A 60,472-nucleotide genomic window follows, 5' to 3' on the forward strand; every position below is an offset into this window, starting at 1 on the left:
TACTGTTAAAGGCTTTCAAAGAGCGACTGACAAATTCATAACAGAAAGTGGAAAATGTAATCAAATATGTCGGTGCTAGATATGGCAAGAAATGTAAACATTTTTTTTCGATTTCTCTGAAACGGAGCAAAAACGAGCATATGTCTATAGGACTTTTTTTCTTAGTTTTTTACTCCTCTACACGCTCCCGAAGTTTTGCCATTTAATTTGGAAACACCCTGTATATACAACACACATGTTCGGTATAACTAACTAAATAACGCCGTTTAGAATACTCTCGTTCCAAACGACTAAAAATTGATTACAATAATATTGATCGACCAAGCGTTGCTCCGATTGATGAAATGATCGAACGAGACGTGTCCTTGCCAAAGGCAACGATTCGATACAGTTTCTCGACAATCGAATAATAGTATCCCTTTCTAAAAAGAAATTAAACCTTGACGAATTCCTCATACAAAGAGAAATGCGAAGGAAAAACATTTACGAAAAGGGAACAAAGGTATTCTATGATGTCCATTATAATCGATCAGAGACTTCCCGATCTACAAGGATAAATAGCGTTTCTAATATTGATTAAGTTGTTATTGCCTTGTCAATAGCTTTTCGACAATGAGGCGGATGTTTTGTATATTATGCGCTTGACGAATACAAAAAGTCATTTATATCGAAGTTTATCTATTTTTTTTTACGAGCAAAGAGCATTTTAGAACCAAACATCAATCAAGGTTAATAGATTCGAATGAACCCAGTCAATAAACTTAAAAAAATGCAATTTCAAAATTTTTTACAACGTAAAATTATCACACAATGTAAAAAAAATATTCATTATCAATTTCAGACATAATTATGCATAATGCTTTATAGACATGTTACTTATTATATGCAGAAAATAAATGTTATATAATTTTACGATATAAACATAATATACAGTGTTTTTCTGTATATTGAAAACGTGATAATCGATTCATTTCTCAAGATAATATCTAAATGTCATAATCTCCATTTATTTGCTTTCCAAGGTATAAAGAAAAAGATCATATCTATCAAAGTCGAGAACGGATCGCATTTTTGTCAAATGTCGAATACTTATGGGATACAGTAATATTTTCCGAAATATTTTATCCTTATATACACTTTATCCTTATTATCTTTTTACATCTTTTTCATTATAAAATATGAATCGTTAATTTCCATATTTACCATATTTACCAATGTTATGAGTGCAATGACGCCTTTTAGTATTTATAAAATATATTATTCGCGCGAATTGGATGAAACGTTCGCCTGAAATTTTCCATCATACTCACTCAATTACCGTTTCTCAGTGTATTAATGCCATATATATATCATTTCAATTATCCACATTTGCATGGGAGCTAAATTGCACAACACTGTTAGCCATAATGACAGATCCAGATACACACGCATCGATCCTTTCCGCGAACGTTTCTCCACCACAGAAGCAATTTTTTTCTCTTGTAGCATATTATAAGCATAACCACAGTCCCGTCTTTCGTGTCTCTCATAAAAAAAAAAACAAAAAAAAACGCAAGCTACTTAATAAGCCTCGGAGATCAATCTCGGGAATAGCTACATCGGGAATGGCTTCTCTCTCGCTAATATGAACTTTCTGCAAGCGTTATATCAACGTGAGTGTGGCAACCAGCGCGAGATGTTACACGCAAATACGTATGTATTCACAATCGCGTCTTTCCTGAGCCTGTGGATCTTCATTACAGGCAATTAGAGTCGCGCCGCGGTGGTCAGCCGCGTTTATTTAAGCGGGATAGTCATTAAGACGTCCCGCAAGTCGAATTTTCAAAAGCGAGCACGGAAAAACACGTCGAACATAATTTGCCGTCAGTGATGATTAGTACCGGCGAAAGGATGGAAATGCCATCAAAATAATGCGAAAAAGCAAACAGCCACACGAAGGAAAAAAATTGAAAGAGACTGGTAGACTTTTCTCGTACGAAGAACGAGGAATCGTTTCCTTCGACCGCCATTAGGATACAACATGCGCAATGCAAATCCCACTTGCAAAAGTTTTTCCTAACCAATGTTTAGCGCTAAGCACTATCAAGTGGGATTTGCAATCGCGTTGCCGACTCTAAACACGCCGTTAAACATAGCATTGTTTTCGCATCGCCGGCGATTAGATACCTCTCAAGGATGAGAGGCTGCCTGTTATCTGGAAAATCTCAGATGTAATTGCAACGGTAATACCTGTCGGCGTCAATAGCGGAATGTTCTCTACCGTATTTAGCGATTGATTGGGTAAACGGAGATTGAAAATGAACTGCGAATTAACGGAGATTGCATGTTACATCAGATAAAAAATTGTTACTCTTTGAGCGTTTATGAAAAACATTGTTTTTCTCGGTATAAAAGACTTCGATCATTCTATGAGTAGAGATTTAAAATAAAGCTGATTTAAAATTGTCAATTTATCACTGTTTCATTGTTATCGTGTCCGAATCACAACTTTATTCCTCAATGCAAAAAAGTCCAAACTTTTGCAATCGCTTATGATATAAATGCGGTAGATTATAAAACACATTCAACCGATCGATCACCAGAATGTGGCAATACTCAAATATCATATATCATATGCAACTAAGTTCGAATTTCACAAAGCACAAGAAAAAAATTTTGTTTTTTAAAAAACAAAATTTAAGAGTCTTTGTTGCTTATACAAAAATTTTTCTGTTTCTCAAACACTCATCTCAAATTACATTATACAGGATGCTTCAGAAATAGTTGACCAAACTTTAAGAGCGTATTCCACTCTATAGTTGCTTTCCATTTACACCGATTCTCAGATAATTCTTACTTGTGACTTCATAACTCAGTTGAATGCGCGTTCCTTTTGCATTCTGACAAATGAGATTTAATTGAGTTTCTGCTTACAATCTGCACAAGATCGAGACCGTGTGCTTTAGTGAGTCTCATAAACTCACTTTAAAAGTGAGATTATGAACAATATGAACCTGTGTTATCATGTGATAACTTTTTACCAAAATAAGCAAATAATGATGTCATTAATCTGAGTATGAAACACTCAGCTCACTTCAGGCTCAGTTTCACTTGTGTGCAAATGGAAAGCGACTATTGTAAGGATGAAAAAAAAGTCACATAAATATGGGTTCGGAACCCGCTTCCTTTCCAAGTTATAAACATTTTTTATTTACTTATATGTATATTTTCATTACAGAAATTATCGGAAATGATCGTCTTTAAGGAAAGATTTGTTGATAGAGACAATGAGCTTCTCTACAGTTTCCATTAGCTCGCCCATACATGTAGTGGATATCTGCCAATTCGATATTAGAATAAGCTGCCATGTTGATGAATACTATCTTCACTCTTAAATGCTTAAATAAAGATTCCAATTCCATACAGACCTATCTAATAACTTTTTGTTTATTTTAGAAGGTGAAAAGAAATACAATTCATTGAACGTCGAAGCGAGGTATATCGTCCGACGTAAATACGTACAACGTAAATAAGAAATGTTTATAACTAGGAAAGGAAGTGTTTCCAAACCTATATTTATATGACTTTTTTCATCCAATGAGTGGAATATGCTCTTAAAGTTTGGCTAACTATTTCTGAAGCACCCTGTATATGAACTATTCGATTCGACATCGGCACATTCCTTCACTATACTTTCTCATACCGTAACTCATGGCTCTCTTTTTCTAACAATGACTAATCCGATAGTTTTTACCTGCTCTTTTTGGCTGAACTTTTGCACCAGTTCATCCTTCTTCCTTTTCTTTCCTCCTGGGAGTGCAAAAATTCGGCCAGAAAAACAACTCTCTTTACAACTACTCCATTTTCGACTACACTTATGCCCGTATTCATAGTCGAGTCTTATATTTAAGGCTTCCTTAAATTTATCTTCAGATACTCTACGAATTATTTCATTGGCTACTGAGCATCTAAAGATAAATTTAAGGAATTCTTAAGTACAAGGTCTGACTATGAATACGGGCATTAAGCATGTGCTCCGAAATCATAACCTCGCATGTCATTACAAGGGTCTAGGATCCATACTATTGACTTGTCGTGAATTAATTCCTATGCTAATGTCTAAGTTACAATACTATAAATTCAACGTTATAAATTAAGTATTTTATTGTTCTTTTTAATATAAAATTATATTTATTCGGCGTGAACGGAAAATTAAACTAATAAATATATGTTTACGTTGGCGGATGAAAAATCTCTTAAGTACAATTCATGATTTTATTTCCATATCCAATGCGTAAAATAAGAATTACTTTCTAACAGCCAAGATTTTAATTCGCGATATCGGTTTTAAAAATCGGTGTAGAAACGAGCGATGAAAAAAAAACGCTAAGGGGCAATTAATCGTTGCGGTAATGTCCGTCAACGTAGAGTGGCTGGGCAGGAGATTCAGCAAGGAGGAAGTTCTCTTTGCACCATTAAAAGCCTTTAAAGATGTTGGCAGGCAGGGTTGAGGCGAAATAGGCTAGAGAAAATAATCAAAGACTCGCTTATACCGAGACGGTTGCGCGCTCGAGATCGAGCGTATATTCGTACATGAATCGAGCACCCGTGTATTCGGACGTACGAGTGTGCTATAAAATAGCGGGGAGAGGGAGGACCTCTTGCTCTTCTCAACGGTAATTACCGATACCGACTAATTGCTAGATAAGCGGCTGCCCCTTCTACGTGACTGGACCTCCGATCGGCTACATCGCGGTGCGTCCCGGTGTTTTTATTGCATCGAAACTCGATTGCCGCGCGAGACCTCGCGCAATTTCTAATATATAGAAGATATATTTATTACGGCAATATCGTACGTAATACTGCCTTGAGTACGCGTTATCGGGTCAACGCTTCAGCATAAATAATCGCTATAAACCAAAAAAGCCGATGAGGAAATATCTTAATTGATATCTGAAAGAACGTCGCTTAGAGTTTCCAAAAGCGTAGATTTTATATGGCAGAATTTCTCGATGAGAGCTTTGAAGAAAAAAGAAAAACCAATTTGCGTTGCGTTTATTCGATTAATTTAATTTAAAAATATTATATTGGTTATATTAAAACAAAATAGTAATTATAGTCATCATTATTCATAAAATGTGTAATATTATCTCTCTCTTTCTCTTTATTTATATATATTCAACTCCACATATAAACACACACACATCATATATTCTTAATTTTCAAAGAATTTGTACTTTCTAATTTTCATTATCCTGAATCTAAGTATCATTTATCTTATTATCAAAACATTTCAAAGAACTTGTTCTAGAGCGCTCAATAAATAATACATTCTCTCTCTCTCTCTCTCTCTCTTTTCTTCACGTTTTTAACTCTAATCTACGCTCTCCTGATAATTGACTCTTTATAATTGTTTAGTACTCAATTTTTTTAACTCATCCAGCGCTGATAAGTGAGAGTTACTTTTAGTAGAGTTACCATGTCCCGAATTATCTGATTCGGCTTTTACCATTTTACGTTTCTTTCTGCTGAATCATTCTCAACAAGTTCACAATTCTTTTGTTATCCTTTCTTCTTGTAATACTATCCCATCTGACAATCTAAGGATCAATTTCTTGTCACTACTTTCTAATTTTATTATACTGTTGCCATTTAACTGTCTGTTATTATGTGACAATAGAAATGGTTATTAAATAATTTTTTATTCCAAGTCCTTTACGATTTCTAATTCAAGCCTTTGTCATCATAATTTAACTGCAAGTTTTTAGATGCATCTTTGTATTCTTCTAAATTCTTCTCGCTATTATTTGACGATATTGATTTTTTTCCCTTTTCTTCAAAATATTTTTTTAAGTATCCGAATATAATTTGTAAATAATAAAAAAATTAATGGATTTGACTAGAACTAGAATAAATCAGGATCCTCTTTCATTCGTTCTATAGTATTCTTAGTACTTAGAATGCTTGCCCACGTTTGTCAAACACTCATAACATTCCGTTTCGCTTATATATTTTACAATACCATTGTATTTGGACATATGTATGAACAAAAGAAAAATCTATTGTTTCTATTTTTTGTTCAAAAAAATCTATTGTTCCTCTTTTTTGTTCAGTAAAAACGATGATTCTTTGTACGCACCATTTCTTATTATTACTTTCGAATCATACTTCGAATTTCACTTAAATCAGGTGAATGTTTATGTTTATGTACTAATTATCATTTTTCCAATTAATTTGCAAAGAGAACCCGAATCGAAATTTTACTTCTACTTTGAATCTTGTGGGTCAATTCTAAGGAGAATCGTAAGACTCATAACGTGTTCTCGTAAAACTTGTAAGAACTTATGACTAGTATTCTAATTTTATGCGTATGTATCGTAAGACGTACGATTATTCGTAAATATCTACAATTTCTTATAAATTTTATGGCTAGTAAGAAGCTGTCTGTAAAAATATCACATAAAGGGGTATAAGCACTTAAACATTCTTACAAGTCTTACAGGAAATATATTACGAGCCTTACGATTTTGCTTACAACTTAGACATTAGTTTTAGGACGTATGTAGTCTCTAAAGATTTATAATTAGGACATATGTAGACTCTAGAGATTTATAATAGGTTTTAATCTAATGAATTGAACTCCTACGTTGAGCCTGTAAATGGCAGTTATCGGAGAAAATTTCCTATTTTTTCAAAAGAAGGTTCAAAAGAAGTTTTCTAAATAGAAGCTGTAGATTAAGTAATATTAAAAGAGATCTTATTTGATTGTTTAAGTATCAAAACAGGTTTATGAGGTTTAATTGAGGTTAAAAGAAATTGAAAGTAGAATTAAAATTTCGACTCGGGAAATCTAAGATTATTTTTACCATTGCATTCTCACTTTTACACCTACTTCCTATTATCACTCAAGAAAAAGAGAAATTTGAAAAAGAAATGTGCGAAACGAGAGTTAATATGGCACTGATTGGGAGCTTTTCTTCGAAGAAACTAGTTTCCTTTCTGCGGATATATTTCTTAACCGACTGGCACGCCCCGTATACGTGCCGATTGCGGTAAATTTATGATAATCGTCTTCTCTATTTACCGGGAACACTCTGTCTTCTTTGAACTTGCCTGCCTCTTGTGGCGAACCACATAAGTAACACTAAACGAGGCCTGTGTTGTCTGATTGCCGACCGGTGTATCTTAAGTAATTTATAAGAAGTGCAAACAGACATTATTTCACTGTTTGAACTTCGAAAAAGATTCGACAAAAACTGCCTCGACGCAAATGGTATTGGTACTCCTTTTCAAAACAAGAATAAAATTAATCCATAATTTGCAAATGACATTGAAATAAATACTTCCTTTAAAATCCAGAACTAATAACTCATAATCAAAATTGATTGATAGAAAAAACGATTTTGTTGAAAAAACGATTTTGTTGAAAAAAAATTTTATAATTTAACTAAATATAATAATACTAAACACAATATATCTTTTTTGAGACCGTAAAAATGTGAATACACAAGAAATCGGAAAAAAAGTTCCTAAATGGTCAAGCTGGATTTTTAGTACTTAAATAATTCAGTGTGAATTTATATACTACATATCTAATCCAAAAATACAATAAATCTAAAAATAATTTTGTTACACAATCAAAATAATTATGTAGAAAACTCAAGTATGACGAGCAATGCTGCAAAAAAATTTCGATATTCTAATAACCAGCTTGAACGTTTTACAAATTTTTTTAATAGTTTAATAAAATTATTTTCAGATCTATAATTGCTAAATTTTTATACTTCAGTAAAACCGTTCTTATCATGTGCTTACTTTAAAATAAGAATCCATAATTGATTAATTTTTAAATATTTGTATCGAAAATAATTGACTAATTCATTATCTGCCGGCAATAGATGTCGTTTAATTAATAAATGAGATAATTGAATATTTATCAAATGGTCACGAAGAGATGACGTCGATTACTATCTATTATTGTCCTTCTAGCGAACCTTTATTGAGACTCAAATTGATATCCTGGTACTGCCGCTTTCTTTCGTGTCATAAACATTAAATATCTCTTCGTGGTACCTCAGATTGTTCAATAATACATATTAGACGACAGAAATCGTTATCTCGGTGTAACCGATAAGCGGCGTCATCTATCATAAAGTTGTGTATGCGTGCTTCAGCATCACGCGAACGAGACAGTCGAGCTGCGGGGAGCCGAACGGGAGAGAAAGAATTCTCGGATACGACGATATTTCTTCTATGTTTCCCATTAATAGTATGAACAGCGATAGGCACGTAATTGGATTGGTGCTTATATCAACTCGAGGAAATAAATTAATTAGGACGCAGGGAAAACTATGACACTTGTTTTGCCTGACGTGGCGTGGTGCGTGATAAGGAACGCCATACCGGGAACAACAACATTACAAAATCTTAATTACGAAATACTTGCGTAACGCAGCGATGCGCGAACGGTGTAATTAACTGTATTATATGTACAGGGATAATTATCAATATTGCAAATGAAATGCGCGACCGCAATCTCTCGATTACAATCTTTAAATTGAGTTTCACTTGGTTTTGTTAGTTGAACGGTGTATTTACATATCACTCATTTGCTACTATATAACAATGACATAACTAAAAAAATTGTCATTTTTTAGTTACTTGCAAAAAGAAACAAAAAAAAAGAATACACTTTTATTCCTCTGCAAACAGTTATTACACCAAAATTGCATTTCATAATCAAGATTACAAAATTTTAATGATTCAAAACATTGAAATTTATTTTCTGACAAACTTTATTTTCTGAGTTGTGCCGCTGTAGTAGCAAATAAGCAATATGAAAATATTGAACAGCCAACAATGCTAGAAAAATCACCTATCAAACAAAAGGATTCAATTCCCGAACTTACTACCTCACAGATAATTCTAATGGGTCTTCTATAATAAGCTGTTACCTAAGCTTAAATTAAGAGCCGTAAGAAATTGGCCAATCAGAATCGATTATTCTTCTCACATTCGATTGTGACTAGTCAATTTCTTACAACTTAACTGTAAGATTTAAAGCTTAAATAACGGCTTATTGTAGAATACGTATAAGAATGTTAAATATGGAACAGTACAAAACTATTCCACTGAGAAAAACAAAGTCTACAAAATACGAACTTAACCTTAAATTAATTAATTAGAAATACACAAATACTGTATTGTACTTTGCAATACAGAAACAACAGCGATAAATAATTTTAAAAACAAGCTTGTATTTCTAAAGTGGGAGAAAGGTTTACAATATTCCTTCAATAAAAATTATGATAAAACCAGTTTGAAAATTTCGATTTGTACCAAAGCATTGTTGATGATATAATTGTTGTTGATTGAAATTGATGAGTTTTCAAACATAATTATAGCGCATAATCAGACACGATCCGATAACATTCGAAAAAATATGTGTTTTAATGTTCTTTGACATTGTTGAATTGACATGAGGTCTGTTTTTTATTTCTGCTCTGAATGCACTAGAAATTCCTTTTCGCTTTCGCAAAAAATACCAAACATATATCTATTTCACTTTAAGTTCCAAAAGTATATACTAGTTCAACCATAGAAAAAACAAATCTAATACTAAACTTTCAGAATAGTCTCCGAGACAAATAACCTTTTCTTATAAATATTATTACATTTTCTATGTTTACGCGTCGATCTCGCATGATTTGTGATAAGAAATGTGAATGATAGTTTATCTATCTTGAATGGTTTTCACGTAGATAAATTACTACACTATAAACTTGATGTGAATATAATTATGTCCATAGAGACTCTCTCATTGCCGAAATCTTTGAACACAAATTTAAATTGCGTGTTTAACATGATAAAATATAATTGATAAACCAAGATCAAGTGAGTTTTCTAAATCATTTGGCTCTGAATGATCTTAGCTTCCAAATATAAACATTTATCGACAAACAGCATTCTTTTTCATATTAAACAAAATAAATATTTTCATTCGAATAACATTTGACCTTCGCTAACGTCAAGCATATAAATTCTAGTTACATGTGAATTTAATGCAGTAATAATAATAGCAATCATTCGTGGAATAAATTTAATTAAATGTTTCCTTATTTAAAACATGACACAACTCAAAAAATTAAATTTCTCAGAAAAAGGGAAAAATAATTTTTCAACTTTGGACAGAAAATTATCGGCGAATCATACAATATCGGTGAAAAGCACGTATTCTTAACACATCACTTTTGTCATTTTCGTTTCACATCTTAAAAAATCCATCCTTTTAAGTTGTGACAACTTTAACGATTTTTTATTAAGTTAAGTTAATTCACTTTTGATGAATATTTACATGACTCATTCATGTACAATTCAGGTATAATGTGAGTAATGTAATATAATTCGAAAATCACATTTTTTAAATTGTGTCACTGAAATAAATAGAATAAGTCACATCTTTCCGTAATATTTTTAGATTGCATAAATTTACCATATAATACCCGTTAAATCTCAAAACATTAAAGGATGTTAAAGGTTATTGTAGAAAAAAAACTTAAATTGCGCTGAATTATTTCCTAACTGCACATATACAGCCTTGGTCAAAAGTATTATATTAGGGGCACTTATATTTTTTGTTCACCTGGAATTTTTTTACCTACATTATTATCTACTGATCACCAGCATTATAAATAAGGATCCTTGAAACATAATTTACAGTCAATGTCGTAAATTAATTTTTGCCCTGAAACTTAAATGATTGATAAAGTGTCTAATATTTTTGGCCAAGGCTTTATAATAGCCAATTTTTGTATCGAAAAGAAAATATGAAGCATACCTCCAGGAAATCTGTGTGGAAAAATTCTACCATGCCTTGAGAGCAACCAAGGGTATAAGGGGTAGCTGTCTCTAGGCGGTTGATGGGGATGAGGAGGCGGATGTGGCCCGCCGGGGGTCCCACCGTGTGGATAAGGCCCATGTGGCGGTCCATGGGGTGTCGCACCGTGATGCGCCTGAAGCGCCACCGCGATATTCGCCGCCTGGAAGTGCTGGGCCGCAGCCAAATTGGCAGCTAAAGCCAATTGCTGTGTGTGGTATTCATTTTGGCCAGTCTGCGGTCCCGCGGGACTATGGCTGGCGGGTAGTCCATATAAAGACTTGAGCTGCTCCGCGGCCATGACCGCAGCCGTCGCGGCGCTAGGTGGTGGCGCGAGGTAGTTCGGGCTGGGCCTGACTACCCCTGGGGGCGGTTGAGGATGCGAGCCTACCGGTGAATCCCCGTGTGGTATCCTGTGCGGCGGACTAGGGCTGTTGTTGGGCGTGGAGCCGCCGCTGTGGCTGTGAACAGTTGTTCGACCAAAGTCTAGATGTGTCGCTGACAGATTGTGATGATGCGGAATACCGTGATGATTGGTACCATGAAGGTGATGATGACCTCCGCCGCCGCCGCTACCAACGGTGGCGTGCGACGGTGTCCGTCGTGAGTTCGGATATGATTCTACAGAGGAACTCCTAGAAACGGGTCGATCGGAGCCTTCGGAATGAGCACCGGGTGATCTCGTGGCGACCCGGCGCGATCGCGGCGAGGACGAGCCCTCGACTATCTCCATCGGACTGCCATCGATTTCGACTCGCTCCAGGCGATCCAGACGATCCGCCTCGCGGCCTCCTTGCCCGCCGCCGACGATCGAGTCGATGCTAAAGCCGATTTTCGGCTTAGATGGCACCGGGACGATTGGCGTCGGCGCGAGCGGCATCATCGTACGATTATCGTACGCTTCCCAGGTGGACAACCCACTTTGACAGAACCAACGAATCTGTGAACGCTGAATCGTTGGGATTAAGTTCGCCGCATCATCGCGGCCGCCTCCAAGCCGCCTTCCTCGAATCAATCGAATGATCTGCAATAACGAAGAAAACTTCTGGATTTTTTAGAAACACTGTTAAATTATCACTGGAACACTCCGATCCCCACCAGAAGATTCACTTCTTCAAAGTCTGTATCTCTTCACACAGTTCCCAAAATATTTTCGATTTCTCAATTGTTTCTTTCTTAGAATATTAATTGTTTTTTCTCAATCTGCAAATGATCATCAACGATGTCCGTTATTCCGTTAAATCTATACCAGTTGTCACTCGGCGACGGACAATTAAGTCCCGGCCTCTTGTTCACGCATCACTAACATACGACAGATACATACTCGTCGTCCCGCCGGTGTCGCCAAATCACCCACCAACGTAACTCAACTGACGTAATCCCGTCGTAATCACGAACGTCGTCGCACTGGCTGGAGTCTCACGGCACTCACTCGTACGTCACGTTCGACACTCTCCATCGACCTGCTCGCGACACGGACTGGATTCTCGACGAGAAACGGGACGAGGAAGGACGTCTTGAGTACAACGTCAAAAGCGGGCACACGTCGCGCTGCGTCCTGTGAAATTCAGCTCTCGGTTACGAGAGCTAACACCGAGCGCCAGCTCTGACGGATGTTCCTGGCACGAGCGCTTGCTAGTGTTTGAGCAAATTACAGGCTAAACGAGGCGCTTGCCCCACCGTAGTGGGGGACCACGGTCCGGTAGAGCAACCCAACCAGTCGACACCCCACTAGGACTTCCACCGCCAGAGCGACTCCGCCGTCGACGGTACTAACATCAAGTGGAGCCCCAAGTGGGGATTCGAAAAGGGCGTTGCTCGATATTACGAAGGCGTACACTCGCGTCCGATTGGCGAATTTGCCACGACACGGAAAGCAGAGTTGGATGTGAACACGACCGTGGCTACCAGAGTTCCAGCAAGGTACGTAGAAGCTGCAGTGGGGCGACGCATTAGTCCGCGATGGGCGTTAAACCAACGTTTTTGTCGTGCGATGAAAATGAGTCGTTTAATTAATACGTCTGGCTCTCGCTCTCGCTTCCACCCACGTTTCCCCGTTTCTCTCCTACCGCCCCCGTCCCGCCCCCTTCCCCATTCTCCATCTCGTCCATTCCGCCCCGCAGGAGAAACGAGGAGAGGAACTGTTCGTTCGTTTGTGGATTGTACGGCTTCGCTTACTTCTTCGGCTTTCCTCTCTAGTCTATACTGGAGAGCAATAAAATCCCGCCGGAGACACGGGATTCGAATAAAAAGGTGTGAAAAGGTCAAAACAGTTCGTAACGATGCTCAGAAAATCACGTTGAAACAGAGTATCTTTTTCTTTGTATAATTACCGTCTTTATATTCTTTGTACAATGCAGTCTTTTCAATGAAAGATATTTTATGTGAAAATGTACAAGTAAAGATTTAAAAGAGAAATAATTTTGTACTGTTATAATGCAGCCATCATAATAATTATACTGTATACGAAGTGATCTTAAACGAAAACTAATGGGAAGATAGAACATTCGATTGCAAATTTAGTGATGGATTCTAATATTATGGCAGATTATACTTGGACATTTCTATTCGTAGGACAAGTGAAGATGAGTTTAACTATAAAACTATGATTTTCTCTTTTCGTTGTCGACACGAAAGGACTGTAGAAAAAGAATCGATAATAAAAGATATAAATGAATGAAGATGAAAAAATACCAGAAAAAGATAAATGTCCGTATTAACACTTCATTTTTATCAATAAATGCACTCATTTAACGACAACAATTTAATTTACATTACACATGCTATAAAATCTCAGAAATAAATGTGCACATTTATCATTGAAGGTGAGATGTAAATATACCAAAAACTGAGTATTTAACATAAGCCTTAGCTTAAATATTTATACATAAAGTATTCGTACTTTCTGCATATTTTCCACCACGATTAAAAAGCGGAAGAAAATGAGCACGTTTTAAAGCAATGAAAAAATCTGAATAATCCTAAAGGACATTAAGAAAACGAAAAAATAATAAACGAAAAAAAGGAAAATCAGCTTAAAATCACATAGGAGACATGTTTTTCTCTAGAATTCTAAATCAATTTTAACATTTGTCATTCAATTATTCAGTTTTTTTTATTGCTTTAAAACTAATTACTGATTGATTATTTTATACAGTAATACCTTATACCTAACATATACATCTACCTAACATATAAATATACCTAACATATATATCTTTTAAGTCTTTTAAAACATTTCAATACAATGCCAGACGCTAGTTATTCATGGCGCTACTAAATTTTCACGCTTTATCAAGAGAGTTCTTAAAACATTCGAAGACTATAGAGACGTCCTTTTTAAAACTTTCGAAGGTCTGTGCTAAATGTAGAGACCTCGACGGAGAAATTTATGAAAGTTGTCATTTTAATTTAGAAATATAATAAATATATATAATTATATAAGAAATATTATATCCTGCCGTCCATACATCCTTCTTTCTTTTGTAAAATTATTATTTAGTAGTGCTGGAATTTACTTGCACATTTCAGCCGATTTGCAGCTTGATTCCTACCTTTTCATTAACTCGCGCGGATTGGTGAAGTAAGAGGCAGGAACCAAGCTGAAAATCGGCCGAAATATGCAAGTAAAGCCCAGCACTGATTTAGTATAACAAAAATAATAACAATAATGAAAAAATAAAAAAAATAATTAAAAGAATAATATATGTATTATATATTATTTTAAATAACTTACATTCTTTTATGATCATTTCAATGCGTGCTTAGACAATTCTTCAACCACACGAGAAATTCAAACAAATTAGTCGATATATATATATATATATATATAATTTTTTATTTATATCTTTGACTCAATCTCTTTAATAAAATCATAATGTATAAGCTTATCTATTTATAATTTTGAATCCTTGAATATCAATTTTATACCAATACTTTTCACTTCATACTTTTCATACTGCATAGTACTCACTGCGTGAGTACTACTGTGGTACTAGAGACCCAGTGTAGTGGTACTGCGTAGGATCGTAGACGCCATTTTATTCAAAACCGAAGATTGTCCAGACTCTCCTTTAGAGTCTCTATTAAATGGAACATTAAACACCTTTTTTAAAAGAGAATCAGTGGACGAGTTCAAGTCGACAAAGCTATTAACATGATTGGTTGAATCCACAGGTAAGAACCAATCATATTCATTGATCACGCAAACATGGTCTAGTTGCTTAGTCGGCTTAAACTCGCCCAATAGTTTCAGTGCTACATTTATATAATTGATGAAATCATCAGCAAATATTTATTGTTTTTCAGTAACAAGAGGTTATGATGTTTATAGATTGAATATGCAGTAAATCATAATCTCTATAAAAGTGAATCAGTGTATTATTATTGAATAACAGTAAATATTCGCTGATAAAATCACATCAGTTATAAGTGTAGCGCTGAAGTCAGTAATAATAAAAATACACTGATTTACTTTTAGAGAGTCGGTTACGAATGACTATTATGTCAACAGATTAATGCGTACTTATTGAATTAGAGAAATCTTTATTTGTGAAGTTTAAATTTAAGTCTATCAATTTCTGCATACATAAACTGTTCTCTAAAATCAATCGGAAAAAATTAATAATCGTTCATGAAACGCAACACAAATTAAATGTAAACGAAAAATTAATCGCACTATTAAAAGTGGAACACATGCAAATTCGCGCGTTTCAAAAACCTTTCGAATCTCGATATTACTCATCGACTAGCTTTTCTATGCGATATTGCGATTACGGGAAGTCTAACAGTAATATCCGACATATAATTTGATCGACGTTAATTGCACAATTAAGACGTCAGCCGACGGCGCGAAATGACACTCCTGTCAGGATGTTGAAAGCGCTCGTGATCGCGGAGCCGTGAAAATCTACTGTCAACCGAGCGAATATTTCATAATTGACGTTCATCTTCGGGCGACGTTTACAATCATCGGTTGTAATCAAGCCACGTTGATCTCAAAACCGCATTGAAAATTAGAACGAATGACGACACGCTCGTTACAATTACATTGTATTCATATATAGGATATACTATTCTACAATACGGCGATTTCCTTTTATCATATAAATGTTTAATGAATCACATTTATGTAATTATATATCATGCTAAATGCGTTTGATAAGCTGTAAGATACCAGTTTTATTTTTTATTTAAATATTTGTAAGGTCTTCAAGCTTCACTAAATCTTCTCCAGAAAGAAATTTAAATTCGAAATTTAAGAGAGTATCTATTAAATCGACAAGAATAGCAAGAATACATTTTATAATTAGTTTATTTTAAACGTAACGATTTGCTAGAGCTAGAGATGTAGCCGTAAAACATTCGATATTGTTATTAAATTATGTGTATGGCATAGTATGTGCAAATTGCGTTTGCTGGCGAATTGATATCGACTCGATATGTTATAAAAAGAAATATTCCCGTCACATGACGAGGGAGCGAGCCTATCAGCGACGATAAATTCTGTGCTAAATCGTTACGTCTAATCAGAGTTAGAACGAATCAATCGACGTATCAAAGGACGACGGATCGGAGACGCTAGGTAAACGTCATATCGCGTGAGATTGGAGGCACTCAATCACGGGACCCTCATCTCGCCAGGAATAATCGATTAACTTTTAATGTTACATATGTTCGGATGATATCGAGCGGCATTTACAGCACGTAGAAATGTAAGCGTTTCGAGATTGACGATTTGCATCATTATACTTTCAATCAATATTAATTTCAATCGATCAATATTAGTTTAGTGGCGTATTGTTGTGTGCCTTAAGAGAAATGACATTCGTGTTAGTGTCTATTCATAATGCCACTTGAGAGAGAGAGAGAGAGAGAGAGAGCGAGAGAGAGAGAGAGAGAACAAATTCTTTATTAATTATTTTTACTAATAATTTATTAATTCATACTTAATCAATTAATTTCTTATAACAATCAATCTTCTAACAATCAACCAATTTTGAACTGATTTAAATCTGTAAAAATCATCTCTTTCATTCGGCTAGAATTTCAAGCCACAATTACTACAGAAAAGTACAATGGGTTTAAATATCGACTCTCACGAAGAATACGTTACGATCGTAATTCAAGTCTAGAGGGGAAGACACTCCTAATAAATATCCTGTCCATTATACAACGCGAACCACCGTCAGAATCGCTTCAATTAGAGGAGGCTGCGCATTGAATCGACTATCCGAAATTGCATCCAAAACCTTAAAAAAATCCTCGTATTTTTTTCTGTTTCCCCTCTCCTTCTGCTAGTTCACCGTATACAGCAACCAGCCCCCATGGCGGAGCCGATGAGGCTCGATTTCTCACCCTACCGAGGACGGCGCGTGTGGCCACGACAGTGGCAGCAGCACGTGTGTAGGTGCCTCGACACGTGAAACAGAAGTGGGGATATTCAACATGGCGACTGTGCACACATCGTGAACAACGGTGCACCAATGCGCGAGCAGCGAGCACGCCCGTTTCAACGACTTGTCGCTTTCTTATTTCTTCTCGAGCCCCCTCGACTTTATCTTCTCTTTCTTCTTCTTCTTCTTCCTTCTTTACCTTCTTCTTTTAGCCGTTCTCCTCATCATCCTCTCTCCGATCACGAGATTTTCTCGCCTCTTCTGATAACTTCTTTATATCAGAAATAAAGCTATTCGTATCTCTCAAAGAATATATCAAATTACTGATAATAGAATTTTAGCGAACAAATTACAAGGAAAAAAAGAAATATTTTTAGAAAGATTATAAAATTGTACGATTAAATTCGCATAACAAACTTTTGTGCTATTGTTATGTTCAATAAAATAATTCAAGCAAATATGCTCAGTAATTTATTAGAATATTAATATATTCAAATCTATAATTAAATCGACATTTTTTTCTTGTTATACATGCACAGTGAAGCTATATTTCTCACTGGAGCACGTTTATTAGAATTACCTTATTATCAATTTCCTAATAATATAGCACAATATCAAGAGTGCGATTATTGACAACCCATTGTCATGTTGTATAATATCTCAATACATTTCCTCCCTATTCGCAATAATCAAAAATGTCAGAATAGGGAAACTTTGGACCTGTGCACGATTGAACTAGCAGTTCATTGTATTTTCTTACAACCCTTGCTTGCAAACCCTCCCTTGTAAACAGAACTGTGACACGTGTAAGTCATTTTATCTCTTTCAACAGATCAATAAGATTCTATAAAACATTTTTATAAAACTGTATCAGTTTTTTAAGTAACTTTCGGTTGAATTTAGTTTTCTTTCTTTTGGCACGAAGAACCGTTGAGAATATCCGCTTACAAGTGTAAAAAAACATGATTGTATTTAAAAAAAAAAAGCTAATTTCTAGGACTGTATGAAAAAAATCGCGAAAGCTGCGCGGCAAATCCGTTGACATTTTCCGTTAACTAGTAAGAATCGTTAGACCACCATTGTCGCGGTGAAAAGGCAAAAGAGTGTGATCTAGAAAAAAAGAGAAAAAGTAACGGCTACTATACAATTGCCGATTGTCGGCATTGTGTATGCCATTGTTTGATAGCCCCAGAGCAACAATAGATTTCCTTTGTCCGCTCGTTTCCTATCCTATCCGAAGTATTTCACGATCGATTGAAATTGACCCCTTTATTGGCGCCATGTTTTCTCGCGTCGCAAACATATGGAGAAATTTGATTTTTCGCGTCCGTTAAACAGAACAGACGTGCGAAATGCGTCAAAATTCTGATACTGTGCGAGAAAGCGAGAAATTTCAGATTACATGTTCAAGGAATACGCGTTACGTGAGAGTGAAGAGTGTAACGATATTTGTCAATAGCTACAATCGTTACTAAAGCAGATACAAACAGAAGTGATAAATAAGTCTTACAAGAAGGCACATAGAAATGTCTCCCTCCGAGCGTTTAATGTTTCTTTATGAGCTTTTAATATATCGATGTCTAAACAAGAATAATATACGTATTCTTTCTTTTGTACATGTTTATACGTACTTTTAGAAGGTGAAACATCTCTTTGACAAAAATCAGTTTTTTTTTAAGTGAATAGCATCAAAATTTTTAGAAATAAAAAAATCTAATAAAAGTTAAAATCTTTCAAGAGCACTTTATAATAATGATAACATTTTTTATTTTTTATAAAAAAATGTTTCTAATTATTCCAAAAATTCACACAAAAATATTATAAGTATATCAAGATCCATCTTGACAAAATTTGGCCCTTTTCATCCATTTGTATATATTTTATTTAAAAAAATTTTTTTAATAAAAAATTTTTATTTAGTTTTTTTTATAATTTAGAGGATGAAACACTTCTTTGGTAAAAATCGATTTGTTTCTTTCGAAGTGAATGTCGTTGAAAGAAATTAACCGATTTTTGTCAAAGAAGTATTTCACCCTCTAAAAGTTCGTATGAGCATGTATAAAAAATCCTTTATTTTAATCTAGACATAAACATATACAAAATCGAAAAGAATCATTTCTGTGTGTTTTCTTGTTAGATAAAAGTCATAAGATGTAAAATGACGAGCTTCTGAAAATTCAAATAACCGTAAATTAAAATCATTAAAGATATGGAATGGAACTTTTCTCACTTTCTTCAAGCTCGTAAATATTGCGATTCGACGCCTTATCACGATTGTCGACAATTAAATGTAAATCTTCTAGAAACCTGGGCTTAGGAATCGTTCATGATAAAGTCTTGTTTCGCGTAGGGAACATTAATTTCCCAGACTTCCCTCGGCTTCTACGTGCGTGTTCCTTCTGTTACGCGAAAGAATTGAATGTAATCGAGCATATAAAAGGGGAGCGGGACTGATCCAGCCGCATGATTGACCGAAGGCTCATGTACGCGAAAGGCACAATAATGGCGCGGGACGAATGAAGCCTGTCTCTTTCTCTCTCGCTTCTTCTCGACATGCTTAAAGATTGCATTACAGGCAAAATGGCGTGCTTAATCAGGCCATTTATTCGTCGAGCAACGGCCGATACAGCCGTGAAAAGCGAGGGAGCTTTTGTGAATCTCGAAACGTCTACCGGGCTCCCCATCGTCTCAGCCCGGACCCGCGTATTTTACATATGTACTGTATACACTACATTGTATATCGCGCACGTCCAATGCAATTATAATAAGCTTGTAATGTTGATATAATGAAACGTCACGAACGGTTGACTCGCTCCAAAGAAACCTTAAGCATTGATCTCGCTTTTCTCTTGAGATGTGAGAAAGACGAGTGAGTTTGAATGCAAACACAAAATCCTCAGTATTCTTTAAGCTTACGTTTTATTTTGGATTACAACTCACGCTTTCAATATCGCGTTCGGAGAAAATGCACGAGTCTCATTAATTAAACATTATTTAAATAAAGTGCACTAAGAAAAAATTTATGAAATTTAATACATTTTTTTCAATAGTACTAACTTATATATATATATATATATAAAACACTTATTTATAGTAAATAATTATTTATTCAAAAATGATAGTTATAAATCAAATTAATGATTCTTGTACTAAATAAATAAATATATGTTTACAGTTAGTAAATATCCAGCTAGTACTATTCAAACAAATATTCATTAAAATTTAATACATTTTTTAGTATATACGTTATAATTTATAAATTTAATTGTATAATTTATATATTACGTAATATATATCTCAACTAGAAAGATTTCAAGGATTTCAAGGATAATAACCTCAAAATAGCTGTAATCAGCTCTAATATTGATAAAAAATGTAAGGTTGACCTCAGAACACTTCTCTTTTACATTTGCCGTAAGGTATAGAAAACTAGACTTCGATTTAGCTTGACTGCTGTCACCATGCCGCGGGATGTTAAAAATAGCGCTTTGCCCTTTCCGCGAACCTGAAGGGGCGCTCAGATAACGAACGGTGTTTTTGCAAGAAGTCACGACCCCTGCGCGGATTTACTCAAGACCAGCGGATATCGGACGATCCAGCTAACGCATGGCTATACAATACTTTCGTCCCGGGGGATAAAAGCTGTACCCGGGGTACCGAGGTTACGCTGACATTCAATTACCGTCCACTTATATAGGCAAGGCTCCGCTATACGTGCATCCACTTGATCTGCCCACTTTCAGGCTAATCGCCCTTAATAAGAAATCTCGGACGCGCGGCACTGAAGGGGTTTTCTACCCGAAGGTATAACGCGCGCGATCGGTACTTTTCGAGATCCACTCTCGTTGTCCTTTATGATCGTAGCACGACAGGTCGAACGCAATCGGCTATTTCTCAAACTAGTCTTGATCGCCAGCTTCTTCCTTACAATTTCAAGACGTACCGAAATTACTTTAATCCATACTGGAATTAATTTGAAGATAAATCGACGAAAATAAACATTTTTAGATAAATAAACATAAAAAGATGATATAAAAAGTAATTTATATATAAATCTATTTTTGCCAGTAAAAATCTTACGATTCTCTCGATATTTTGTCAATTTACAATTTAATATTTTTTCACATCGTTGTGTACGTGAGTTTCTTATAAATAAAGATGTTTCATAATGTCGGCAAAAAGTTATTTCATAGGAGAAGAATACTTTCATATCCCATAAAGAAACATTTGATTTAAATGAAGACGTCGAGATCGAATTAACAGAATCAATGTTATCGTATGAAGAATTCAAAGTGACAGCAGTGAATACGCTATATCGAGGCAAATGCACAGAGGAAATTTCAACTGAGAACCACTGACGATTCGCGGTCCCCCGTATCTTAAATAACCGGCCGGCACCTATGATTTTCTTGGAACGACCGACGGCTCGATTAAATTGATTCGCAAGCTCGTACGAGGGGAAAGACAGGCATGAAATGAGGCTGCGCATCGTTTTGCCTCGGTAAGTAAATAAGTTTAAGTGACCGCGCGACAAACTCTCTTCGCGAGAGATCCACTAAACTGCGCAACATGGGCGCAATTATTGACAGGATGAACGGCGATAGGCGCCGTGCGAGAACTGTATTTTATTGTGAGAAAGCATCTCTCTCAGCGAGAACTACAGGTGGTTCATGAAAGAAAAAGACGAATTAAGATTCCGATCGTTTATGGTGAAATGCAATTTTACAGCGATCTGCAAGAAGCTACCGGGAGGCCGCATTATGAGACATTATGATAATCAGTCATTTTGCGTTTACGACACATTATACATGACCTAAAAAATATATGTACAGTAAATGCAAAAAGTATTCGTACAGAGAAAATATTTTTTTAAATATCTTTATTTTTAAAAAGTAAATATTATTCAGCGAGAAATAAGTCATCGAATTGATATCAAATCGATATAGATACGATGATTTCGACACCAATTTGATGTCGATTCGACGTTTAATTGACGATTATTTCTTGTTGAGTAATTAACAATTTATTCATAAAGAATAAAATAGACTGTATGTTTCTTAAAATTATATATACCAAAAAGATGTGTATTAATTATAGAAAATATATCATCTAAAAAATAAGCGAAAATTAAAAATTGTATATTGTTTGGATGCTCAAAAAGTATTCGTACAATGGAGAAATTTAGCTTTTAAAGTCAGGAATATATGCGAAGCTCGTTTGTTTATATTAGATAGAATATATTCATTGTATAAAATTGCTAATTAATGTTTATTTCCTACAAATAAGACTTTTTTTATAACGAATTTCCTTGTACGAATACTTTTTGCTCTCACTGTATATATATATTTTTTTTTCATTATAAAAATATATAAATGTATGCGCGTGTTTGTAATGTATGCGCGCCTAAAGCCCGAGACATAATTGAAAACCATATATAAGCAACAGTAACAGAGAATAACAGATTTCAATATCAGAAACCGTGTATTCTGAAACATTGTATAAAATAATAAGTGCATTATGGCGATCTGAATGCATAATTACAGATTGTCACACTATAGCTGTTAATGAACAGTTAAATCTTTCTGGACTTTTAAACTTGAGATATATTTTGAAAAGAACAGATAATAGAAACAGAGAATTTCATTAGCTGATCCAAAAAGTCAAGAGGGGTCATTGACTCGCTGTAAGCGAGTCAATTTTTGTTTAGGTCAAATATGGAAGAATAGAAAATTATTATTATATTGAAAAAATATTATTTATGTATAATTCATAAAATGTTTTATTTAAAATTATATTAACGGAAAAGAAGAATAATATAATAGAAAATTTATGTTTTTTTTATATCTAGAAGTTTCTTAAATTAAAAAATATTTTTGTAGTATCAAATTTGTAACTAATTGTAAGAAATATTAAAATGCATTTCAGATATATTAAAAATATATAGTATAACATTTTGCTATAAATATTTTTAAAAAAGGAAACTTCGAGGGAGGAGCGTAATCCGCCAGTACAGAAAATTTTCAATCTATCAGAAACCATGATTCTGGTGATATATACAGCAGATATTTATGTAGATTAAAATCTGTTATTGCCTCTGCTTTTCAATTGTATCTCAGGCTTAAATATTCAGAAAGACTTAACTGTTAATGGCTACGGTGCAACAATCTATTATGCATGCGGCATGTATGTCTCCATGATGCTTATTATTTTATACAATGTACCTCGCGCACCGTGCGCGGACGTGCGGGATTGCAGTCGCCTGATCGGGGGACGCGCAAGGGCGTGCAGGACGAGCCGGGGGGCTGGAAAAACGCGATGGAATCGTGTTCGAAGCCATCATCGGCGATTACGCATACTTGCTGGGGCCATTATGCCTCATTAAAGAGGCCCGATCGGCCTTATTATGTGCGCCGTGGACCTCCTCTCGTGGGGCCCCTTGGCAGAGCAGGGCCCTACCGCCTCTCCTCGTATATCGCCGGCTCGAATATAATCTTCGACGGGCACGAAGATAGTGGGAGTGCATCGACCGAAAATTAACGGCTCTTTAGGGCAAATTGATCGGCCGTGTTCGCACTCGATTTTTCTGCATGCCCGTTTAAAAACTCAAGAGGCACGGATTTACGCGCGCAAGAGAAGGCGGAAGCCCGAAGTGCAGCCGATCGATCGGCCGATCGTGAGAAAAACGATCCTCTTCGCTTGCAAATTCTCGGGAAGTGCGAGATGAAAGCTCATTATATGCATCACGCGAAATAAAGATTACTTAGAGCTGATAATTACAATATAATTTCACATAAATAAAAATATTATATATACATGTATTTATATATATATATATTTTATATATGCATATAAATCTATACCAGTACCAAGAAAAATAATTGAATATTCCGTAAAACATATTTTTATTGTTATAAAATTACTATAATCATCAGTTTATGTACACACATCTATATATATGCATAAATGTACATAAAATATTATATATTATACATACATACATTTAGCCTATAATAAAATTTGCTTTAAATCGATAGTCGAATTCATTGGTGCCTAGCTCTTTCTCGCAATTGATTGATTCTGTCGCTTTGCTCACTTCATAATGTGAGAATAACTGTCAGCATAAAATGTTTTGGCATTTCACAAAATTTAGATTATCGTAATTGATCTGTATACTTATGTACTTGTATATTTGTATACTTTTTGTATAAATATATAATATTAAAAGTTAAATGGCATGCGCGTAGCACGCATCTGTATTATCTAGTACATACCAAAATATCTGTACACAGTTGGAAAAAATGTGTTTAACTCGCATGTCCCAAACGGTCCACTCAAATTTTTTTTTCCAAAAGATTAACATTTATGATATGTTAAATTAATACATATTTCAATCATTTGTCTTAGAATTTAAGTTTTAAACTTACTCATAAATTGTGTCATTTTGACACTAAGAAACATTGAATATCAATTTCATAAAAAATCTTTAAATAACATAATCACATTACGTTAAATTAACACTCGAATATGTTAAAAAATTTAACACAAACTGTTAACACAAACGTGAGTGGACCATTTCCAACACAAATACACAAATTTTTTTACTGTGTACATATTTATATTGCTCCGTATTATTTATTATAATACAAATATATTGTTTAAATATAAAATTATATTAAATTTCCCTCTCTTCTAACTAACATTTTTAATTATATTAAAAGTAAGGATTTTATAATTTAATGAACAATCTCGCCACTATTCTGTTATTCTTGCCACATTTTTGTAAGTCATAAATTCAATTGTTTCAATGGCAACTACAGAGATTTACATACAAAGTTTATAGGATATTTTTAAAGTATTATCTACTATGATCGCGATGATAGTTTTGTCGATTATTAAGTTGTATCAGTTACATGTCATGTATGCATTAGGTAATGCGTTTCTTCACGTGTTACAATTATCATGATATCGATTTTTTCTTCTAAAAACATTACACGTTATATGAATGAGTTTTTTGCGTTTATGTAAATACCCAGATATAATTATCGCTCTCTGGATTTCATTTAAGACGTTACGTTAAAGAACTTGATATAGAACTTGGAAGAACAACATTCTTCATGTCACTCATTGCTCATGAATATCCATAAGTCGAGTGCGGCATGAGACGTTACATCATTCAGCAGTGTTAATTATACTTGCAATTAGCTACATTTTCGAGATAAAACACGACTTGTCGACACCAAGATCGTGCGGCTGACTTGGCTTCTATGATCGTATAATTTTTAATTTTAATCATAATTCAAATAGATCTCGTTATATTTTTATTCCCGTCCACCTATGATACCGTGCAATTATATTTAATTAGGCAGAGAACCATTATATCTAATAGCCTATATTTATATTATAACCATAACGTGTCGGGTGGAGCAATTATGTGGCAATTTGGGCAAATATCTTCTCGATGCGCTCGGCGTTAAATCTTGATGAGCCTTAATTATTCCAGCCGCGAGGTCGAAACAAACACATCTCGTAAATATTGCATATAAAAGAAATTAGGTTAATGAATTCTCTAAGCAATTACATAATAGGTACACAGATCTGTTTAATCATATATTAATTTAAATATAAATCTGCCTTCCATAAGCCTCAACATTTCAATAAAATCGCTTAAAAAATCGGTGAAACATTACGGCCAAGATACAGCTCAGAAAATATAAATTTTCTGTGTTTCAATGTCTAACAAAACATCATTTTATTTCATCAATATATCGCAATCTACGCGGGCCATTGATAGCTTCTCCTGCTGCGATCGATTATCGTTAGCTGATATTCGTGTCGCCGATATACCTCGCTCACATCCGCACGATACGACCACGAAACGCGTTACTTACGACCCATGAATATCCATGGGGTCCGGAGAGCAAATCGTGTGGCTGGCGTGCTCTGATGATAGGTAACCATGTGTAATGGAGTGCTAACTACTGGCCACCTCGCGAACCAAGCACACCTTCCATCGACGAGGAAGATGGTCAAGGGGGTTGCGTGCGCGCAAAAGAGACGGTACTGCGCGAGAGAAAAGGGGACGACGAAGAGGGAATGCAGTAACGGATGAACCCCGTTCTCCAAGACGATGAGCGAAGAGAAAACATGGAAGCGAGAAAGAGAATCGAGAACATGGAAACGGAAAGAGAGGTTGAACGAAGGAGGCGAGAGGAGAGAAACGAGAGGAAAGAAGGCACTCGTGCAGGCATGTCTCATCTCTTAGTTTCTCAAACAAGGGGGCGGTACCTCCAAGCAGACCAGTGGCAGTCAACCGAGAGACCAGGGATTTTTGTGGGATTCAGCGTGGTTATAGTCGATTAAAAAGGCATCTTTCACACCGAAACGACGGTACAGGTGTTTAATAAACGCTGGAACATAGGTCGTTCAATCAATATCTGCGGAAGCGACTTGCTTCTGGCTAAATCAAGCGTAAAAAAACAAAAATTAGGTAAAATTGCTACAATTGTTAAGCAATGTAAACGCAGATTGTTTAGATTGCACGTTTCTTCTGTCGCTTAAATAAATTCAAAAATTTTTGGCGTTTATGCACAAAACACGTGTTTTCTGACGATTAAAAAAATCCGATATACATAATTTGTTTTATGAAGAAAAAATTTTATAAACTTTCACGTTATAAATATCTTTGGCAAGTGAATGATAAGCCTCTTACTTGAAATAGTTGAAAATAAAAAAATACGTACATACAGAAAATATTCTATAAATATGTTACATTTATAAAGTCAAGCAAAACCCAATTAGCAATACGATAAATACATGCTTATTTTTTCTGTAATAAATCATTTATGCAAAAGAATGAAAAGATTTTTCATTCTTTTGTTTAGATTAAAGTAAAGCAAGTGGTATATACACATAATTAATTTATGCTACATACACATAATTAAATTTTACTATAATGAAACAAAACATTATATTAAAATTAAATCTTCATAATTATTATTTTATCATGATTTATCATTAATAAAAGCTGCTAATGGGTCAATTCTCAGCAGAATCGTAAGACTCGTAATGTGTTCTCGTAAAACTTGTAAGAATTTATGACTAGTGTATTCTAATTTTATGCGTATGTATCGTAAGACGTACGATTATATATATTCGTAAATATCTACAATTTCTTATAAATTTTATGGCTAGTAAGAAGTTGTCTGTAAAAATATTGTATAAAGGTATAAGTACTTAAATATTCTTACAAGTCTTACAGGAATATGTTACGAGCCTTACGATTCTGCTGAGAATTTAGGCATATAAGATTTACAACGTTATTCCTCATAATCGTTGCTCTATATAGTCTATATTTACATATATTCAAATTTCATCAAGATTTGTTCGTTTGATTCGATCATTTGATCGAAAAAATATATTCAGAGGACAGAGAAAGTTCTTAGCGTTATTGCCGGAATTTTTGTTCGTCGATGAAAAATATATGTTTACCTACGCATGCACATACGCACACTTATCGCGCGCTAGTGAGCTAGTTGCGCAAAACCACTCATTATTGTTACGATCATCATCATCATCATCGTGGTTATCATCATCATCATCATCTTCCACGTTGGAGTGTTTGTTCTGGTTCTTTCCGCGCGCGCGGCGATAAGCGAGTAAAAAGTAATCCGTTCGAACGGAGCCCATCATTATCGGGTTATTACCTAAGTATCTCTCTCTCGAAGTGGAAACAGGGCCGCGTCGATATTAAACTAAATGGCGAAAAAAAGAAAAATTTGTTCTATGATTTGGACTTCCTAAGCCTCGTTGTACGCTTTTGATTTCGATGTGCGAATTAACGGCGAGTACACGAGGAGAAATCTTATATCTTATCATTATAGTAATAAATATGTGTGATAAAACGCTTATTTCAAAAAGCTAAGGTAAGCGATGGTAGAGAGATCTTTTAAGAAAACAAGAACAAATATCCTAGTTTACAAAAATAAAAGTAACTATTTGTGATAAAGAATTTATGTCAAAATATGTAAATTAATGTGTATAATGTAAACGGTGCGTAACGATCAGTATATAAAAATGATAACTATTTATTTATTTTTGTTGTATCTATTTATTTTTGTATCTATTTTGTATCTATTTGTTGTGTCTATTTATTTTTGTTGTAACGCTTTTTTATACATAATACATTTCACGCGTTCCTTAATATATTTTTTAGCGAAGTGAATTTATTATTAAAATTGTGCGCAATCTAAAAAAATTTTTGATTGAAAAAATAATTGAATTTGCAAACGTTTTAGTCGTATTTTTTTCCCTTAATTCTTAATATGTATCATAAATTACATGTGTAGTAAAAGTTAATAATCATAATCTGATTAAATATAATAATTTTAATTAAAGACTAGCGTAAATAAATGCTCTGATTGGAGGATTTATGAAATATCAAGTAAAAAGAAAATTATATTATAAGTCATGATCTGAAAGAATAATAAAAAACGAAGTTGTCCTCATTTTCTGTACAAATTGCAGTCGTCACCGTTCTCTTACTGATTGAATACTCAAGAATCACATACTCTTTAAATCTGAATCAGTGGATAATCACTGATATCAGTGCCAAGTATGCCACTGGTAATCAGTGAATGAAATGTGAGATCCCTAACCTAGCTGATCTTTATTATGTGATCTAATCAATCTCGTTTTAGTGCATAAATTCAATGAATATGGAATTGGAAAATTGAAATTAACATGCAAATATCAGTATTTTAGTTATATAATGCTCGAACATTCTTCCTTTTTTAATTGAACTTCAATCTGATTATCAGTGCCAAGTATGTCACTGGGTAATTAGTGATTATCCACTGATTCAGATTTAGAGAGTACACACAACCAACATCACAGAAGCTTGTTTTCATGAGAGACTGATCTTCTATCGTCAATAATTTCATCCTTAGCATCAACGGGATCGCGGTTTCGTTTCGACTCTCTGGCGCATCATCTTGGTGAGCAACCCAGTGATTTGTAATAATAAAATATCCTTTATCTGGAGTCTCTTACGTAGCACAATATTCAATCGGATACTCTCCACCGTACTGGCCCTGAAAATTCGATAAATCATAACCCAATTTCAGAATGATATCAATCGCACAACCCTCCCTGCTCTCTTTTCTTCTTTCTTTCTCTTTCCATCCCTTTTAACTTACTCGCCAGCCTTCGCACAAAGATACTTCGTTTCGAGCACAGCATCCGTACTCTCTTCTTATTCTCTTGTGGTTCAAGGCACGATTTATAAAGCAAACACCGTGCGGCACCCTGCAATCAAGCTACACAACGCGCCTCTTCGGTTTACTGGCTGTCTCTCTTTCGCCTCCTCTCTTCCTTCATCGTGCGCTTCTTCGTCGTGTATCGAATCGACCGATCGGCACTTATACACCGCGTATCTCATACCTCCGAGCGCGTTTACACCGTACTTAGGACTCACTCGGCAGAGAATAAATTAATAGTTTCTTCGGATAACAGCTGGGGCATGGAGTTTCGACGATTGCCAGGGACGCAGAGATCGATTCGTGAGCGCACGAATTCTTCCAGGCCGTGACTCCATCTGTCAGTCGCAATTTTTTAACTCTTCCTATTTCCTAGTAGGCGAATAGTTTTATTTATATTGCATATATTATAGTTGAAAAGTATAATCAAGGTCGAAGAAGATTCGAAACAAATCCTTTGCAATGTATGTAACTAACAAAGGAACCGTCAGAACTGTCCCTCACCGATTTTGATGGGTTTTGGATATGTTGTAGAGTATAAAAAAATATTAGATCCATATTTTTTTTATCAGCGTATCTCAAAGTTTAGAGGGTGAAACGCCTCTTCGAAAAAAATAGATTTTATCGTTTTTAGCAAATATCTTCGAAACTATGCGATATATTAAAAAATGCGATTTATAGAGAACTCTTCGATTCTTCGAAGATCCTGATGACGGCCCGGAATAATCGGCTTCAGACGGGTATAACGTGAGTGCCACGCATCTGAAACGTAGATATCCAGAATTCACTTTGCGGAGTATGAATTAGCGGTTCTCTCCCAAGATAAATTAATAGTTCCGTAAACAGCTGGCATAGAGTTTCGACGATTAGTACGTACGCGGCCGACACGAACGTCTCTCGTGAAGCGCTGTTCGTGTTCGATTGTTATCAAGAAATACGGATCGCACGGCGATTTCATGCCCGCACATGGAACAGGGTCGATCTTCATTCACTTGTTGTCGAGAGTTTCAAATCCCGCAATTTAATTACATATCAAGTGGAACCTTTTCACGTCATTTTTAACTATCACCTAAAACTCTTTACCTCACGATCTCGCATGTCTCTAAGCGAGCCTCGCTTTCCTCATCAATTTTCTTGCTGACGATTTCTCCTCTGGCCAATTATATCAATTACAAACAAAATTACGTTATATGGCAACGACTTTATTTATTAAAGGATCTGTTGAAAATTTAATTAAAGATTTTATCTGGGATGTATTCCTTTCGTACTAAATATGTAAATTTGTAATATATCTAACGCGTATTTTTACTCCTCGTGATTTTCTAATTCCATTTTTACAGCAGTCCCTTAATTTAACTTAAGATAGAAAATAATATAATTAAGATAGAAAGTTTCTTTTTGCGTTCAAACAAATATAATCCTTTCGAAATATTTGCAAAAAGCGATCATTATCTTGCGCAACGATAATTCCGCGAATTGTGGTCGTCATAAAATTTCGAGATGCGAGCAGGAGTGCAAGTCGAAGAAGGACCACGCGATGATCGGACGATTTCTGGCTCGAAGAAACGCTCGACATAGTCACGAAGGTATCCTAAACGTTTGACGAGTCATGTCGTAAACCGTTTTACGGAAGAAGCAACTCGATTGCCTAGACGAAAGGACTCGAGGAAAAGATTCGCAAAGAGGATTTCGGGAGCTGCGATTGGACCTAAATGTCAAGGCCCCTCTGCAGACAGGAAGAGGACTGGCGAACCGAGGGCCCTGATTACGAGATTCGAGTACGGGACTTCCGAGGAACGGCCGATAATCGCCCATGAAGTGCCTAATGACAGGTCATTAATGAATAGCCGATCGTTTCGTAAATCGTAGGCAGGTAAAACCACAAAGTAGCCGAAAGTATAATTCGCCCGGCGAATGCCGAATTCTACCCTCGTTCCAGCACGAACTAACTGGTTCCGAAACGCGGGCACTTTCGCGGAAATCTGCGCAGACGTAAAATAAAAAGACGATATTCAGGGCGAACGTAAGTCGACGTAATCGCTATAATAATCGGAGCACTCTTGGGTGCAATTTTCGACGTAATAGAGATGCAAAATACAATCTCACCCAAATTACACTAATTTTAATTTTCATTTCTAATATGCACATTGCATTATGTATTTAATATATGTACGCTTGAAAAATATGATTTTGGAATTAAAAAGATAATAAATCTAATTTATTACCGCATATCTTGGTGGTCAAATTGGTAAAACGCACGAAATTAGGAAGATCTAGAGCTTCAAATCCCAGCTCTTTTTCGCAATAAATTCTTTATAGTGTTTTAAAAATGCTTATTAACATCAATAATATAAAGTTGGTTGGCAGTTTAATTTATGATATTACGTAATCCAGTTTCAATTTTAGGACTGTTTCAAGACCGACAAATCGGTGTGCAGTTTGCTTGAACTGGAAATTGTAAAATTCACACAAAAAATTATTAGGCTCCAAGACTCGCCTTGACCAAATATGATCCTCTTCGCTTGATTGTGTTATAAATCTCATTTCATTCTTCTAAATTAAATTTCAAAAAATTATCACTACATCCATTAAATCTACACGCATTTATTTATGAATATCTTTTATTAATAAAAATAAAACTAAAATATAACATAATGAAGCTTATTTTTGTTTTCTTCAAGAGGGGAGAGGGATCATTAGGGCACAAGAGGCGAAAAGTATTTCCTCTCGAATGTCGGAACGTTGTTATGCGATGGACGGTCCGAATCCGTTTCGTTTGCCGTGATATATGCCCAATCCTACCCGTTCTTCCCCAACGATGATTACAGGTTACTCGTGCATTAGACCCGTGTCTAAAACAAACCGCTCCCACATCTACCAACAGTTTAAAGCCGCGGGGCGTGACTGCCGATGCCCCGTTGGATTTCCTACGTATACCATCGGACTCCTATTGCGGCCGCTATCCGCTATTTGGATTCCGACGTCAATTGAGGGATCGATCGCGGAAGTTATACACAATATTACAGACACAAACGCGTCACAAATACATCGAACAGACAACGTCAGTAAACATCATCCAAAATCAGTAAATACACTGAACCAAAACTGTACGTAAATACAATAAAATATTCATTGAATTATGAAAAAATAATGAAAATTGGTCCAATGAATTCTCATAATGATTTAGATTATAAAACTATTACTAGAATTCATTGCAAGAATGAATATATAGTTGTATAAATGAATCCAGTTTTTATTGTATCAATGAGTTAACTACATTAAGTCGGACATTGATTAACGATCATTCATTGGACCAAAAATGAACAAAATTTTTTTCAGTGTAGTATCTGAAAAGACTAATCTCAATGAGACTCATCATATAGATTCAAATTAAAATCTGCACGGAAAACAAATTTTTTACTAAAATATCTAAAAATGTAACTATAGATACAGATCTGAAAATTATTTTGTTAGATTATTAAAATAATTATGCAGGCCGCTCAAGTTGATTGCTTGAATATCCAAATTTTTTGCAACATTGCTTATTACTACTTAAGTTTCCTACACTGAGAGAAAAATTAATTAAATTTTAATAAATAATTGTTTGAATAGTACAAATATAACACTTATTTACAGAAAATAAATATTTGTTTAAATGTTTAAAAAACAAAAAATAATTATTAAATCAAATTAATGTTCTCGTACTATAAATATATGTTTATATTTAGTAAATATTCAACTGATTATTCAAACAAATATTTATTGAAATTTAGTATATTTTTCTCTCATCAATGTACATAATTATTTGGATGTTCCAATAAAATTGTTTTTAGATTTGTATCTAGCTAAATTTTTAGATACTTGAACAAAATCGTTCTTTTCATGTGTTTATAGATGTGGGAGCGAGAAGTACCTATATATAATAGCTCTAAAAGAATAAGCATTGGATAAAATCATGAAATTTAGAGGTACAGAGTCTGTGATATATAAGCATTTCTTGTTAATAACTTGAATGTGGGAAGTGGAAACCATATTTGAAAGAGCAAGGAGAATTTATTGACCCATCCAATCATTATTTAGATTAAAAATTACATCATATAATTTGTACATTATTTGCACGGTTCTATTATTTGCCGTATCCAGATGCAATCCTTTGCTATAAACTTTAAATCATTATTATGCGCGTAACAATAATGCTCCGTAGCTCTCTTAGGTTTCTTCCATTGTTTAATTAAAATTTCTCAGATATAAGGATTTTTTAAAGATAAACTTTTTTGGAAATAGAAAGTTCATTAAATATTATAATCAAAACTTTTACTTCTGTAATAATCAAATTAAAAATCACTTTAAGCGAACTAACTTTATTAATTCGGATCAGATTTCAAGGTAAAATCTTAGTTATAATTTTATGCACCGTATATCTTAATATATCTTAATATTATGTACTTTTTTTATTTATCTATTCTGATTTCTTAAATGCTTTTATATTACACGGTAACACATTAAATTATAATTTAAATTCTACCATAATTCTAACGCAATTCATATATCACCCAAAGTAGGCTTTTATCATAAGTTATTACATTAATTTGCATATTATTTTCATGTAATAACTAATTTTTCCATCAGATTTATGACTTGCAATTGTCTCGGCTTAACGAGTCTGAAGAGTAAAATTTGCGATCACTCTCTCTCTCTCTCTTTCTTGTCTTTCTTATTTTGAATCAAGGATATCTCAAAGTACATTTTGTCCGCAGAGTCTCCGCCTACATTAACTGTCGCGAACAGAATGATGCGAAGAGAATGACTTGCGATCAGACTAGTCGCAGCCGTCTCAGGGTAGCTGCTGAAGATGCCATTGATAGCGTCCTAGTGGAGGTTCGCTGGCCATTCATCACGGTAGGACCTATCTGCATGAGTATCGCAATTCTCTTCGTTATATCGCCGGACGTCTATGTCTTCATACGTGCCGAGAAAACGCACTGCGCGTTGTTCGATTCACATTAACGTTATTTATCGCGAGCGTCGAGGTCGAAGGTGTACGTACGTAACGAGATCGCGCACGATCATGTTCTCCGTTGAGAAAAAGAAAAGATACGATGTAATGCGAAGTACGACACGCTATAATTCGCAGTCATACGCGATTGAGGCGTTTAACTGGCGCAGCCAGATTTTTAAATGCGATAATGAAACATGCATTTCAAGCCTCACGATTTAAAATACTTCCTGTTCTTTTGCTACAAAATTAAAAATATATTACACTTATAAATATAAATCTCCATAAATTTCGAAATAATTATTTCAATTACAGATTAAAATTCGCGTAATTGCTGTCTACTTAGAATTATCAGAATCTAAAGAATAATATGATGCGTATTTGCTACAAATGAGACAGGTCAGGAAAACTATGACCCCTGATAATGAATTCGTTTCAAGCTTCACAATCTAGAATATGATATTTCCCATCCCTTGCTACAAAACTAAAAACATATCACACCTAGAAACATAAATCTTCATAAATTTCAGAATAATGATTTTAATTTTGGTTTATAACTCGCGTTAAAGTCATCCGTATAGATTTGTCATAGTCTAAAGAATGATAGTGGTGCGTATTCTCTAAAAATGAGGCTGTTCAAGAAAATTATATAATAGCACCTCTGAGCACCTTGCGTTTAACACGAGACTTCCACCTGCGATTATTCCCTCCACCACCTTCTCCGTGACCATATAGTTAGACGGGAGTATTACGGAGATCATTATAACGCGCGCGCGTTCGAAATATTTAGTGGAGTCTCCATCGAAATTAGAGGGGCCCGTCATTGTAGGAATTCTGTTTTTCTGCTGCCTTCTGAGGAAAGAGAGTGTGTATAATCAACATGTCAAAATAGTTTCTCGAGTAGAGCCGGTCCTACGGCTCTAATATATCGTTCGAATGAGACGAACGAACACCAGGAATGTAAAACTGCGCCGCGGGCCCTCGACACGTCATTTCGAGAATTAATCTTCGCGAGAGCTCATTTCCCCGTCCTCGTAATAATGTATTATTATAAAAAAATTTCATATAATATACGTAAAAAGACAAAAAATTATATACTTATGACAAATGAAAAAGTTAATTACCACTAAAATAAAAATAAAAAGGAGAACATTAATTTAAAGACAAGCATAAAAGTGTATACATTTTTGTTATAAATTGTGTGATTCTTGCACTTATTGTTTCTATAATTTTTTGTCCCTTTTTTGAAACTCTAATCAGATTTCGTCGTCGGGATTGATATCGTTTTTACAGCGAAATAGTTATTGAAATATGTATTTCATCAACCGTTTAACGCAATTCCAACTTCGACATGGCTGAAATTTCTTTTACATCACAGCCACAAAAGATTACAAAATGAATATATAAAATAGTCGAGTGATAAGTACGTCACTGTTGCGAAGGGAAGGGAACCGAAAAAGGGGAACTCCGAGAGATATATACAGGTCAGGCGGCCTCCCGGGGTTAAATGAGAGGGCGTTGATTATGAATTTTGAAGGATTCTTTAACCGCAGTGTCTTTAATTAAAGTTAATTACCGTCAGATCGCCGTTCGCTACCCTAAACATCGCTAACTCTCGTCTCTCGGCGTTACAAAACCGTATGATTACAGGGCAAAATGGTCGCGTGATTGATCTCTCGACTCGAATGTACAACATGCCTCGCCTCTCCTTCTTTACCTCTGCTCGTCAAATCAAAGGAAAAAGAAGGGGAGCAGGAAAGATTCATACTGGAAACATACTAGAGCAACAAACATGCAAATTAATTAAATAAAAATAACTTTAAAATTTATTTATTTCTAAAACTCTTCACAAAATAAAAATATATTATAATGTATTTTATACTATATACTAATGTACATTTTAATGTACAAAATGTATTTTAAAATTGCTATATATATGTATATATTGTAGATATATATATATATAATTCATATATAAATAATTTTTATATTCATAATAATAATTACATAATATTACATGCAGGTATAGTTCCACTTTTCTAGAATTTTTGATAACTTTTTCTCATGCTCACACTAACTGCTCAAATAACGCTCGAATGAAGACAGCAAAAAATGTCGAATCGTCGAAAAGCGAGGTATCGCGAGATACGAGACAACGAGGGTGGACGACCGAGGCGTGTCCTCAACGAGATCGAGATCGACGAGCCTCTTTATACCTGGAACGGGACGCGCCGCATCGTCTCCCGCGAACGACGCGCCAAAAGAAAAAGAACAGAAGGAAAAAAATAAATCAGATGATACTTGGAGGACAGGGGAGAGTCGAAGGAAGAGCGCTAATAATAATAATAAACAACGATATCGACGGGGATTAATGCTCATCTTGATAGATCGCGCGATATACGATCTGGACTTCAATTTTGGCCGCGATGCGCGAACTCTCCTCTCGCATAACCGAGCGGCATGAATAATTCAGGCCGAAATAATAATGTGTGCACGTGCTATAATCATACAAGTCAAATATAATTACACCGAGGCAGGACGAAAGCAGAAGGGGTTGACGGGGGTGGATCGCGAGCAGTGAAATATCAATATGTCGGAGGGCGCTTCGTTATGGACAACATAACTCGCGATTACGTTCACAAAATTACAACTGCTACGATTAATTCTATACGTATCTTTTTCGTCGTTGGAACAGGTAAAGTTCTCTACCGATATATTTTTACGTTATCCTTTTACACTTATGATCTCAAATGGAAAATACTCGAGAGGTAAACCGATTTTAAAAATCTATAAAAATTTTAACGAAATAATTTCGATCGAGAATTTCGCTCTTTCTCTCTCCTTGTCGTTATAAAAATTCTTGTAATCGATGAAATGATCGGACTTAAAAAGCAATCCTCCCGAAGATAGGAATGACACCCACGCTCGCAGGTGTGAATCCATCCAGTTCGTTCGAATGGCCATTCGAACAAGCAGTTGTCTCTCGTACGGACGTCGTCAAATAGACTCTCGTATCGATTCCACAACAACAGCATGTTTTCGACTATCTGATTCCATCTCTTTTTCGGTGTCCTAACCAATGAATAATGTATGTCTCAATTACTAGCGTTACTAGCTGTCCCGTAAAAAAAGGCATAGGAGGACATATGAGGAGCAGACTTTCAAAGTGCGTTTTGTCCAAAATTTGTAATTGAAAATGAGAAAAAAGAAACTCTGCACACAAGAAAATTACACATTTTACAGAAAATAACAATATACCAATCAGTAGAATGTAAAATATTAAACAAAATTGCTAAACAATTGTTAAAAATGTTAGACAAATGAATTTTGTTTGTCTCTAGTTAAAAAACATAATACACTTCGTAATGTCTATGTTTTTTCAGCATATAAATTAACGATGAAAAAATGCTTTCTGAACATCACAGAGTAGCTTATAATATGAGTCTTTCAACACTGAACACTATGTCATCTCTAACTAAAAAAATGAAATTTTGGATAAAATGCATTTTGGAATTCTGCTCTTCATATACATAGAAGGGCCATAGAGAAATTTTTCGAGAAATATATCTAATAATTACTATAGATTCTTGTAATGAAAATTACTTCACGAACAAAATAAAGTTTTATATCACATGTCACCTGTATTATTTAACTGAAAATCGATTTAAATAAAATATCTTACAATAGTTAGATATATTCTAATCATTATCATTAAATAATGATTATTAAATAATTAATTTTTACAGAACGAAGAAGTCACTGTAGGCATTAAAACACATTTTAGATAATATAATAAAATAATGAATTATAACAAATCTTATTAAAAAGAAAGCTGTAAGATTTTTAAAATAGATATCGATTATCTAAAAGTTTTTTTATAAATATTTCTACTGAAATTAAATAAATCTATATTAGTCTCTGTTGAATATTTGCGAGCACTGCTCAAACTTTATTTTATATACAAAAAAGGATATTTACGTATTATTTTGTAACAATTAAAAGCTAGACCAGAAAATATCAAATTCTTAACGACGACTCTCACATCTATTAATAAAACCCTCCACAATTCTAACTGCTTATCACCGTTATTATTTGTGAAAAATCATTCTCGAGTTAATTTGCGACTTCTCGTTCCAATCATTACATAATTACACATCGTTTCAGCGCATTATAGTTTGCGCAAAATCAAGTGAGTCTCTTCGATAGACGCGAATAACCATGCCAGCTTTGATTAAACGTCATCCTGTATTCGTGATGCTCTACCAAACGGATGTTACGAGAAAATATCTATGTCTGATGTGCATCCTTACATATGTGTATCCACATCATCATTACGAAGTTGGAGATTGCCCGCATCCGGCCTACAAGGATAAGAACGTCTGATTCTTATCGGCGTTTTTACATGCGTTTTCGCAAACGGTGCTTAATTGGCGATATCAATTCCCATGTACTTGTCACAAATATAACACGCTCGCTTCATGGAGCATACAAAACAAGATTGAATAAGAGAAAAACATCAAATTTATTAATCTATCACTTTTCTATTCTCATGTATATCATCGAATGCGCAATACGGAAATGTTTTACAATTCAGTGACTGAATAATAAATAAAGACTAGAAATTTTAAATTCTGTTCTTAAAACCATTAATCTTGAAAGAAATTTTCAGTTGATTTGTTTTTCTTTAACATCCTCGTTTTAAAAAATACATGAAATGATTAATAAACAATAAATAAACGTATCTTAATAATAGTATCTTGATAAACTAAATTTAAACGTAATTATCAGTTGAACAATTCGCATTTGCAAGAGAGAACAAGAATTAAGCTAGGGACAGATAGACATACATGCGTTCTCAAAATCTTAGCTATCTCGCTCGATACGATCGCGCCCGCAAAAAGAACGGCAAATTAATTTGCTCCCGGGTATGCTTTATCTACCGCTTAAATGCAAATCGGCAGCAATTCGTCTTGCTCATTCCATTGCCATGGGCAATAAGATGTATTCGTGAATTAAGACATTCGTCAGCCGGATATAGCAATTCGCCGGAATAAAGCAAAATGACTCATTCAGGAGATAAAAAAAAAGAAATAATAGAATTAGAGCAGTCGACTGATATTATTGCAAATCTGATTACAAAATTCTAAAAAATTTTTTCGCTTATTTTTCCAATTATTTTTGTCAGAAATCAGATTAATAAAGAGTTCTTTAATATTACATAATGTGAAAGTTATAAAATTATAATTATTATATATACTAGGAAAAATTTTGGTTGTACCAATAAAAAGTATATACAAGTGCATTTTAATTATATTAATCAGAATTCTTATTATTTTGATTGAATTTCTGGTTGCCTCGATTATGTTCGATAAATTTAAGTGATTATAATAGTTAAATACAACTATTATAAATATCTGCAAATATAAATCTTTCAGACTTCCAATTTACGTAACAAGATTTTTCTTCGTATCATCAATCATACATGATGTATTTCGATTTTATGTATAATAAAAATAATAGATTTAGAAAAAAGTTTTTACCATCGAAACATCAGACATCAAAAATACAACAGTATTAAGCAAATATATTTGTTTAAATTCAAAATAAAATATCTTAGAAAAAAAGAATAAAAATTAAAATTAATAAGGGCAAATAAACCTCGCAAAGATGTGAGTTGCTAAAACAAAATGATATGTGATTTAATACACATAAATATAATGATACATACGTTTCGATCTTCTGAATGTCGTAAATATATTTTTATTAATAAAAAAGTTATAAATGCGATGAGAAAAACATTGAAAGTCTTGGAAAGAAGCCGGATACGTCTCACCAAAAAGGCCTTTAAAGGTTAATATTTTATTCCGCTTTTACAAATCGGTTCATGAAAAAATTAAAAAATACGAAGACATTATTTTAATTCTGGCCTTTTCATACAATATATTTCTTTTCGAAATGAACTTCGTATATTACTATGTACCCGTAATACATCGTAAAAGGTACGTTTGTAATACAAGTTGGAATCGTATTCCCCGGTCGTTCCTTTTATCCAGCTTACATCTGCCGGTTCGAGAAGAATAAGCACATCACGTACCACCTATTAATAACGTCAGACGAATAAAACTTTCCGCGGTATCTGCGATTGTCATCCTGTGACGCGACAAATTCCGTAACGCCACACCAAAATCTCCCGAATCATCCTGATCATCCTGCCCCTTGCTACTATAGTAGCACTGTTTTGACTTTCACTTGAATATCGGCGCTTCGCTCCCGTATGCTTCGATACGCCTTACGATTCGATTCAATTGATATGGCAATTGATATCTATAGATGTAACGTTGTTACAGCTATCTAATCAATTCATTTGTTTCTACTTAAGAAATGACTTTCGATGAATTATCACTATATTTCGTGACCTATCTCAAGATTAGCGAATTTAAATATCAAACTAATTGTCTATGTGATTTTTTTAATTTATTATACAGTAGAACTTCGAAGATGTTGGGGGACAAGATTATTCCAATAAATGTGAATGGTTCAGATAATAGAGATTCAATAAATATTTCTTATGTAGTTTCAATAATAAGAGCTGACGGTTAGAAAACTGAAATCGAACATCGAAGTCGAGCACTGCAGTTCGGATAATAGGAGATCAGTTATGAGTTTGGATATTTGAAACTGCAATGATCATTAACTTGTTCATATAATATATGTACCTATTTTCACTAATGTAGAAACTTTAATTTCGGTTAAACTTATTTTTCATCCTTTTTTTTTTAGTTTTAAGAATTAGAAAAAGATAAAAAGTAAGTTGAATCGAAATTAAAGTTAATCTACATTGATAGAAATGGACGTAAATAGAGTGCAGATAAGTCTACTGCATTCTGTTATTTTTATATTAGTAAAGTTGTTGCGTTACAATTGATATTTTCCAGACAACACAAAGTCTGAAATTTAAATATAAGATATCTTTTAAACATCTTTTAGATGTTTTCGCAAAGATGCTGATAAGTTTTATATCTTGATAAACATTATGTTATCTGGGTTATTAACATTTATAAGATAAATATGAGAAAAATATCTGATTGGATTAATTAGAATGGATGAAGATAGACGAACCAGAATTTTCTAAATCTAGACCGAACTTTCTTAAATTTAGGTATTAAAATTCTAAATGAGATAACTGAAATTCTGATCGATGTAATCAGAATCTTCTGATTCATCCAGTTTCAACCAGAACATTTTTCTCAGTGTGTTAAGAAAGAGAAAAAGCTATCAGATAAATGTACACTGAAAAAAAAGATCAGCTACTGCAGCAAATTAGATGGTAAAATATGGCATAGCATTTTTAATTGCAGCAACCAATTTTTAGTTGTTAGCCTACCGAAATCTTATACATTGCGGATAGGCTAACGCAATCAAAAATTGGCTGCGACAGCTAATTCAAAATGCTATGCCATACTTTACCATTTAATTTATTAGCTGCAGCGGCCAATCTTTTTTTTCAGTGTAGACTGTCCCAAGAATTTAAGACTCAACTGGTCTTAAGCAGTCTATTCTCGTATCGTTTACTCTATAAAAATCACAAACGACCCGATTCCTGTTCCTACGATCCCTTTTATCCTCCCAAATTCGTCGGAAACGTGATCAACATCGCAGAGTGGACTCTCATAATCTAAATTCCATCTCCCCGCAGCTCTTCTTGCTTCTTCACGTATTCGTACGCGGGAAAACGGACCCAACCAGTCACCACGGTCCGGTTCATTTCCCCGTGGGCCCCTGTGACGGGTCCCAGCAAGCTTAAACTCGAGACCACGGCGGGTCCCGCAGTATCCTCTTCGGCACATGTCACCGCGTCATGGCGACCGCGATTTCGGGGCCCTGCCATGCCGTCCCGCGCGCGAGCGTACGTGTCGCGCATCTGATACAGCCGTAACAAATGACATCGTCGAACCCCGGCGTATAGTCGCCGGCTGGCTATCTCTTCATCTCGCGGACGATGACGACGGGGCAAGTATTGTCGGACCCAACGCTGCCGCGGGCCTCGTCGGGCCCGGGACAACACTTGGCCAGTTGACTTAAAACCAGTCGGCGTAAGAACTGTCGTGCGATAGTTCACATTAACGAACAGTCCGGTTGGTCAGTACTTTCACCACGGTTTAAGGGTGGCTTAAGCGGCCCCTAGTTAGAAGACATGACGCCGGGTTATGAGCTCGACGCCAGAACCTCACGGGGAGGACTTTCGTTGTAACACGTGTTGCTAACCGGTTCCACCTTAATTGTCTTAAACGGGCACCATCATAATTCTGAGTTTATCTCTCGAGGCGGCAGCGCCGTTCTGACTTGACGTCGCGACGTCAGCTCGCCCGGAGACTTCTCGTGATCTAATAGCGATTTCAAAATTGATGAAGCAACTGTATACCCCCTTCCTCCTTAGAAATAATATTACGAAAAAAATAACGGAGATTATGGTAACTGTTCAATGGTAGATGTATAATAATCGCGAAAGCTGAACGAACTCAACGTCGTTATTATCATCTTGCCAAAAGCAACACAAACCTCCATGCGAAATGAAATATGATCGTCTGTGATTTATAATACAAGTGTCGACTTTTGTGTGGGCCAACCACTTTCTCAAGACCTTCACCTCATAAATTACGCAACGATCTTTATTTCTCTTTCGTTATTATAGGTTTTGCATTCTCATCTGTTTGTTCGTAACTTGTGCGCTGTTCTAGTTTGTCATTTTTGCAAAAAGGTCCAATTCAAACATTCTTAATACGAAGAAACTTTGTTTTGGCTGTATTTTAGAAGGTCCAGGCGCGGTAAAACACGATACTTGATAAGATACGAAGAGCTGGCCCGAAAAATTCGAGACCCCGGGTCGTGTCCTGACGATCGTGAAGGAAGAGGGCCGGGACTGAAATTAGGTTTGCGAGGCACGTTTCTTTCTCCCCCCGTGCGGCGGTGCGGCGCGAAGAGAGCGCGGCTTTCGGTTCACCGTGCGACGTGGTGTCAGGACGTTAACCGTGAAGTATCCATCACTGCCTTACCAAGAAATCCACGACACGACGGTGTTCCGACTTCGGTGGATCAGGTTAGATAAATGTAATAGTCTATAGTTCAGCTTGCTAACAAGACTAGCCTCCCTTAGATCGGAGATAAGGCCTAGCGAGCGATCCAGCTGACTCCGGGTCCGCTCATAATGAGCCCTAGTGGAAGCCGATTGCCGATTAGGGCATTCTTCGGCGATACTTCATCAATCATCGGAATCGCCGCCGAATTCGTTATGCAAAATCCGCGCGTCCAATATTTACGACATTTCATAAACCGAGACATCACAGCAATCGCTTTATACTATTTATCTAAATGTTAAGAGATAGAGAGAGAAAGAAAATTAAGAAAATCGTCTTCACATTTTTGCGTCAAATTTGTAACGCAGAAAGACTCAACCTTTTGTCTTTCAATTCGAAAAGAAAGACGACGCATATAGTTACCTTGATATTTATTATATATTATACATTTTATTAATTTTAATGACATTAAAATTTGACCTAAAAAGCAATGAGTTATTGATATAAACGACACGTTTTGAACGATTTGTCGTGCTAACTTGATAAATATCACAAACAAAATGACTGTATCAATCATTGCAAGGTAATTTCAGCAAGACATCGTAGCCCGAACGATATTAATTTATGTCCGAAAATAATCTGTTAAACACAAGCCACTCTCTTTCGATTAATAATACCGATAACATTATTACCAGTCGTCCATCGTATACAAAGTGTTCCAAACCATTCCTTAAACGAATTCGAATGTTCCTTAAATGGCAGATCACATTGACTAATTTAGAGTTGATTTCTCTTTAACGAGAGATCGAGGGCAATTTTTAATTTCAGATATCTTCGTGACGAAACGTGAAATTGAAATTGAAATTACTTAAACAAAAATTGAAATAATTAGCTAATATTGTTCTGTTACACATCTGGTATTCCGGAACTAAATTTGCAAAAAAAATTTTATTTTTCATTTAGTTGTTTAAAAGCTATGTCTTAACATTTTTATTTAAGAAACATCTATTTCAAATTAGTTAAAAAACAATGAAAAAAATATCCGAACACTCGGTATGTATCTTGTTCGCCTAGAGACCGGATTTCTTAGATATTAACGTCGATACGGCCCGTCTCTCATAATATAACGAAATGAGGCTCGCAAGATGCACCAACACAATTCTCTCTCTCTCTCTCTCTCTCTCTCTCTCTCTCTCTCTCTCTTTCTCTCTCTTTCTTTCTTCTCACGTATTGATTAAGTTAAAATTTATTATTAAACCACGCCGATATGTGTTCCCGCGCACAACTTTACGACGAGGGACTTTAATTTCCTGAGGAACGCACATTAATCATTTATCGGTGATTAACTCGTAGAGCCGCCGATAAAACCGAGAACAGTCCTCGATATTGTACACAACGACCAGCGAAAAGTCGACATCAAAACTTTTAAATGTTTCTCGTTATGAGAGCTGAGCACTATTTGTTTAAGCCTATTTTAATTAACGATCTACAATTCATGCTAAATTTTTCGATAAAATTCTATAATATTTATAATATTATGTGTCGTACACATAATACAAAAAACATTCGAAGAACACACATACATAATAATTAAAATACACATACATAAAAATAATGACAAATAAAATTATAAAGTTAATCGAATAAATATAAGATATGTAAATAATAGCATGAGAAAATTCTTTAAATCATGATTCACTATTAATTCTGTGATTTACAAATATCCTAATATTTTGCACATCAGTAACTGTAATTGTTGCTCTATTGCTTTTGTTTTGTTCTATTGCTCCTTATTTTAATAATATAAAATAATACTTATCGAAATGGCGTTAGCGTACGGAAAATTTTTTCTCAAGCTAATAAGTAATATAGATACACAGTGTTGGATCTTATCTAGATAAAATTGTCTAGATGATCATTTAGATGAAATTTTGATGTCACATCCCACTTTTCGGTATCCGCATAAAATACTTAATACCAAATTTTTTGATTAACTTAACCGGCAATAAACTTGTAAAGCATAATTTTCTATACTATTAACAAAAATGAATAGGATTCTGTATTATTAACAAAAATGAATAGGATTATTAACTTATTAACAATAATAAAATTATTAATTTGTTGCTTGATAAATAGTAAAGAAATTAATTTATACGTAATAAATTAAATAATTACACAAATTTGCTATAATAGTATAATTAATCAACACAATTAAGTTAATCGGAATTTCGTCGAAGTCTATCTTAGGCCCAGTTCCACAACTCACTCTTAACCGAGGTTCAACTTATTCATTGTCTCTTTCTAATTCCAGAATTGGAAAGAGATGAAAAACAAATTGAATCTCAATTAAGAATTAACCGTGACTGGGCTTTAAAAAATACAACTAATGCCAGTTTTACTAGCGTAGATTATAACTTTAATCTTTAAAGTTGATCTTTAAACTTACTTTTTTTCTAGTATTAAGAATTAGAAAAGGATAAAGAGAAGAATAAGTCAAGATTAAAGTTAATCTACGTTAGTAAAAATAAACATACTACAATTAATAATTATGGAACAAGATAAACATACCATCCGTTGTCTGCGTTCATTGCTTTTTTGATCCACTTCGTCAAGAAAGGCAAGATGAAATGGAGATGATCTCAATTGACTCCAAATACTCCAATTCACTCGAAGAAAGCAAACCACCAGTACCGATATAATCGACGTACATTTTTGTTTGTACTACAAACACTTTGTGAAACGCTTCTAATTCTTTCTAGTTTTCACGGACCATTTTTAGAAAATAACAATCGCGAAGAAAAAATTTTACGAACAGTTTGAATATGATCGATTTGCGATTCGCGACCGCAGCACGTTTCGCGATTTTTATTTCTATAATCAATGTAGATTAACTTTAATCTCGATTTAATTTACTTTTCATCTTTTTCCAGTTTTAAGAATTGGGAAAAGATAACGAATAAGTTAAGAAAGAGATTAAGGTTAATCTAGATTGGGGTGTAGAAATTGATATGAGAAATATATACGTTTTTACTAATGTAGATTAACTTTAATTTTGGTTCAGCTTACTTTTAATCTTTTTCCCGTCCTAAGAATTAGAAAAAGATGAAGAATAAGTTGAACCGAGATTAAAATTAATCTACGTTAGTAAAAACGGACATAAGAACCTCTTTCACCAATTCCGATTAATCGGACTTTATCGGAGGTTAACTCGATCATCACGATATTATATAATAAAAAATAAACACTGTAGTTTGTCTCAGGACAATTTACATGTTTTTTGTCGTACGACAAATTTTTCAAGCCTGTCGATTGGCTATAGAACAAAGAGAACATCCGAGATTCTTTCTGTCTACAATTAACACACTTGAAAAATTCATCGTACAACAAAAAACAGACGCATGTAATATTGGCCTCAGAAGAGAAAGAGAAAAAAGAAATTCTGTTATATTGAACTCCTGTTGGCACTTTTGTGAAAATTATGAGATTAGTTAAAGAAGTTCTTACTTTGATCGAACTCCAATTAATTTAATCAACGATTACGTTAATAGGGAGATTCTATAACTTGTATACCTCATCGTTCCTAATCTCTTATTTTTCTTTCTATGTATCGAAAGATTAATAATTAATCGTATTAGACGTTAACAAAATAATTCGAATATCACACAAGTTTAATCACCGCTGAAGTCTGCCGGTCGAAAGTACTCGAAAGTCGTACTCATGATGCAATTTGCAAATATAATACTTCGGGCCAGTTTCACCAAGCCGATTAAGCTTAATCGATGATTAATTATCAACCGCAATTGTCAATTTTACTAAACAGCAAACGCGATTGATCAATCAACGGCCGATTAAATTAACTGGTGTTGATGAAATCGTGAAACTGGCCCTTCATGATGCCAACTGCGATCTCGAAATATCGAAAAGTTAGGATCACGTGATGCGATTCTATCGCAACTGCTTCTTCTTGTCGCAGTGATGCCATCTGAGACATGTCACATGTGGTTAACCTAACCTCATAAAACTTGTCAAACCAAAATAAATTTAATAATTCGAAAACAAATAAGAAATTTTTATTTGTATATATATTTCTCGGATTTCTAAATTTTTGTATGTTATTGATACAACAATTTTACACAAGAAATTAATGTTTTTCATAGATAAATTAGAGATTATCGATATACATCAAGGAACACAGAAATAATGACTGAACAGGAAGAACTTGTCATCTGCGTGCCCGGTAATTATTTATCGATTTTTAGCAATGTCGATTTGCTTCGCAAATATTAAATTAATTTTGCAATATTTTTTCAAGGCCAGAGGTTATGTGTAGCTGATAAGAGTAACGTAGCTGGTACAGGGACATATGAGCAGCAGGGTTACATCTATTCGAAACTCGCTGGCATTGTAAAATTAGTGACTGATGACAAAGTAAAAATCTTCTGGGTTTATATTTAACTCTTTGGAGCTGACGTTAAAATCTAACAATTACACTAAAACTGAATTTATGAGAGCTATTTAATTTATGTTGACTAAAAGATACTAATTAATTTCAAGGAACCAAAACGACAGACTTCGTATAAAAAAAGAATTAGTACTAAATTTATTTTAATAACAATAATTCAAATTTGCAGATATAACATTGTAAGTATTCATAGTCTATTTTTATTTAAGACTATCAAGTAATATCTTTTTATGCAGATTTTAATGCAGCCTTCTGATTAATTTATGATATTTTAAGATTACTTAAGACAGTCTCAAATATAAGAACTAATATTATAAATACTGGCTGAAGAATATAATTGAATAAGACCAAACCCATTGTCAAATCCAAAAGAATTAATTGAATAGACCCATGTTAGCTCTGAAGGGTTAATATACTAGAATAAATATCTCTAAAGTTTTAATTTTTCATTTTCTGATTAACTTATCATTAGACTTAACCAGATAATATAAAGATTCTATTTTTCTAACTATGGGTAATCACTGAACTGATGGTTTTGTAATGAGTAACTTTTAATATCACTACTATGAATCAGTTTAATGATTAATTATAGTTAGAAAAATATAATTCTTATATTATTATAAAGTTAAGCAAGGTTAAATCTAAACCATAAGTTAACCAGATAATGAAAAATCAACCCTAAATCTTATATTGTTATAGACTTGTACAGTGGAAGTACATGGTATAACGGAGCAAAGCATCGTTCCTGCACCAGGAGACGTTGTGACGGCCATAGTCACTGTAGTGAATCAAAGATTTTGTAAATGCAGTATCAAGTGCGTGGGTGACATAGTCTTGACGAGGCCTTACAGAGGAATACTGAGGAAGGAGGATGTTCGAGCAATTGACAAAGACAAACTAGAGATGTACAAGTGCTATCGACCTGGAGACATTATTCTCGCGAGAGTTGTATCCTTTGGCTTCACTCTAAAACTAAACATTTCAAGAATTAAGTCTATAATTTTTCTTATACCTCTTGATAGATGCCAATGACAGAAATACATACTTATCAATTGAACACCGCAGAAAACGAGCTAGGAGTAGTTATAGCTCACAGCGACGAAGGTAAAGAATCAGTATATATTCCCTTTGTTGACTTATTTTAACTTGTTATCTTACAGGTGTAGCTATGGTACCAATCAGCTGGACACAAATGCAATGTCCAAAATCTTTAAGTAAGGAATTCCGTAAAGTTGCTAAAGTTGTACCAGAACACATCGCGGCAGAACAAATTGAATTATAAGTTATAAGTAATTAACTTTTCGACTGTATAATACATTTTAGATATTTAGTACAAAAATTATACATTTTTGCGTACAAAAAGTTTATATAGACGAACATAATTTTTATGTATTGCTATTAAAGACAAGGATCAATAATTTGGAGCAGCAAGTAAAAACGGTCCCAAATATTTGAATTGAATTCCTTTTGTTTTTATATTTTTTATTTGACTCACCATACACATACACTCTTGGCCATAAAGTCTAATTTTATCTATAAGTATTATATTATCTAATTTTATCTATTGCACATTGCCTACTAACATTATCCTGGTGAAACTTTCTTTCTTATAATTTTTCAAAATTTTTATGTAAAGCACACTGTCACGAGTTCACGTAAACGTTCTAGAGCTAACAGAAAATAAATTGAAAAAACACTTTTATTGAAAAAGATTTTTGTAACAATTTTAATATTTTATTTAGTCTTCTTTTGGTTTTTATTATGTTTTTTTTTCTAATAAGACTACATAAATTGAGAGTGCTTTGTACTTGTAGTCACAGCTGCAGAATATATATATTAAAAATTTTTTTATATATATCTTTTCCACCTCTTCTGTTGATTGGCACTTCATGGCAGTGGGTGGCAGCACTGTCAATATTTTCATGTAAATATTTATTGTATGATGAATGCCTGTTCGTAGTGTTTATTTCCGTTCAAACATTTTACGTTGTCATTTGATAAAGTAGTGACACAAATAAGCAAAAATGACAGAAGCGTCATTTTTTAAACCGTCAGATACTGAATCACTGAATTACACTCAGGGTAAGCACTCATTGCAATTGTGAGGTTATGTACTCGAGATTTATGTGTATATACAACAGAAATATACAGATAAAAAAGCTTATTTATAATATTCTATACTATAATTTTTATCTTCACACACACAAAAAAAATTCATTAGTGAATTAATGCCAAATAAATATGACGTTGACGATTTAATTAAATAAATATAGCAGCCTACGAACATCAATATTATTAAATTGCTTATTAATTTTATTTGTAATACTCCTGTTAGGAGCGTCTCAAAACTGAAAATTAAATTCGGCGTGCAGTTTGCAGAATTGAATATGATATAAGTTCACGAATTGTTTAAGCACTAAAGATCCAACTTGACCATTCAAAGCTTTCATTTCCTGGTTGTGTATCCACATTATGATTTTAAGATATTTTATTAAATACAACATTATTGACTAATTTGATCTATTGCATTATTATTATTATTAATGTAATTTTTACATATCCTGATGAAATTTTTTTTTAATTCTTTATGTAATTTTTCAAAATTTTTTAGAATTCCTGTATAATTTAACAAGTTTTTAAAAATTTGCAAATCTTTGCAAATTAGAACATTTTTCCAAAGCATTCTGCTGAGAGTGTTCATCTTTTCTAGAATTTTTCATAAATATGAATTCTGAAATTATAAGATTTCTAAGATACAACATTCTATAATTTCTGAAGATTTATAAAAATCTGAAAATATTAAAAATATTTTTCCAGAAATCTTCATAAATTTAAAGATATGACAAATTTTTTAAAATCTTATGAGATATTATGAAAATTTTGTTCTTCAGGATATTAAATTGATATTGATAAATAATTTGATATTAAATGCAATTATTAAGTAAAATTAATTATTTACACAAAGTAAATGTTAAACAAAGTTTGAATGGTTTATGTAGAAATTCGACAGATGATGCATGGGTTTGGTGATAGCAGCGAACCATTATTCGAATCTGCAAAGATCATAGAGGATGTCGTGCTACAACAAATGAAAATAATTGTCAGAAGAGCTTGTGAAATAGCAGACAGACGAGCTAGTTCGAAGAAAAGCAATATTATTAATGGAGAGGACCTTCTCTTTTTATTGCGTAAAGATAAAATCAGACTTCAACGCATTGTGAAATATCTTGGTAAGTTAACAGCAAATTTTTTAAATTATAAGGTCTATTTTTTATTATTGCACTAAAAACTTTCGATTTCGCTTTCACCAAATTTTAAATATATATATATCTATTTTATTTTAATTACATTTTAATTACAAGTGTACATTAGTTCAGCTATAGGAACAGGCCTTTGCATATATATCATTATTCCTTGCTTAGAGTAAAATTTTTCGTCTTTCAGAACTCAAAGAATTAGGATGCTCGGTTCAAAAACTTATCGCAACGAACGATGTGCCGCAAAATGTCACGGATCCTGAACAACTAAATGGTACCAAGAAAAAAGTGCCATTTCAAAGTTTTCTAGAACAGATTGACAACACAGGTGAACTTCTGGAAAATTCATCTTCGGTAGACGATATCAAACGACGTAGATGCATTCGTGCGGATATCGCGTCGAAATCTATGGACGAGGTGCATTACATGAAATTCAGCAAGGCACGTCGTGTGTCCTTTGCGAACAAAAATCGTCACAAATTCAGCGATTGGATTTGCGCGGATGGTACTATCTCGATTAGAATAAAAAATGTATGCAACCTACATTTTATCATATTTTAAATACTGTATTTATTTAATTATAGGTGATGTTACCGTATCAAAGCAAGCATTCACAATCTTATCTTACCTTGCATATGAAACAGTTGCTCAAATTGTTGATCTCGCATTTTTAGTCCGGCAAGATCAGGGTAAAATGCATGGCGATGCCATAGATCGGCAACGACTCAATTACATTAATCCATTTACATTCAAGCCGCGCTATCATAGCAAGGTACATATTATAATTGTTAAAAAATCGAACTAATATAGAACAACTAACTAATATATGTATTGTTCTCTATAGAATTTCGTAATGAAACCGTTAACTCCTTCGGAGATAACTGAAGCCCTGAGAAGGTATTGGTCTCCACAGTTAGATATGACAGGTCCATTTAATAGATGGTCTATGAGAAGACCACACTTGAAACTCCTTTCATGTTAAATGTAAAGATCTGAAAAAGGTAAGAAACTTAATATAATTTAACATGTGCAACGCTAAAATTGACTCGTATTTATTGACATTTTCTTGATCTCTTATACATGTGTTTTATTTTCCTAAATCTAACTTTACACACGAGACCATTGTTCTTTTTTATCGCTTTCTTTTTATTATATTATAAAAACGAGTAAAATTATTATATGTAATAATAATTATACAGATATTTATGATTCTCCTTAAAATAATTACAATTCTCTGTACATTTTGTATTTGGTATGTATATTATAGTCCCTGATTGCTTTTTAAACGATAAAAGACTGTTATTATATTATTACTTGTAATTACTGCCAGAGTGATATATTGTACTTTTCGTAAAATATCTTTTCTTTACACAAATTACCCACGCTTTGGCGATACAATGTAATGTCTTAAAACCCAATGTGATGTACTTATTCTACATCACATACTCGTATATTCTATCTAGTCACTTGCGAGTTTAACACAGTGAATAAAATAATATCTACAAAATCTTTAATTAATACCATTAGTAATTGCCTATTTGTTTTACGAATTTACACAAATGCTAATTTTATTTCTATATCATGGTGAGAGTAGTGTTGATACTCGTGCTTTCCCTTCTGCACCCCCGGTTATACAAGTTCCAGATTGATTGGCAGTCGACCAGTCGCAACATAGAGTACCTTTGTGTCCGCCTAGCTCTAAAATCTTTCCTTGCGCGCCTGGTGGCATCTGACGAAACAGGAAAGTCGATTGAGTATATAATATTTAAAAAATATAATATAAAATAAGTTTTTAAATATTATATATAATTAACTGATATTAAGTATGTATGTGTATAAAATATCTTGCACATACCTTGTATATATTTCCTCCAGTTTGTGTGCAGAGTAACATATAATTGCCAGTCTGATCAAAAGTAAATAATTTTCCATGAACGGGGTTCTTCTCAATCTTAATTTTGGTCTCCCACAAGATCTTCCCAAAGTGATTCAAGCTCCTTTGACATAGTTTACCGTCCTCACTTTGCGCACATATATTCGTAAAATCATTAATTAATTCTATGTCGATTATTGGGCTAGAGTGGCAGTTGAGATTGTCTATTATCTCGTTTCGCCTCAGATCATGTATGAGTATATTGCCATTGGACAATCCCGTGATAAGTAATTGGCCATTATGATTAAAAGCGGAACATAAAGCAGTGACGTTCTGCTCCAACGGCAACGTTCTTTCGAGCTTCTTCGTTTTTATATCGTACAACAATAATTTACCCTCATTACCATCCGATACAGAGCAAACAAAGGTAGATTCCGTCGGATTGCAGATTAAAGTAACGATCCGCGAATTCTCGTGCTGGATATCCCAAAGCGTTTTACAGTCTCGCGTGTCATGCAATTGGATTAAACCATTATTGTCGCCATGCAGGAAATAACGTTCATTTTTCGATATCCAGTCCAGTGAGGTGATAGCTTTGTTAGAATTTGCCGTAGAGGAAGAGAACGTAGTAACAGTCCTGATATAAATAGATAATAATATAGATAATAAGAATTACGTATTAATGTTACATTGATAGACAAAGTCATAAACAAATTTCTTACTTTGGTGAAGGAATCGGCGTCCATACTTTAATGACACCATCGGCGTCGCCCGTTGCGACGTACGATCCACTCGCATTACTTTTGCATTGAATTATAGAGGTTTTGTGCTCTGTGTACTCCTCCTGTAAACGTCATACATATTGTATAAAGGTGATTGATACAATAAATAGTAGAAATAGTAGAAATTTCCTGAGATTAGTAATATTCTTTAACCTGACTTAAAAGAATATAACTGGAGTCTATTTTTTCCTTAGTTTTTCTTTCGATAGCAGTGTCTATAGAAGAGTCTCTTTTCCTAGAACTATTTAATCTTGAATCACAGCTGATGCTCCTCTTAGCGACCGCCTCGGACTTACTGATCGAATTCACCCGTCCTTTCGTATTCGTCCGTTTAGTCGAGATCATCTCAGATTCCGCATTTTTTTTTACGTTTGTTGCAGGCTTTCTACTTAGGATTGGACTGGACCCACCGCCAATATTTCTTATGAGATTCCTCAGCGTCTTTGGATTTTCCAATAACGGCGACTCTCTATTATTTATAAATATCATTAATTATATTTATATTATAGACTCTTTTTTATGAAATACAGCGAACATACTGAGCAATAATGTAAAAATCATCCATAAGGGGGGATTGTTGAGGTGCCGGACCCGGATTCACATCCCATACACTTTCTATTTTAACAGAATCACTCAACCGTTGCCTCAATGTTTCATTCTCTTCTTGCAATCGTTTTAATTTATTTGTGTCTTCATCTATTGTGAGTAATGTTGGCTGGGGCATACACTAAGATAGCAGTATATTAAATTTCTCATCATTCATATCATATTTCGTATCATATAGCATATCTTTTATTTTATTTTATTACAACACAAAAGGTCTGTTTTTTTTAACTAGTATACACTTTTGGAATTTAAAGTAAAATAGATATATGTTTCGTATTTGGCGAAAGAGAGAAAGAAAGTCCTAATGTGGTCCAGTATAGGAATAAAAAAACAAATCTATTATGTAAATAAATTTAAATGCGTTAAATTCCTTACAGGCATATTCAATTGAATAATGCATTGCTTCTGTTTTCTATTATTTAAATCTTTCTTTTACTTATGTAAAGAAACTGATTTTAACTTTGTAATGTGGTGAAAGTACTTTTTTTACTTACTTGAAAGATTGTTGCTAGGAAATTATGTAAGGATACCAACATAGTATCGTGCCATTGCTTACTAAAATGGACCGAGTAAATTGGATTGTCTTCGGGATTTTTGATAAATGGGAAAGCTGCAATATCACAAAGCATACAAGTTAATCTAAAGTATTATGAATTTATAAACGGATATAAAAGGCATACCAAACCATTCCTTCCATTCTGAATGGCCTTGTAGCTCTGGTGTCATTTTGGTGAAAAATTCCTGTATTTTGTCTTGCTTGCCATTCACAGCTGCGTTCACCAAGTACATCTTTAGTACAGAATTCTCCAACTTTCTAATCGCAGGCGTAAAATGGCTTTCCAATCGGCAAAACATTCTAGTATCAAAATGTCCCCATAATTCTCTCAGCGACGTCAGATCATAGGTATATATGTATTGCATTAATTGATCGATTATTTTATCTACCTGCTCAATCAAACAGTCGAATATTAAGCTATCTTCCTGACATTAATATACAATTTTTTTATTAATACTATATGTAATTCATCTAGAAATATTTCAGTACATATGTAACACTTTGTATAAAGAACATGATAAATATATAACAGCAGAATAAAGCAAACAGATAAAAATAATGACATGAAAACAAACAGTCGCGCAATTATCCCCAACGCATTTATCTTGTTCTTATGATAAGGCATATTGTTATTTGGTTGGATATTTTATTATTTTGCTGTAATCATTCTCACCCTAAATCCCTTTTCCTTTTCTGCTTTCAGATCATTATCAAAGGCCTTTAAGGTCTGACTAAAACCCCTGAAGAGCAAGTACTCCTTTACCAATTCATCCACATATTGCACGTGAGACATTTTCCCTCCAATTTCTTTGAAATGTTATTTGTTCGATACAGCTTGACAGCTGTATACTGTCATCCTTCAGCCATCTTGATTCTCCACTGAACTGCACTGAACTATTACACTGAACTGGACGCACAAAAAGAAACACTTCGCTTGGATGTAGGATTGCCAACAGAAAGTCTTACAATAGAAAGGTATGTGAGAATTTATATCGACTAATTTCTCGAGCCATCGAACAATCGAAAGAATCTATTTAAAAAGAAAATATTATGTTTATAGAGAAATCAATTATTGTAAAAAAAGTACAAAAAAACGTTTTAATATTATTTCGTATTAAAAATTAAAACATTTTAATTAAAACTAGGAAGGAAAGAAATTAATTATTTTTAAAAAACCATGAAGTACTTTGTCAGTAGAAAAAGAAGTTTGATTAAAAAACAAGAATGAAATGTCATAAAATTATTAGATACATTTGGAGAAAATGAACTATTTTATGAAAATATGAAGTATGATATTATTTGAAAAAGAAAGAATTCTTTGTTAAAACGAAAGAAAAAAATTAAATGTCATAAAAATTATATATTTAAATTATTATATTTAAAATGATATTATTTATTTTAAAAATATATACATCATCTGTTCAGAAAAAATTTAATTAGAAACAAAAAAGAAATGTCGTAAAACTTATATTGTATTTGACGAGAAATTAATTAATTTAAAAAAGTATTATCTCTAGAAAAGAAGAAGCTTGACCAAATACAAACAAAACAGAGAAATGTCATAAAGATGATGAATTGATAAACAATTAAAAAATTTTTTTAATAATAAGGAAAAGCAACTGAGAGCACCACCGCAGTTATTAATAACGTATATAAGTTTAATACTTTTGAGTACATTTACTCCGTGAAACTGTATGACAATCCTTCTTATTCTCAATATTCTCGATCGTTTTAGCTTTACTTTAAACCATTTTCAACATTAACAAAATTAACTAATTAGATAAACCAGAGCACTCTTGATGAACTTAAGTGATTATACACTGCAACATTGATTGTCCTATCTTGATATTAAATAACTGTTAAGATCAATTTAGCCAAGAGTGCGTTAACATTCAATATCAATATAAGTGAGAAATAATCCAAATTCTAATAGATATTCATCAGATTTAGACAATCAGTCCGCGTCAAGATATACAAAATAAAGATGATGAATTAAACTATTATATTTAAAGAGAAATGAATTATTTAAAAGAGAGTATATTATTATTATTATAGAAACAGTTTGATTAAAAACAAAAAATACAATGAAAATAACAAAAGCCAAATTAAGGATTTTTATATAAGAAATAAATGCTAATATTAGTCTGTTTGTTTTAAACGTTTTATATGTAGAGGAAGTCATCACGTCTCTGAAAAAAGACAATGGATTTGAGAAGAAAACGTTTATTTGTAGGTAAATTCGATAAATAATAATTACAATAGTATTAATATCTTATTACAGCGATTTATACATTTAGCTCATAATTTACATGGATTTAATTTTCAACGAGTTGTAAAATGACAAAAACGCTATACATTCATCACTTCACTTTTCCGCTTGTTTTCAAGAAAAATAATATTCCTGCCCCCCGAGTAGGCATTATTATATATATTTTAATTATAGATCGAACTGTATCACACAAGAATCTTTGTCATATATAATTACTGTAAAAGTTCAACAAATGATCTCATCTTCGAAAAGGCACGAGTGTTTTTTGTCTTCATCGCGAAAATCGGAACTTTCCCGTCAAGCTTTAAGTTCCTTCATTATCACAATTACATACTGCAACGATACATTCGCAGCAATTACGAAAAAAAGAGATTTAATAAACGATTCTACAAAATTTTTTGAATCTCCAATCCTGAAATTTTAGAGATTCAAAAAGAGAATTTTAAATTTTTTGCAGATATTAATTTCAAAATCATTTATTGCAATTTTATGCAGTAAATTTCCGTTCATTTTTTAACATACGTTTTTTAATTTATTTATTTCTTACTTATTTTTCTAAGCGTTGATGAGACATCATACTAAAAGGATCCGCAATTATTATGTAAAATGTGTAAATTAAACATGCTTTTTATACGAGAAAGATAATAACTTTCTGTCACATTCTTTCACAATCTTAATGGGAGGATTGTCGAAATTTATCGTAAAATAGCTTATCGTAAATAAACAATTAAAATTTATAGGATAGGTCAATGAAGTGAATCATCTTGCAAATTCTGCATTGCACGGAAAAGGGCTCGGAAAGAGGAATCACAAAATCACGCGATAAACTCTATAGAATATACAAAATATCAATTTTTCCTTATGTCAATAGACACTAGACTACGAAAAATAAATCGCGAGTTGTATTGTTACCCGCGAGCATTTGGCAAGAACGGCTGCAGAGTAGCGATAGTTTCTTTGTTTTTGATGTATTACTTGACAAAAATAGGTTCTCTCAATTCATATTCATAATTACACATTATCTGGTGACATCGCTGTAACAGGCATTGACCATAGATTGAGAAATTACACTAATTCGCCAATAGCTTTATGGAATATAAAATAGGAGATAATATACAATATAAATATAAAATAGAATATAATTATCATTAAAAATAGAAAAAAATATAGCATGTTTAATATTTATATTTACGATGTCAATCATAAAATTTCATATTTATATCTACAAATTCCGTAAATATATCACGAAATTCTGATATATTGTTAAAATTATTTTTCTCGTATTTTTAAATTCACGTCCAAAATTACAAAACTATAAGAAACAATTGTTATTCCATTCCACTATTGGTGTAACACATATAACTTTTCATCAAAACCTTCCTCTTAAAATTGTTATAAACCCAGTCTACGGAACTCTCGTCGGACAAACCGCAATTAAATTACAATTGTGCGTATTTCGAATCAATTAATTTTGACACCTCTCTCTTCATTGGATTATACATAATCGTTTACATACGAATTTCTATCGTTTATTTTTTCGGGCACTCGTCAATCACTATGGCAGACACAATTAGATCTCTAGTTTTCATAAAATCACTAATCTGTATTTTTGCGCATTTCGAAAATATATATACATTTGAAAAGTTTATCCTTTTAGAAATCTAATACTGATCAATTTAATACTGAAAGACAGTGATTAATTATTTATTTTGAGTATTAAAAGTACTGTTGTTCAGTTTTAATACTCAAAATAAATAATAAACTCGAAATAAATAATAATTACTTTACATCTTTCAATATTAAATGGTCAATATTACCCAGATAGCATTTATACGGCACAGTAACTGTACGTTGCGGAGTGAAGCTCTGAAACGTTACGCTGTGCACGCATGTTACACTCATGTGAGACATCATATGTTGAAATCCATGAAGTCACATGAAACAAATCATGTAAACAGCACGTTAACCGCACATTGCCAGCACTGACACACAGTTACGTTATAGCAGCACGTTGACTACGCAATGAATAATACAAATTCTGTCTTTTTGGAACAGCACGCTAAGCACACAATCCTGTTACGACGTGTAAAATTTTTATTATTTTCATTCTTGGAGCCCAATTATGGGAACTTATCTCATCATTATTGGCTGCGTTCAAATGTTGAGTCTGCTGAACGCAGACACTTTATCAAAAAAAGAAATAAAATTTTTGACTGACAAGGGGAGCACCAGACATTGTCCCCTCCGATTGAGTTGAACTTTATATATGTTATAAATCTGTCCTCCCACTAATTCATCTTAAAGTAATAGGACCCGCCTCTCAAGCGTTCGCGAGAAAATCGCGTTTAAAGATTTACGTGTGCGTAATGTACCGTGTAATAAGAAGAGATCGACACCGTCATTCAATGTGCTCATTGTAAAACAATATTATGTTTTGTATGTTTTTACGATGAATATCATCCCAAAACATGTAACTCATCATACAATCAGTCTTATTCCGAAGATTAGCAAATAATAGCTTACAATTACTGAAATATATGTTTATTACAAATTTGCTTATTAAAATCTTATGAATAATGTTATAGAAGATTGACTTTTTTATTTTCTTCCTTACTTTCCTTTCATTATGTATTCTGAAATATCTTATTAACTCATTCTGAAATTACATAAATTATATTCACAAAAGAAAACCTTACAACCATTAATAAATAGATGAATTTCATAATATCTGAAATATAATTAATTGTATAATTAAAACAGTTATTTTATAGGCTAAATATTTAAAAACATACACCACACGCAATAGCACGTTACGAGGACTGATTGTATGATGAGTTACATGTTTTGGGATGATATTCATCGTAAAAACATACAAAACATAATATTGTTTTACAATGAGCACATTGAATGACGGTGTCGATCTCTTCTTATTACACGGTACATTACGCACACGTAAATCTTTAAACGCGATTTTCTCGCGAACGCTTGAGAGGCGGGTCCTATTACTTTAAGATGAATTAGTGGGAGGACAGATTTATAACATATATAAAGTTCAACTCAATCGGAGGGGACAATGTCTGGTGCTCCCCTTGT

At 33.8% G+C, this 60,472-nt stretch overlaps 3 protein-coding genes and 1 long non-coding RNA gene across 5 annotated transcripts in view; 1 reads left to right on the top strand and 3 right to left on the bottom strand.

The window, feature by feature from the left end:
• The window catches only part of LOC108730929 (homeotic protein empty spiracles), a 50,857-nt gene extending 37,891 nt beyond the window's left edge, over positions 1-12,966 (bottom strand). The window contains exons 1-4 of one of the 2 annotated variants that reach the window (XM_018460904.1): positions 12,875-12,966; positions 12,511-12,789; positions 10,819-11,856; positions 2,167-2,315 (exon numbers count right to left, since the gene is read on the bottom strand). In XM_018460904.1, the coding sequence (XP_018316406.1) occupies positions 2,167-2,315; positions 10,819-11,856; positions 12,511-12,789; positions 12,875-12,966 (1,558 nt within the window). Of the gene's footprint in view, positions 1-2,166; positions 2,316-10,816; positions 11,857-12,510; positions 12,790-12,874 lie in introns of those variants that run through there. The other variant, XM_018460905.1, reaches the window with a different exon arrangement.
• A 15,781-nt stretch (positions 12,967-28,747) lies between these two features.
• LOC108730931 (uncharacterized) lies at positions 28,748-29,610 on the bottom strand. Its single transcript, XR_001936992.1, has 3 exons — positions 29,445-29,610; positions 29,127-29,339; positions 28,748-28,818 (listed from the first exon to the last, which is right to left on the bottom strand). It is a non-coding gene; the product is annotated as an uncharacterized lncRNA (long non-coding RNA).
• Positions 29,611-47,668: 18,058 nt separating this feature from the next.
• Positions 47,669-54,396, top strand: Spt3 (Transcription initiation protein Spt3). Its single transcript, XM_018460906.1, has 9 exons — positions 47,669-47,811; positions 47,887-48,002; positions 48,736-48,984; positions 49,059-49,140; positions 51,036-51,266; positions 51,481-51,798; positions 51,878-52,065; positions 52,138-52,294; positions 54,329-54,396. The coding sequence occupies exons 1-8, from the start codon at positions 47,775-47,777 to the stop codon at positions 52,273-52,275; spliced, it is 1,359 nt and encodes a 452-aa protein (XP_018316408.1). The 5' UTR covers positions 47,669-47,774; the 3' UTR covers positions 52,276-52,294; positions 54,329-54,396.
• Positions 52,511-56,077, bottom strand: LOC108730928 (WD repeat-containing protein 91). Its single transcript, XM_018460903.1, has 8 exons — positions 55,784-56,077; positions 55,235-55,499; positions 55,049-55,164; positions 54,488-54,675; positions 54,102-54,417; positions 53,889-54,010; positions 53,149-53,803; positions 52,511-53,022 (listed from the first exon to the last, which is right to left on the bottom strand). The coding sequence occupies exons 1-8, from the start codon at positions 55,901-55,903 to the stop codon at positions 52,873-52,875; spliced, it is 1,932 nt and encodes a 643-aa protein (XP_018316405.1). The 5' UTR covers positions 55,904-56,077; the 3' UTR covers positions 52,511-52,872.
• Between the last annotated feature and the right edge of the window lie 4,395 nt (positions 56,078-60,472).

The sequence above is a fragment of the Mycetomoellerius zeteki genome, unplaced genomic scaffold (genome assembly GCF_001594055.1).
Source record: "Mycetomoellerius zeteki isolate Tzet28-1 unplaced genomic scaffold, Tzet1.0 scaffold98, whole genome shotgun sequence".
Taxonomy (NCBI): domain Eukaryota; kingdom Metazoa; phylum Arthropoda; class Insecta; order Hymenoptera; family Formicidae; genus Mycetomoellerius; species Mycetomoellerius zeteki.

What these genes read in the sequence shown, in the direction of transcription:
- Spt3 (XM_018460906.1), top strand. Translation starts at nt 47,775, where the DNA reads ATGACTGAACAGGAAGAACTTGTCATCTGCGTGCCCG. An exon ending in ACATTATTCTCGCGAGAGTT is followed by an intron (nt 48,985 to 49,058) that starts GTATCCTTTGGC and finishes ACCTCTTGATAG; the next exon opens with ATGCCAATGACAGAAATACA. An exon ending in AGCCGCGCTATCATAGCAAG is followed by an intron (nt 52,066 to 52,137) that starts GTACATATTATA and finishes TGTTCTCTATAG; the next exon opens with AATTTCGTAATGAAACCGTT.
- LOC108730928 (XM_018460903.1), bottom strand. Translation starts at nt 55,903, where the DNA reads ATGTCTCACGTGCAATATGTGGATGAATTGGTAAAGGAGTACTTGCTC. An exon ending in AAAAGGAAAAGGGATTTAGG is followed by an intron (nt 55,500 to 55,783) that starts GTGAGAATGATT and finishes TTGATTGAGCAG; the next exon opens with GTAGATAAAATAATCGATCA. An exon ending in CTGGAGGAAATATATACAAG is followed by an intron (nt 53,023 to 53,148) that starts GTATGTGCAAGA and finishes CTGTTTCGTCAG; the next exon opens with ATGCCACCAGGCGCGCAAGG.